At 43.8% G+C, this 66075-nt stretch overlaps 1 protein-coding gene across 1 annotated transcript; it reads right to left on the bottom strand.

Moving 5' to 3' along the window:
* Window positions 1-32120: 32120 nt before the first annotated feature.
* Window positions 32121-65269, bottom strand: SWAP70 (switching B cell complex subunit SWAP70). Its single transcript, XM_088525850.1, has 12 exons — window positions 65132-65269; window positions 57845-57985; window positions 52127-52300; window positions 43293-43520; window positions 40922-41068; window positions 40394-40502; window positions 39036-39217; window positions 36159-36266; window positions 34909-35075; window positions 33921-34119; window positions 33500-33596; window positions 32121-32583 (listed from the first exon to the last, which is right to left on the bottom strand). Exons 1-12 carry the CDS (start codon window positions 65228-65230, stop codon window positions 32474-32476), a joined length of 1761 nt encoding a protein of 586 aa, XP_088381976.1. The 5' UTR covers window positions 65231-65269; the 3' UTR covers window positions 32121-32473.
* Window positions 65270-66075: the final 806 nt, after the last annotated feature.

Raw genomic sequence — 66075 nt, 5'->3', positions numbered from 1 at the left:
CAGTGGTAGGAGTTCAGCCGTGTCCTGCTGCACACCCCTGCACACAGGTCAGCAACACTGAGGGCCTGGATGCTGCTCTGCGCAGAGGCAAGAGCCACCCGTGCTTGCCCAGCACACAGTGGGGCCTGCACAATGATCCAAAATCCTCAGGAGCTAGAACTGCAAAGGCAAATCACATCCTTCACATCAGCACTCCCTGCAAGGTGAGTTCCCATCATGGTGGTGGTGGTACCATGACACACCTGGCAATAAATGACATAAGTCACTGGGAAACTGGGGGATGACTGAACTCCCATCTTACTCCTCCCTCTCACAGCAGCAGCAAAACTTGCATTCGTAAGTTTTTTATTTGGTTGGTTTCTAGTGGATTTTTTCCTGATCAATACATAGTAAATTATAGACACAGATAAACCCTGAAACTCTAAAAGATGATACGGTGCAGATTATATAGTCTGGTGAAAGAATTTAGTCATTGGGTTATATTAAGGATTCATCACAGATTGTTAACAGTTTAGACTTTATGCAGTATAGATTTAGATCTCATTCCTAAAGCTGTAATTTCTCCTTTTCTCTCCCTTTCTCTCCCTTAAGCCCCATTAAGTGTATACTATAGTAAATTGTATTATGTTTCTAATACATTTGACTGACCCCTAGTGTTTAATGGAATTTCTTGTAAGGGAAGTGTTTGAGCTGTGCTGGGATAATGGATGGCTAGTCAAACTTCAGGGCAGCTTGTGAGATGCATCAAATATGAAGTCAAAGTGTGTGCACGTCAGGAAGAAATAGTCCCTAGCAATGCAAATAGTTCCCTATTGACATGTAAATTAGCATGTTGCAGGATAATTAATCTATAGGTTTATTCCAGGGATTATTCTATGACTGTAGGGCAATCTGATCATCAACAGAAGGATATCTGTGCTGCCAGAAACAAAGCTGCAAACAACGTAGGAATTTGAGAAAATGCTTTCGATGATGTATTGGTAGTGGATTTAAATATTTGTAAAATTGCAGAATGAATTAATTATATTCCCACTGCTTATAGTATAAGGAAATCTGAGAAGATAATATTTTCCACTGATGATGATAATAAATGAGATCTCTGTTAAGTAGTTAAAAATCACTTGAGCCAAAATTCCATAAAAATTGGCAGATAAAGTATGGGCAGTTTTTCTTGAAAACTGGCAAGAAAGTGAACTGAGAGTGTTGCTGACAAACTCTATGTTTAACTCTGTTTCTAATGCTGCTGGGAAAAGCCAGGAGGCACCTAAAATGATGAAACTCTGCAAGGAATTGAAGTGGCTGTTCTCTCCCCGCCGGCCAGTTACTCAGTATGGCGCCTGTCAAGGCTTTTGGATGCCGTGTGCCAACCAGCTTGTGCTGGCCTGCAGGGGATGACTGCTTTGGCTGCCCCCAGGCCACTGGGGACACCCTGGCCCATCTCACAGGCCAGGCTGGGGGGCTACTAGCTTCGAACACCTCCATCCTGCAGCCCCCACCACAGGGCAACACCTTCCCCTTGGGTCTGCTGACGCCTTCAGTGTGGGGCAGTGAAACCTCTCAGTTTCTCTCAGAAACCTGTGGAAGTTCTTGGGATTTCCAAAATGAAGTATTTTCTCCATCTAGTGAGGGTACCTTTTCCACTTTTTTTTCAGTGTGGGAGTAAAAATCTTTCAAGAAGTGGGAAGTTTTCAAACATGTTTTGACATTCTCTAGATACTTATTTATATTATATATAAAATAAAGATATCTCTAAGAGCATAGCAGGTATTTAGAGATGAAACTGAAGCCAAATCCATCTTGCCCGTTTTAAGCCCTGCATTGTCCCTGTCCCTTTTCAGCCAGCAGATACACAGAGCCAGCTGCAGAGATAAGTTAACCTCTTTGCAAGGAGAGTGATAAAACCTCCTGATCTGAACTCCTGCAGACTTTGAGCACTTTTGATCTAGATCTAAACTTCATGGCCCAAACCTGTTTCTAGCACTAGTGCAGATAGCTAAACCACTACAGCAATCACATCTGAGCACTAGAAAATGGAAGAAGTGAGTCACATGAGGGAGATGAAAGCCAACTCTAAGTGCTGTGATTATTCTATCAAAATGACTGCTATAAACACATCTTTAAAAAAATCCTTAGCTAAACACTACCATCAGGTGATACTAACTGGTGACACTTCCTAATCTGGGACTGTGAACTGGCTGGTTTATGTATGCTTTGCAGCAAACTGCCAGGAATAGATAGGTAGCTGGACTCGCCAGGCTTGGGGCTTGCTGTGGTATGAGACACGAGCAATGGAAAAAGACTTAGCAGGACGCTGATGAATTGTTACGCAAAATGATCCGTGCAAGCCCTTCTGTGGAAAACAAGTGGAGTCTGCTTGTGTTTGTGCTTAGGGTGGCTGCTCTCACGGGCTGCCTCAAGGGCAAAGCCTTGCCAGCACCGCAGGAAGGGGCCAAGGCAGGGCAGTGGGAAAGGTAGTGCAGGAAGGTCTCCCACCAGCCCTGGGTGGCGCCTGTCCAGCTGCAGTCATTGCCTCTGCTAGAGGCTGAGAGCGCAGAGAAGGTAAAGAGCTCCACTCTCATGTGCCATAGTGAACCAGGAGTGTCGGGACCAGACCTGTGACACTGCCAGCCTGCTCTGTGTGCAGGCTTAGCGGGAGGTGACATCAAAGAACATCGTGTAATCCAACAAATTCTCTATTGCCTGAACAGGAGATTAACCTGTAACCCTAGGGGGTCTCTTGTAGCTCTGTTAGCAGCAGACAGACGTTTATTGCAGCCTGTAAAACCTGGACAGAAATCAGAGTAAATTTTGGGGTCATTTCTGTATCTTTATTTGGGATGGTAGTTTGAAACTTGCTTGCATGACCCTGCACAAACTGTATTTTCATTGTTTAAACTGCAGTGTAGCTGTAAGAGGCAAAACTACATTTCAATTAACTCCAGAGTCTGCGGTGTTTTGGTTTTACTACCATGGCTCATGCAGTTCTAACTGCCTGGAAACAAAAACATAAAGTCCTATATTTTAGACCTTTTTAGACCTTAACCGCAACTGGTTACCCAGGCTTCTTATTATGTTGCATTGGTTGCTCTGGCCAGTAGTGCAGGTACTGACTTGAGCAGCTCTAGTCGTGCACTTCTGCAGGAGTCACGGTATTCTGGAGCTCAGCGCAGTCAGAACGGCCTGTCTTTCTCAGTTAAGTGATTTTCGTCTCATCCGTTCAAAGATTACAAGAACAGGAGAGGCATTTGTCGTGCAAGTGATTTTTTTTCCAAGAGCAAGATCATTACAGCCTAAAGAGTCCCTTCAAAATGACACGATGACGATGACGTAAGGTACCTGTATCCCACCCTTCTTGGGTGTTCTTGGCTTCACTGTCCTTGACCTGAGTAATTTCAGTACTATTTGTTCTGAGTAATTTTGGTTTTGTTCCTGCATGTCCTCGTGAATAAGAAAAGATGTTTCTATTGGCAATAGTTAGTTCTCCATCCACCCATGCCTGCTAAAGTATGGTAAAAGCAGTGAATGAATGCTCAGTTTTTGACCTTTCAAGCATGTGAATACATATTTTTTTACCAAGGTGGATTTAGAGCATCATTTTTTCCTTTACATGTTCATGCTTCCATGCTAAAGGAAGGAGCTGGTTGTCCTAAGATCTGGGTCTGGAATTTGAAGGTTTATCAGTGTTTGGATTTGGTAATTTAGTTGATGCCACTTGTAAATCCAGATCCAGCTTCTGTAACTTGAGTGCTGACTGTATGAAATCACTGGGATCTCTGCCATGCCTATAAGGGCGTTACAAATTCATACTCATAATTTCCCAGGTTTGGGATTTAGGGTTTCTAACTGAACCAACTTTGAACAGGGAGAGGCAGGTTGCTAATGTGGTTTACTCTCTAGGGATATTTTTTTGCTTTGCGTGTTCACATTTCTGGGAATTCCACATTGCAGAGCTTTGGCATTAATAGTTTTCTCAGGCATAAGAAAGCAAGAAGGGTTCTTAAGTGTTTGTGAGAGACATCTCTTTGGCCTTCCTACGGTCTTCAGGCTCCTCTGGGAAATGAATGAGAGTCTAGTTACATATTGTCACAGTATGCCATTTTTAACCTTATATTGTTTTAAAAGGTTAAAACATTTTCCTGAGAAGAATGAATCTCCCCAGAAGTATGTGCTGCTGCAAATAAAAAGGCCGTTAGCTGCTCCAGAGTTCAGGGGAGGTGTTTCCTGCTAGATCTGTAAGCACAACCGGCCACGTGTTGAGTTATGGAAGGGTATGTATGTTGGGTTCAGATTTCACAACCTTTTGTCCATTGCAGAGGCTTTAATCCTTTGTCCCCTATCTGAAATGTTGAATCATTAGATTCATAACATCCAGTGGTGTTAGTGGTAAAAACAGCTATGTTCTTTGTCTAGGAGTAAAGCAAGCTGTTATCCTCTTGCTGTACTCCTAGAACCAAATCAGTACCTGCGCGTGCATCTCCTGCATTCCTCTCTGTGGCCCAGAAAAGGGGGTGATGCTGCAGCTCTTCGGGAGGATGCACAACTCCCCAGTAACGGGGGTGTGCAGGGCCTAGCACCCTTCCCCATCTGCATGGCAAGTATCTGCCCTTAAGGCCTCCTCGGCTCTGTCCAGCTGTGCCTAGGTGCGACTCTCCCGGTCCATGCTAGAGCACTGCTTTTGGATATGTATGTGCTGCAGGGTAACTATCCTTTAATGAAAGAGTCTTGCTGTGTCCAGGCTGCAGGGTAGAATTGCTGCCGCACGCCTGGCCAGAAGAGTAACAATGTTGTTTACGAGTGAACTGGAGCGAGGCTGCAGTGACAGTCCTATGTGTGTCCTTCACCTGGGTCTCGTGGCTGCTTCCACCTCACCCTGCCCTTAAAAGTAAGAGACAATATTAGAGAAAACTCTGAACTTTTTGCCAAGGTTGCATAGTAGTTATATGATAAAAAAGGCATGTATATCCCCAGCCCTGGCTTACTTGACTTGTTGAAGTCTTAGGACCTATGATCCCATGAGAATTAGACAGTCTGTGAAGTGGAGTTTGGAATTTTTACTATGTGTCCATGTTATTTTGGTTGGAGGCTTACCTCACAGCTCTGCTGTTTTTATGTGACCTTAAACAAATCCCCAAACTCCACTGTTCTTCAGTCAACACTCAGTGAAATAGAGAAAATCTTGGTATGTCCTTACCTGAGAGGGTTAATGTGTGGCTTGTTTGCACTGTGTTGTATGATCCCCTGATGAAAGCTGTCGGGTAAATTCTGATAATCCAGCATGCTTGTACTGAGAAGCACGCAGCCTGGATAGTTAGACAAGCTCTCTTCTCACTTGCAGAGAAGACAAGTCTTTCAACATGTTTTGTTTTCAGATTTTGATCTTTAACCTTGGTGCTTACAATGGTCATAAGAGGGAGAGGGTTGGCAAGTGTGTTGCTGGTAGAGACTAACCAGACAGAGACCAGTGGAGCAGCTGGGGGGGATCCCAGCTCGTTCCTGTACAGCACACCTAGCCCGAGAGTAAAATCTGTGTCATGTCAATGATGAAAGATCTGCCTCCACTTGGCAACAGGTCTGTAACACTAAACTTGTTTTCTTACTGTTCTTTCTCTCAGTACTGGTGATGTTTTCTTCACCTTCTTATGTCAGCTTTCTTCTCTAGGCACAAGGAGGATCGCTGCTGTTTTCTCTTAACAACCTTGACATGAGGAGCTAATGCTAAGTGTTACTTTTGTAACTGCACTGAAGTGTCCTCTTTTGCCCTTTTGGGGAGTAGAGAGAAAAAGGTGTGAGGCAGTATTAGGAGTCTTCGTCTTGCCAAAGTATAGAAACTAGATGACACAGCCCTTTAGTTTCATTTGTTCTGTCCTCTGGTTTCATCATTTTGGAAATGTACATAATGCACAAAGTATCTTGTTGCAACATCTTCCGATAAGACCAGTAAAAAACTGGCTTTGTTATGTGATTGTTCAGATTCCTTGTTGCCCATAATATAATGATCTTTCTGTTTAAGTAATTTAAAGATGTAGGTCCAGTTCAAGATGTCCTTAATCTTTCTTGTTGCCATTATGGCTTCTGTCTCAGAGAAGACTGTAGGACTTGGCCTGCTTCTTGCAGGTGGTCAGTCTGCGCTCCCGCAAGCTTGGGTATTAACATAATATTTTGAAAGAGGCTGTTTACCTTTGTAACACACCATGACCTGCTCCCCTTGCTTTCTCCTGCTTCCTTTGCCTGAGGATAGAGATAGGGTGGAGGAGGAGGGCTCCATACTGACCATGTGAGCTCCTGGAGGTACAGAGAAACGTTTGCTGGACATATGGTGATATGGCATATTGTGACTGATTCCCACCTACACCGCCAAAATGTTCCTATTTGGAGAGGTTCCACATGTGCCTGCATTCTTTCATAGATGAAGTCATTAATTTTTAAATCTGAAAAAATGATAAAAATCTGAAAACTTTCTGTTCTGCAGACAGTGTTATGGTAACCAAGTGACAGTTCTGCAAATTGCTGCCAGCTCATGACTAGTGTCTTTCAAACTACACTAAGTAATTCCACAGCTTGTGAGGAGTGTGGTTGTGAGGAAGGAGATTCCAAAGTGCAAAGTACTTGAAGAGATCAGTAAAAAAAAAAAAGCAAACGTTTGTCTTTCAGGTTAATCACCTGTGTGGATGCAGTCATTCTGCCCTCAGGACCCTGTGAGTTGGCATCCAGGCTGTCTCTGGGTGTATTCAGAGATGTTAAAGCATTATTAATATGGTCCACATTCCACCAATGTGCAGCTTCAAGGTGCTTAGGACGCCCTTGTTAAAATCTTGGCAAATCATCACAAGTATCTCCCATACTTCTGGCCTGAGGGAGGTGTTCCTTCAGGAGGTGCATTAGTCAGGAAAAAGAGGAAGGTTTCAAAACAAAGCCAAAGTTCAAACTGTGAAAAAGAATCTTTTGCCTTTGTAAATGAGAGTCTGGTTCTGGGCATGTAGTTGCAGGCACGTGTAAAACCACAGAAGCTGTGAGGAAGGTGTAAGGGCTTGCTGAGAAGGGAGCTGTCTGCATGGTCTGACAAGTACTGACTCCTCTGTTGAAAACGTGCTCCTTGCCAGGAAGTTTTCCAGCTCAAGGAGACATGTTCCTAGCAACAAGAGAAAAGCCACTTTACTGAACTTCGATGAACTTGCAGGAAATATCTGAACTTTTACTGTAAAAACTTCCTTATCTCTTTGGGCTTTGTGACCAACAGCACAAGCTTTAGATCAGGAAGAGTGTCACATAATGGCAAAGCCCATTCCTCAGCTCCTGGCCTCTCTGGGGCTGGCTGAGGGGCTCCCTCTTTGGTTGCTCTCTCCAGGCTGCATGAGGATTTTGAGGAGCATCAAGCAATGTAACAGATACCAGCCCTGCCTTCCCTTCAGTCAGGGTGCCAGTGGCTGGGGCAGCACATCAGGAGTGTCCTATACAGTGTCACTACTGCCCCTGTCCTTTAAGCAAGGGCTGCATCCAGCTGAATGGTCGTTCTCTGGAAAGGGAATAGACAGGCCATCAGTTTAAAAAATACTGTAGAAAAAGAGAACCACTATTACGCTAATATATGTCTGGTGTGCATTTACTTTAAACAGGAATGTTGGAAGCTGTTTTAAATAAGTTAGCATGCCTTAAGTTCCTCTCTGGTTTGTACTAGATGTTTTAAACCCTGGCTCTTGGGTACATGCAAACTTATCTAAGTCTGAAGAAAATTAACCAAAGCATGTAGTTAGCCTTTTTCCCCTATATGCTTGGAATCTGATCATTTTTACAGCTTGTAAAATTTTACAATGTTGTCGGACTTGATGAAACAACAGTAACTTCTGTGTAGCTGGGTTACCCTTCATTTCTCCCCTGTATTCTTGACAGGAGGCAATTCCTGGCTCCCATAACAGCTCCAGCAGTCTCCTGAGCAGTCACCAGTTCGGGCAGGATGGTAGTTGAGCTTTGCTGTGGTTGTTACGCACAAACCTCCGGGTGAGCAGGGTGGTGGCTGCAAACTGCTGGCCTGCTCCAGTGCTGGTGACAGTCCTGCTTCAAGGAGGTGGTCAGGTGAGGTAACATCCAGAGGGCTCTGCCAAGCAGAGTTTCCATGATGCTTGGTGGTAATTCGTGGAGGTGATGCCAAGGGTAAGAAACACTTAAAGCCCAGCAGCAGGAAGCCACAGGAACAGATGGAATAACTACAATAGCATGAAGCTGTGCCACGTAGGACTGTTGAGTGACATACCTGTACATCTACTCCCTTTTGCCTGGCTTTGTCATAAGCTAGAAATGAAAGGATGTAACTCTCCATTTACTGAGGTATCCAGCCTGCTTGCAATGTTTATATTAGTTAAAATTTCTCTGTTCAGAACAGGCCAAAAAATGCTGTGCTTTGGTTGAGTGTTTCTTGGTTCATATTTCAAAAGATGCCTACATCTTAAATGGCCTTTGCAGGCTTTTATGAAGATTGGAGCTTCAGGAAGGGGACTTTATATAGTTGTTAAATGTTATAGCACACTGGTGTGGTATTTGTCATCTGAATGTAAAAACCCTAGCATGAATAGATTTAAAATAGGAAATTTTTTCTTCTCTGATTACTCTGTGAACAACTTGTGAATCTAGTTGGCCTGCTGTAAATCTGGGAAGACTTCTTTGGACTAAAGATCTGGTATGTTTGCTACTGTTTTAGTTAAAAACAAGGGAAATTTTGAAATATCCACTTTTAAGAGGCTGTTCAGTGTGTGTTCATGGGGAAAGTGAGCTGAGAGAAGGCTGAAAGCAGAACTATTGGTATTCTGAGAGAACTTTCACAGGGATGTGGAGAAATTACTTTGGATTGGCGTCAAACAGTTAATTATTTTTAGAAGGCCATTAAATGGTGAAAAATCAGCCTACCCTGCAGCTAGCACTGCTAAGTAGAAGATGGGCAACCTCAGCAGCTCACTTATATCTAGGAGAAACTGCAGAAATTGCTCCAGATCCCCTGGCTCTTTCTGAGGTGCTTTGCAGGGAACATGGTGGTTCAGCAAGGCAAGTCTGCAAAGCTTGATTGTGACACCCATTTTCTCCACTGTGGGGCCCTCAGTTGCATGTAAGAGTGTTCCCCCACCAGCACCCCTGCACTAGTAGGAGCCCTTCAAGCCGGGAGCCTTTGCAGCACGTCTGCCTGGCGCGGGCAGGGCTCCGTGTCCCGGCGGCGCGCGGGAGCGCTGCTCTGCGGCGTCTCCGCTGGCGAGAGCGCGGGCGAGAGCGCGCTGCCTCTGCCCAGCCGAGGCGACGGAGGCAGGGGGACGGCCGCCCGCAGCGAGGGTGAGCGAAGGGGTGCAGGGGGTCTGCTGCGAGGAGTAGCAGCCGGGCTGAGTTGGTCTCCCAGCAGAGATCTAGGGCAGGCTTAAAATCAGCTTTGGTCAACATCTGCCAAGGACAGACCCCGGAGCCTCGCTCTGTCCCGCTGGAGCCTTGCTGAGATAGTCAAACGGATGTTCAGGGGTATGCTGCAGCATAACTAAGCCCAACAGCACACAGCTGTTTTACCAGCTTAGAAAGTCTAGCTTACTTACCGTGAGGAATTTTTGCTTGTTGATTTGTATGATTTTCTTTGGAGAGGGATAGTCCTTTGGGTTCTCTGCTTTTTCACTCATCTGTTAAAAAGCCCCATTTTGGGACATCCCGATTCTTCCAGCCAAGAAGAGCTGGATTCTGCTCCTGGCTTGCTCAGAAATGGTTGCTCAAGAGCAAAGTGAAACATTCCTGTCAAGAATTGCATGCACAACATCTAGTGTGCTCCTGGGGTCAGAGAAATAGGTCTTAGGCTCAAAAAGAAATCCTCCGCATGGTAGTACATTACGTCAGTACACAACCAGACTGTCCAGTTTTGCATTCCAATATGAAACACAGCAGCCAGGTGATATGTCCAGCAATATGCAAGTTTAATAAACTTCCTGTTAGACTTGCAGACAGAATAAATAGTTCCATGATGTCTGCTTAACAAAGCCAAATCGCACACCTCTCCATATTACAACTAGAAGTGTGGCAGTTAAGGGACTGTCAACATTTCCCAGCTGGCTGGATGATTTAGCTGCTTTGCCTCACATCAGGGCTAACTTGCCATTTGACTTGCACAGTGCTTCTACAAGATCTCTGTTTTTAACATCTATAATTTACATCCACTGGCCCTGTCATCCGTGATTTTGGAAAAAGAGTTTTATGCAGCATTTGAGTAGGAGAATGTATCTCTAAATGGACAATTTTACATTTGGAGAATAAGAGAAAGCTTAGAGAGACACACACACACACATAGACTGAAGATGGCAGACATCCCTCTGTTCTTGCTTTTAGTTTTAAAAGTGGTCATGGGATTTAAGTATTATTAGTCATTAGTGACTCCCTCTGCAGTTTTCCGTTCCATATTGGACACACTGTGTTTGTATAGAAAGCAAATTTATTGCACTGTCTAATAAGATTTGAATGCAAACATTTAATTAACATTATATGTTCAGAAGCACTGCTTAAACAAAAGTTAACTTTCCTATGCCAAAGCCGAGCAAAACTTTGAAACCAAAGATTAGTCTTTTTTTCCTCTGACCAGGGCTGTAGATTGATGTGCTGTTGATACAACCACATTCTCAGATTTCACGTATGGAAGTTTCTGATGGAGTAGTAACATCATTAATTTGGCCCATACTGCCTCAATTGCATACTAATATTTTGACCTTATTCCCCAGGAAATATTCTTCCTGCTGCACAAACTTGGAAAGCATGGCCATCCTTGCAGCGTGAGCCACATTTATGACAAACTTTCAGAAAGATAATATTTCACGTGTAAACACACAACTGTTGGTTCTTAACACTTTCCGTATTATCAAAATGAGGAATGTATCTTCACTGTCCTGCAGTTTTTGAGTTTTCCTTTCTTTCTTTAGTTTCCTAGGTTCTTTGTTTTTGAATGCACTGCAACTCAGGAGTGATGCAGGCATGAGCCCTATCTGCAGCTGACCTCCCTTGGGCAGATAGAGTTTTGGACCTTGGACCCTGCAGTGCAAGTGAGAATGGTGCACATTTGCAAAGGTATTTAAACAACCAACTCCTTGAATATCTGTGGGCATCTAAGGCCCTGCGCTGGGCCCAGCACCACCATTAGGCAGGGATGTGAACAAGTGGGCTGTCTGTTGCACACCGACTGACCCACGTAGTCTAATTCAGTACTCATTGGCATGGAGTCTGACTAGTTATCTTGAGGAGGAGGAGGAAACTGGGCTAAGAATGATGTTTTGTGAAAACACAATGCAAATTCCTAACCCAGTTTTCAATCAGGAGAGCATGTTATTGTTGAATAATTTATACCACTTCATGGAAGCTGATTTTCTGTGCCTCGAGGGAAACGCAGTTAAGTGAGCTTCTATTTTAAATCACTGCTCTTTCCTGTCACTGGTGAAGCAACAACAATTACAGAAGATAGGAGTTTCTGAGAGCATGGTTGTTTGTTCTCACTGATACTAATTTTGTTGCCTCTTCTCAAATCATATCTGTAACTGCCTCTGAGGCAGCCCACTAGAGACCTTGATTTTACTGGTGGCTCCAGGCCCTGGGTGCACTTGCTGCCTGTGACGGCCTCAAGAAGGGTGTGCTCCATAGCTGCAGGTCTCAGCGCTGGAGCTGCTCTGACACAGGGCTGAACACAGAAGAAGTTGAGGGATGTGGCAGAAGAGCTCTGTCTATGGACTGTCACTGACATCCAGACGAGCTGCTTTCTCTACGTGGAGAACTGCTGCTCTCACTAACCAGCCTAGAAGACAAAATGTTCAAGAGTGATGCTCAGCCATTGTCTAGTCCTTGCCTTTCCACACTCATCACAGTTTAGCACATGCAGAGATTTGAATCTAACATGACAAGTGTTAGAATTGGGGATTAATTCTCTGTGAAGTAATTTTCCTAATGGGTTGCTGCCATGAAGCTTGACTCTGCATTCCTTGGATACCCCAGAATCCCACAAACTGTGGTGAGAGGACTGTAGGGGCAAGGAATGTGATATGACCTTATAATCTTTTCAGCTAGATAGAGCTATCTTAGCACGTAAGTGGGATGCTCTCAAGAGCTTGCTCTGCCGAAAAGATGACCCTTCCAGGACTAGGACCATTTATAGAATGCAGGTTTTCAGTTCAGAGCACGTTTTTGTAGCTGATTTCTATAAATGTAAAATACCAGACCAATTAAGTTTGACAGTGCTGACAGAGTCTTAATTAAATCAGTGTGAACAATATCAGTCTTGCATAACTCTTGTTTCCATCAAAACCCCCAGAAATTATTATTTTTTTGTCCTTCATGAGAGATGAAGTTCTGACAGCTTGTTCCCGTTTCCAGAACTGATGGTTCATTAATTTGTGTCCCTAATTCGGAATTTTCTATTCCACTCCCATCTCTCTTTGGTTCTCTGTTTTGCTTTCCTAGCGCTGACATTTTGGCTCATTCCATGCGGTGCTATATTCTGGCAACAGAGTTCAAGTGTGCCTTTCCTATAAGCCTTCTCTCCCTGGATTTAACCACTGAGGATATAAACCTGCAGTCCCTCAAAAACAATGGATCTTTCAAAACAATGACTAATGACCAAGAGCTTGTATTGTGTTCAGCAGTTTTTACTTTATTTTTAAGACTGAGTTCCTAGGAAAATTATCATTTAAGTGCAGTGGAAATTCTGCAGGCAGGTAGCCTGCTGAACCTGGGCATCTTGGGGATGTTAGTAGTGCACATGCTCTCCTACGACACAAGGTGCCAATTAATTATTGGGTATTTAAGAGTCGAAGGTGATGAAATGCCTGGTCTGATTGTCAGAGTCTCCTTTTACCTGCCTGCTCATGCATGAGGGGGACTGTGGAGTAGCAGTCTTTGATTCGCAGAGCAACACCAGGGCAGCCACATGTGTGGAAAAGCCCAAGCAGAGGCAGCATCCTTCGGTTTCTGTACAGATGAGGGACAGAAAACCCGGCTGCTCCCCTGGTGGCTGCTTGCTTTTTTCCCTCTGGTTTCTTTTGCAATACCTGCAAAAGCAGATGGAAATGGGGAGGCAAGAGCTTCCTCCCTGCCCCTGCTGTTACGTGGGCGAGCACAGGAAATGCTCATGTGCTGTCAGTAACCTCAGCCAGCTGCGCTGCTCCTGGGGGACGACCACGGTTAGTGCCAGCTGTCCCCCCTGCCGTGGCTGTCTGGCTGGGGAGCACCCGCCAAGCCAGCGGGACGGAGTGGACAGCTCGAATCTGCCTTCCTCTGGCTGACGCCATCAGTAGGTCCCCAGGGGAAAAGGAAATTCCCAGCTGCTCCTGAGGACAGCTTTAAGTTTTCTCTTCTCCTAGAATGGTGCAAAAGGGACTTAACCTGGACGTAACATCTGGGATCTGGCCTGAAATCTCCTCTTCAGCTCAAGAAATAGTTTGCCTGTTTCTCTCTCAACATTTTTGGCTGTCTCTGTTTTAAAGCTTTATGTAATTTCATGATACTGCTCACATCCAACACTGCAACACAGATAAACAGAGGAGAGGAGCTGAGTGTGTATAACAAGCTGGAATATAACCAAAACTATTTAAAGGCTGTGATCGACTTGGTAGCACATAGGGACCACCAGCGACGGTCATTAGGATTGGCTGTTACTCTGTGCTCTCTCTCCTGTTTTATTATCCCGTTTACATCCTTGATCTCCTAGATAATTATTCTCTGCTGACTTAGTTTAATCAAACTTTCATGTCTGCTTAGTAGATGTTGTTAGCGTCTTCAGGGAACACATAGAATAAGCCTTTGGGGTCTTGAAAGTGCCACCGAGTCCCAAAATCCCACGATTAGACTGCGGTTGATGTTGTCTGTTGTCCATTTAGTGCCCTGTTGATCTGTGTTCAGGACCAGACCGCATGATGTAGAACGCAAATAAAGAGATTTGTGAAAGACCACTTGAAGATAATAGTGTGGTCTTATCTCTCATTCCAGACTGTATCCTGAAATGACTCGTTCTTTCTCCCCTTTTTATTTCACAATGTAAGCATTTCACACAGGAGGTGACATCCTCCAGTGCTTTAGCATTTCATCTCCCTAAGTCTTCACATTTTTTTCCACTTTCTCATCTGGATGTTACGAACTTAATTGAACTGCACAATGACTTTAAAAATACAAACTCTAACAAAGACTAACGAGGATGTTTCTTGGCAGCTGGTCACTGTTTTGCCTTGGGCCCATAACTTTGCTTGCCACCCTCCACTGGGATCTGAACCCATGCTTGTGTTTAAATATAACTGCTCCAAGCATGATTATATCAGAGTTTCTCTTTACACTCTCAGAAGGATTTAATGTTGTTTAATCTACCCATCATAACCACATTTCCAGACAATACGAGGCTGTAGAAATACAGTGCAAAAAAGTGTGAGCAAGTCCTGTTTTATTTTTTTCTCTGTAGTTACGGTGTTTTGGTTCTGATGAGCCAGTTTGAGAGCACACACAAAAACTTAGGGGCTCATTGCTGTGGTTGCAAATATATCCTGGGAAGACCCAGTCCTCGAGCAAAGGTGACAGAGCTTCTAGCTGAGGTATGTGATTTTTGCCTGTCTGAATCTATTTGCCAAAGGAACATAAGCTTGACTGAGACCTTTTTAATCTACTCATGCTGACAGATTGTTTTGGCTGGACCAGCCCCACATAGAACAAATATAGAGGTTATCATCTTTTTTCTGTGGGATTTCAGGTAAATTTGTGCAGTCCAGTGTGTCTTGGATGTTTGAGGAATTGATTTGCTGAGAGCAGAGGAAGCTTCTCATTCTTGCCTTCTGTATGACCTCTTTTTCACCAAAATACAATTCTACTGATTGCTTTTATAGCAATGCAATTTGTCATGATTTAGTTATTTCTTCTGCCAGAAGAAACTCAATACAGTGGTTAAAGTGTAGTTAGTAGCTAAAAGACTCAAATTCTGTTGTGCTGAGCATGAGTTACTTTGCCTCAGTTTCCTGTCTTATTGAAGATATAGATAATATTTAAAGCATGAGGGAGTTGTGTTGCTTCAAAGACCTATTTCTTTGAATTTCCAAGTGCCATATGTTGGCAAAATCCTGCAGCCACACTGAAGGCGAGTGATTGCCAGATAGTTGTGTGGGTCAGATTGGTCTTTTGCAAGACCAGAAAGGGTCCAAGCTTATCATGAATTGTGCTCTTGGTTCCTAGAAGTCCCCTATTGAAAGATAAGTAATATGATGTAATCATGGCTGTCCACTGGCTATTTTGGATTGAATGAGTTTCTCTTGTGTACCATGGGAATGGTCATAAAATAAAAATTCCAGGCGGGCTGTTCATAAAGGGAAATGCTCGCCTAGGTTGCAAGCTGGGGCCTCTGGAGAAGAGCTCTGCTGAAATTAAGTGGTTTGCTTGACTGAGGGAGGCTCCTAAGGGTGCCTAAGGCCCCACAGTGAGGGGAAATCTTTCTTCGTTTAGTCATTGATAGTTAACGAGAGGGTTTTCCGGTGTGGCTGCCTTGGACTTGAAGGTGAGATCACCAGGTCACCTATGGGCCAGGAGGAGCAGTCCTTAGGGAAGGGCATTGGGGAAGCCCCTGGTGCCACATGAGGCTTTAGAGCAGTGTGTCCTGGCTGTCCTCAGTACATTTAAATTCATTGTGTAGTGAGTAGGGCTGACCTTGAGTTTGCCATGTGTGCCATCTTACAGGTACTGGCATGGGAGAAACTGCTCCCCTGTTGAAGTCATCTTCATACTTTGCATTTAATGTCTACGGTGTGTTTAGAAATGCCCTGCCTATGGGGGATCTTGCTGACATCACAGCTAAATTCTTTAAAATTTAAATGTTTAGGGGGAATCATGTGTCAGCTGCCCAACGCTGAAATGTGTGGAATGGAAGCAAGCAAACCTTTTCTTAATTAAAAAATGAAAATGGATTCTGAACTTTATCTAAGGGTCACTCTGGGATGATTTCTAGACAGAAAAAATCTTGGCTTTCTGGCAGGACAGCTGTGAGGGAGTGTTCTATTCATTAGAACACAATTTGTCCAAGAAAATATGTTCCAAGTCCTAATCAATTCAGATGAAAACTTACTGGACAGGGTTCAAGCAGGCAAGCTATGGAGTCTTATAAAGCCAAACCCACACGTCTCAGTGGGCAAGAAGCAAGATAATCTTAGCTTACAATGGAATGTTTAAATTTATACAGCTAAGACACTGACATACATAGGCACAGGGGTTTTTTTTGTTTTTTTGTTTTTTTTAAACGGAAACATGTGAAGAATTACACGTTTTAAAGCAAGAGAGGGAACGTCCCTTTAAGATACAATCACTCATGGTGAGAGGACTGCAGCCAGGATCATCCTGACTTTAGCATCTATAGAAAGATTTTTGGAAAAGGCCACCTTCCAAAGCACTGGAAATGTAGGTGCGCCTCCAAATGAAGGTCTGTGGCATCAAGGCTGTTGCAGAGCTTTATAATTCCCAGTTGTATAATGATTTTTTTTAATGAACTGTATCAGTGGTGAAATGCTGCAATTTGGAGAAGCTGTTGCACAGTTAGCCCATGGGAAGGTGACAGCATGCTCAGCAACCAATGATCATCCATTAAATGTACTTAAATGTACACACTTTACAGTGACACATCACTACCAAGCACAGAAAACCACAGGATCACCCCTGCAGCTTTCCTGCTGTTAATGGTAGCTGTTCTAGGGCTTGCTTTTCCACCATTCAAGTTCATTCCTCCATTAACGCAGCTAGCATTAAAGGCTTTTGAGAGAGCATTTAAATAACTTTCAAAGAATTTGCAGATTCGTGTTAAAATTTCTCCTTGGGATGAGACATAACCTGAGCAACCTTTACCTGGGGAATATTTCATTTCTCCGCTTGAAATGGTTTTCTCGCTTGAAGATTCTTAGCCAAAGCTAATCTCCTCTGCAAGCATCTACCAAATGTCTTTTTAGCAGTAACTAACACTGGTAAAAAGCCACCACCAACAATCTCTGAATTGCCAGTTTGCATCCATTGCTTTGTTGGTGTGTTCTCCACTGTCCTGCATCTGTCACTAGTAAGTGACAGAGGAGCCATTTCACCAGCCTCTGTGTCTGTTCTCTCCTGGCACTTGCAAATCCCAGCCAACTTTATAAATCTTTTTTTTTTTCCTTCTAGGCACAGCTGACCTTGGCTCCAGTGCTCGCGCAAGATCCTGTGTGCAGTGCTGAAAGCCCTCTCTGATCCATGGGCGAAGAGACAGAGTTGGGAATCTTCTTTTCCAGCCACAACTCTAGAGGTTGCCAAGCACCTTCTCTGCGGGGCTGCTTTCTCAGGTACTGTAGCACCTCATGTGCTTCCCAAGGCACGTTGCAGCTTTGGCTGCTGCAGCCTGTTGCTGTCCTCAGGTGTGTACTTGCAGCAATCCTTTTCACTCAAAAGTTGCCTTCCCGGTGTAATAGGGGCAGAATGTAAGAGGGAAGGAGCATACAGTATGTTAGAGGCTTGTGGTTAAAGTCACAAGCTCTCAAGGCTCCCCCACTACTGTAAACACTGGCAGTTCGTTGTCCTGCAGCCTCTTCCTTCCTTCCCCAATGCCAAATTAGCCACCTGAGACTCTGCTCATTGCTCTTGTTTTCCCTGGCTCTTTTTACTTGTTTACTTAAAATCTCTTTTCCTTCCCTCCCCCTCATTTGAATTTCTTTTGTGAGGGTCTTGTAAGGACACCTACTTTTCCCAGGCTTTAATCAGAATTTCCTGTGAGCTAACAGGCTTTTTTTTTTTTTAATAAAAATGTAATAATTTCTTAAATGCCCTTCTTACAAATCATTTCCTTATAGGAACTAATATTTTTAAAGCCTCAAATTAAAAGATTAAGTCTGCACAAAGGAGGAGGGGAATTTCAGAGACAGAGGGATAGCCTGTGGGATAGCCTGTCGCCCAAGGGAAAACAGCCTACGTACTGCTGAAACTGGCTGCATATTTTCATTTTCAGAAAGTGCTCAAGACTAAAACCACCTGTGAGAGAGTCTAGCCTCCACAGCTGATTTAGTAGGGCCCAGTGCAGTGTGTCCTGTCAAAAGGCACGCTTATTTTCACAGGGCAAATGAATCAGTTTTTATGTGGCAGGCCTACAGCTCGTTGGGATGAACTCATTAAAATTTTGTACAACAAACTGCAAAGAAGAGGTGCAATATCTCATTATTTAAACCCAGAGAATAGACAGGCGCCCTATGGAAAAGTGACTCATATTCTGTGTAGTACATTCTGTTCATTCCGTTACAATAAACACAAGTGTTTGTTTGTGGAGCTTATTAGGATCCAACTATAAACTTGATTAGGAGGACAAGTTTGTGGGCCCGCTGCTGCGCTCGCCTGCGCGCAGCCTTTTGGTTGCTGGTTGTACAACAGCAGCAGTCGTGTCAGGCTGCCATTCCAGGAGGAAATGACAGCAGCTTTCTTGCTCCTTTCAAATCCATCCCAAAATTCTATTAAAGACATCAAAGCTATGACTCTAATGCTTTCCATGCTTTTTAAATGAATCAGCTTTTGAAGAAGCTGCTGGAAAGTAAGGCAGGCACCACAGAGATTCCTTAATTCCAGGGTTGGAGACTTTTAAAAATCTCATGGAAAAAGTCAAATCAGAAAGCCACAGATCCACCATCTCATAAAAATGTTCTCCATATCTTTTATATTCACATTAATTTCTGAGCTACTAATTTGAGTTGGTTTTGCAAGCTGCAATGCCAGAAGAGAAAGCAGATCCTCAGTCTAGCTGCCCTCTTCATGGTCTTAGTTCAACAGAAGGTAAGTTGGATCAGCAAGTGTAATTATTGTCACTGCTGCTGAAAGGTGGTGGCCAGGGCAACAACCTTTAAATAGGTTAATGGATAATTGCCTCTAGAGGTGCTAGTGAAATAAGGGATTCCCTGCTGGAAACAAAGGGATTCCTGGGAAGGAGGTTTCCGTTCATCAGAAATAGCATTTTGGAAATCTGACTCTTACCCAGTTGTAAGAATGGGCAATGTCTCCAGATTTTTAAAAGCTTGCTGCATTTTTAATGACTCTGTGGTGGGAGGGATTGCTGCTGACTTGGGCGGAAAGAGAGCTGGAGATTAGCCATGGTTAGAAACTTGTTGGGTTATAGCTGCAGTCAGTTCTGTTGAAGAATGTTTTATCTCTTTCCATAGAATTATTTGTTCATTCCAATTATTTATCTAATGCAGAGCTCCAGGAAGTGAGGTTGTTATACTGCAGCATCCAAAAAGAATGGCTGTGGTTCCATTACATACATATATATACATATATATATGTCTGTGCATGTATCATATGTATCTATGTATTTAATATATTCTGAGTATCAGGGACCTGGCTCTGGCAGTCGGGCATTCCCCATACCTAGGATCCATGAAGACATAGGTTTAAGGGTGCCCATTTAACCTCCTTCCCCACATCTTACATAAATGCATCAGCAGGGCAGTGGCGTGTGGTCACAGACTCTCTCTGGTGCAAGGTGGAGCACGCACTGCAAAGCTGTGCAGGGGGAGAGTGCTGGGTAAAGTGTTACGTTCTTCAGACTGAGCCTACTTTGTGGCACCCGAAAAGGAAACAGTCTTTCCTTTTCCTTGGCTTAGTGTCTGGCAGCAATGAAGTGATTGAAGTTACACGGATTGCACATGCAATTTAAGTCTTGCAGTTCCTGCAGTACCATGTTGCAGGTGTTTTCAGAGGTAAGGAAACCCTTTATTGTCCCTCCTCAGAGTCACCTCATGCCACTCTGCTGAACTGCAGCAATGCTGTACAGTACCATCAGATGCTTTCAGTCCACAGGCGCCTAGACCAGCTGGCCTCAAGAGCAAGTCAGGCTTCAGGTCCACAAGACCCTCACATCACACAGAAAAGCAGCAACTGGAAGCTCTCCTGGCTCGCCTACAGCATCTCAGCCTGCTGCTGCGAGTGCTGCGTCATGTGTGCTGGCGTTTCGAGCTGCAGATGAGGTGGTTAATAAGCCTTTCATTCTTTTTTTCTTTCTTTTTTTTTTTTTTTAAATCTTTGGATGTTCACAGTTATTCTCAAGAAATAGAATACACAGATTAACACGATAAACTAGCTATGCACTGGAAAAAAATACGAATTCTAGTACTTGAACAAAAGCCAAGGTCTCTCAGTGCATTCCCTGGCAAATATGAATGATTGGCGTAGTATTTTTCTAGATAAAATACAGGAAGTTTATGTAGTAACAGAGCCTGTTAATCTAGAGCAGGCTGAAGTCTTATAGCACCCCATGCACACACACACATGCACTTGCAGGTGGAAACTCCACTTTCAAAAAATGTAGAATGACTTGATTCCTGTTACTTATCCCTTAATTTCCTTAACAGTAACTGTCTTGTTGCTATGATGGAAATTGTGACCCCATGTTTTCTGACTAAAGTGTTTTTTTAATCTCGGCTCCTTGGAGATGGGGATGCTGGTTGTGTGTGGGTGCTTAAACCTAAGTGCTGGTGCTGGGAGCTGCAGGTTCAGGTCTTTGCCTTGCTGACTCTGCCAGTGGGCGATGGACATGCAAAGCACTTTGGTATGTGTTGCTCCAGGAAATGCATGTGCAAACATGATATGGTGTATGTGGTGCAGGAGTGTCTCCTTGGGAACTCTGTTGTTTGATTTGCTGGCAGAATCATTCCTTCGAACAAACTTCTAGTCACTTCCCACCTCAGTTTATTTATCCATGCAAAGGGAAGAGTGGAACATCCTAGAAAACACAAACCTAAATTTTTAGTTATTCAGAGTTCTCCTGTATGCTTGAGCGGAGCCTAGAAATCTGTGAGGCTGCCTGTTGACGAATCTGTGGTTTAAATGTCAGGAGAGACGCATTTCCTAAGACACTGCTCTGCTGGTCCAGCTCTGTGTTGTGTGGCAAGACTGTGCTCAGTCCCCTGCAGCCCCTTTCCATTTGCAAGCCTAATTGCTGTGTGCCCTGTGCTTCCGAGCTGCAGTCTGCCCAGGCAGGGCTGCAGGGGGGCCTGCCCGGGGTCCGGATGGAGAAGAGGTCTGCCCGGTCCCGGCTGGCATGCGAGGAGGAAGGCTGGAGCAGCCTTCGGGAATTGGACCCATTCCAGAGGCCTGGGCCTTGGCGTGGTGGCTGTGAGTCACATAATGAATTTTAAGGTCGGTCAGCTCACCTCCTGCATCTTGGTAAGGGGCCCTGCTGCTCCACCGTCCGCTCCCGGGGAGGCTGTGACATTTGAGTTTGCACTGGCTGCCCCAGCTCGGAGAGGTCAAACAAATTGAATTACTCTTCAAATTAGCTGGAGGAGGCTTTGATCACTGTCCATTTGAGACTGCGTGTGTTTTAGCTGGAAAAACGCACGCCACATTCCAGGCACCTCCTGCAGCCAGGAGAGCAGCGATGCCCCTGGCAAACGAGTGCGCGGGCTGAGCGCTGTTTAGCTGGAGAGCCGTCGCTGGAGCGTGGCCTCTATCTAGAGTGATCTTGGCTTCCCTGTGCCTATCTCCTACAGATGTTAATTCTTAACTATTATCTTTACAAGTTGCAGCAGAATAGTAAACTGCAGTAAAGAGGGGATATGTTCAATTTGAGCAATGAGATTACTATGCTCTGAATAAAGCCACTTTTATTAATAATTACCTCTTTGCCGTGACTCTAAATTCAAACAGCTGGAGAGCCTCTGCTCTTTATTAATTTTCTTGGATCCTTTGGCACAAAGCCCTTAATTTCTGTGATGTAATGGTATAAAAAGTTGGCTCCCGCCTTAGTGTCCACCCACAAGTTCTAAATTTGGAGCATGGCAAATTTTTGCAGATTCCAGAGACAGGCTATGCTCAAGACGTGCTGATGCCTTCAGTCCCATCCTATTGCACCAAACAACAGGATTGTGTGCTTTTTATAACTGGGATCATAAATATGACTCAGATGCACATGTTGTCTATGTAAGCACTTGGGGTTGGCTATCACTTTATGGCACTGGGAAGAAGCCAAGCCAAATAAAAATTGTTTTGAGTAAATATTACATTTCTAGAGCATGAATAACTTTTCCCTACAGCCAGCGTGTCACTAATGGGAATAAGGAAGAAGACGGGGTGGGGGGAAAACAGTAACTAAATCATCCCACTAAATGCAGACAGTCTGCAGAAAGACCTGTTGTTTCGACTCGTCGAGGGTGTAATATCCCAGATAATTCTTAACAGGTCTCAGCAAGGCCCCAAGTAATGGAAATAAAAATAGCTGTATAGTTTAGATCTTTGCATCCTGATGCATGGCCGTCTTTTGGGTGGGATCTCTGCTAGTGGTATGTAAAACAGGCAGCCCAAGAACCCAGTGTCCTTCTCTCCCCCATTCCCAAATGTGCAGAGGCTCGAGCACGTGGATTGTTCCGTGGAGATGATGTTACCACTCACATGCTCGGCGTGTGCATGTGTGTGTTCAGGATCTGGGCCAAAAGGAAGGATCGGGTTTTCATCCTGCAACTTTGGGACCCTGGGGGGTGTCTGCGTTGCAGAGCGCAGGGAAGCGGAGGGAACCAGCCCCGGAGCAGCTTCGCGCCGCGGTGCCCGGCCGTGCAGCAGCTGCTGCAGCTCCTGGGGGCAGAGTGGCCTCTGCGCCGCCAGCAGCACCGCAGGAGCTGCCAAACCGCAGCCTCCCCCGGCACCCGCGGCCTTGAGGAGAGCTGCGAGGCTCAGGGAGCAGCTTCCCCAGTGCCTCAGCCGCCAGGGAGGCAAAGGGATGAGAGTCGTCCTCTATTATCAGGAGAAAATAGAGAATATTGATGTATGCAAAAAAAGGGTAAGAAACCAGAGAAATGTTCCCTCATAACCGACTAAACTTTACAAGAACCTTCAAGTCTCCCCCTAGATAATATCCAGATAGAAATAATGAGGTGAAGGGCTAGCTTTGAAAAGGCTTTTGCATTTGCCTAATGGGCATGTAACTCTCAGCATTGTGCATTCCTCTGTGTTGCACCTGTGGGCTTTTGGACATGCAATGAGTGCTAAATGTTGCTGTATTCTCTTCTATTGTAGGCTTATCTGGCATAGTGGAAAGAAAACATGGCTTTAAAAGAGGAGTTCAAACAGGAAGCAGCGACATTCCAGAGAGATTTCCGAGTCAAACAGGAGAGCAACTGGTTTCTCAAAGTGTGTACTGCAGAGCTTCCCTAAAGCAGTTGGTTGCAGGGGTAGAGCGTGTTTAGCAAGGAGGCGTTGAAGGAACTCAATGTTCCCATGTCCCAGACGTCCGTATCAGAAAAATTTGAGGAGCTTCTCTGCGCCGCGGGCTGGAATACAGCTTGCAGATAAAACGTTTCAAGTCCTGTGAGCCCTGCAATAACAATGACAGTTTGACATCAGCAAACATGTATCTCCAGGGACTAGTGCCGAGAAGCAAGAGCCTGTTTGCCCAGCCAAGGCAGCTTTGACTATGTTTCCAGGATCTGGGCAATAAGTCTTTTTTTCCGTGCCTTACAAGCTGCCAGTGGTCATTTTCTGCCAGGACAGCAGCCCAAGAAGTGTATAAAGGACTGGCTCCCTCTCCTTTGTAATGCATTTTACAATTCAGAGGCACTTTTGTTACACAAGAGAGTGTTTTTATGTAGGAGAGCTTCTAAATTGCTAGAACAGTTCCTAAAACTTAAATTAACTTCAGCAGAAGAGAAAGACCTGTGGAAATAACATTGCGAGTTGCGCAATTAACAAAAGCGGGAGCTGAAGATCACTCTTTTTAAGCTGAAAATATGTAGAGGGGCTCCAGTTGCATTTGCAAGCTTAACACACATACTTGAGCCTTTAACAGTGATTTGCACTGACCTGCAGATCCCCTTGCTCTGACTTAAGCTCCAAAAATGGTATGCAGAGATGCAGTATCCAGACCTGTCGCATTTAGGTGTCCCCAGGCTGCTTTGTGCTTCACACCCACAGGAGAGGGGACAGCTTACCTGGGACCGATTCATTAACCCACACTGAAGATGACTAAGGAGGGCCTGCCTAGAGTGTGGGGCGACTTCATGCCAACCACTGTGATTTTTCATGACACTTTGGATCTAACAACAAGGTGATTTCGCTCCGGTTATTTAAAGAGAGCTAAAGGCTACTTGTATTTGCGGGTGTTACCAGGTAGCTCTCAGGGGGCTTCCTGGCAGCCAGGGGTTAGAAGCACCTGTGAAGGAGCCTGGGCTGCCTCTGTCAGCAGCCGTGAGGGAGAGGCACCGGGGCAGGCGCATGTGGGGCTCCGGGTGCCCGGACGGCCACTCCGCTGAGGGCCACGCGGCGCCCTGTGCTCCTCGTGGGCAGCTTGTCTCATGGTATCGCTCAGAGGGAGCTGCTCTTGCAGGAAGAGTGGAGGATTCTGCAAACATTCACTAGCCTCAGTGCTGTTTTACTGATCGGTCATGTTGCATCGCTGGGCGAGTGAGGCGCAGGGAGATTAATGGACTTGACGAAGGTGATAGCAAGTCACAGTGTCTGGAATTTTGTAGCTCTGAAATATCATCTTTCTAAAACAAGAAACTCTCAGGAGTAGTAGGTTTTCATTAAAACAACAGTTCAAACCTGTCGATCTTGATATATCAGGAAAAAGAGGAATGTAGAAAATGTGAGAGTTAGCTTAATATCTCTTAAACTAAACCACCAGGTTCACTTTCCTATGGAGAAACAAATACCCTGCAGGCATCATGGTGGCTTTGATTTATTTTTGGAGGTTGAAAATGCTCCCTTTTGGTTGGTGAGCGAAGACAAAACAAGGACTTTGTGAGCCAACAAAAGGTCTCTGGAAAAAAAAAAAAAACCCATCCAACTGCGCTTCTCAAGAGTTTATGACACAAGCAGTTGTGAGCTGAAGTAATCTAATGCAATATTAGCCTTCCCTGCATTTCGAAATTGGATTAAGGTTCGTAAATTGTTTAGGGAAAATGTTACTCAATAGAGTAACTGTCTGACACTCAAAGTAAAATTGAGCCTTCACCGCTATGGGTGCAGACTCTCTTCCCGGCCACCTGAGCCGGTGGCAAGTCGCAAGCAACGCACTGAGCGCCGGTGGGGCGGCGCTGCTGCCGCCCTGCGCTCGCCGTGCGGCCCCGGCTTCGGGCCGCTGCTGCCCTTCTCATTCTCAAGCTCCCTGATCTTTGCTCTTTCCTTTGGTAAGATGAGTGGTCAGAACCGCGGTGCAAAGGCTTGAGTTGTGTTGCTTGTGTTTTCCTTACGCGTAAGTGGGGAGTGTTTCCTCATGCATTGCTAGTGAGCTTCGCTGCACGTACACAACCCATACAGCTCCAAGCCTGCTACTGACTCAGCTTAAAAAAAACAGCAACATTGTACAAGATTTGTGTGAATCCACCTTTCAAAACATGATCTGCAGATGTGATTAATTAGCAGGCTACGAAGCCCGGCTGTGTTTCTGAAAGCTGCTTCGCGAGGTGCCGGTGCTGCCGGGCCGCGCGGCGGTGTCCGCCTGCCATCTGGCGTCGGCGCTGGCCGGCGGGAGGGTCGCGCCGCGCTCCTGATGTCACCCTGGCCCTGACGGCAGCGCTCGTGAAATGGCAACCTCTGGTGTGCAGCCAAGCCGTGAGTAAATCCTGCCCAGACGCCCAGGGCCCCCTGCCACGGTATCTCCCGCATTCCTGCGGCGCCGCTGGTATTTCCCATTGTTCTCCGGCTCTCTCCGGGAGCGGCTGCAAATGCTTGGCCCGCTGGGGCAGGAGCTGGCTGGTTCCTGCGCGGCTGTCCTGGTCACTAGCCCCAGGCCTTGGAAAAACCATGTCACTTCTGTAGCACGTCTGGGGTGTGTGGGGGCCGGGGCTGCTCAGGGGGCCACATAAAGATGAGCAGAGCACTGAGCAGGGAGGAGCAGCGGCCGTGCGGCCCCGCTGGCCTGGCAGGGCGCGCGGTGCCCGGTCTGCTGAGCTCCCCGTGGTGCCGCCGCGCTGCCCTGAGCCCATCTCCCTCACAGCGACCAGCGCCTGCTGCACGGTGCCCTGGAGCCCGCGCACGGCGCGGAGCAGCAGGATGCGTCGCCAGAGCCCGGGCGCGGGTCAAGTGGCGGGAGAGCAGGAGCGACGGGTGCAGCTCTCCCTGGGGTGAGGGCAGGCGCGCTGGGGAGCGCCACGGCCCCCCCAAGGCCTTTAGCTCCCACGAGGCTTCCCTGTGTGCCTCTAGCGAGCTGGGTCTTGTTCTGCCCCCATGCCCTGTGCTGGCCCTTGGTTCCTTGGTCTCCTGGAAGTGGGATTTCATGCTGTGGATATTTGCAACAGCAGAGACAATTATTTCCCAGCCTGAGGTGGCCCTAGAACAGCTGCTGGTCTGGCACGTGCCATGCACAAGGGTAGCCACGAAGGAACCTGGGGAAGAAGCCTGTGCTGCAAACAAGGAAGGCACCAATAGTAGCAGGCAGAGTGGTTCTTGGGCACGTTTCTTTTGCAAGAGGGGCCCTGTATAGCTACACATAGACCAACAGCCAGAGATTTATGCCCAGCTGCCTCCTGTTTCCACATCTACAAAAACCAGGAACAGAGCTAGTGTGGAGAGGCTCTGGTTGGGGAATGACTTACCAGGTGGTCTGAGATAGCGACCTCTCTGGAGATAGAACAGGCAGAAATGCTCTCTCCCTCCAAAGCTGCTCTCTGTTATCCAGGCTAAGGCTAATACAACACCATTGTGAAAGTTATTTCAGGCCAAAGAAGTGGCACAAGCATCTGCAGAGTGTAAAGACTTGTGGAAATTCCCACATTGTCCTAGGCACTGAAGCCGCTTACGATAGGCAGCCCTGCGGAGCACAGGCTGCTCCTGAAGCCCTCTCATGGTCGAGGTGGCTGCCCCGTGTGTGGGCTGCCGCGTTCGGCTTGGACCTGGTCGAGTCACGTGAAGGCCACGGGCACATTGTGTTCCAGTTAGTCACGGCCAAACGTGCGACAAACTCACCCGTAGGCGCTTGGTGACAAGCCGTGTTGTGTGAACGTAGGCGAGAGGCAGCACTGGGAATGACAGCGGATGAGTGTGTGCGTGGAGCCATGCGCTGGTCCTACGGCAGGTACGTGTGTGTGTGTGTGTGTGTGTGTGTGTGTGTGCCTGCCTGTGTGCACGCACGCGTGTGCACGTTGGGACTTGTGTGTGTGTGTGTGTGTGTTGGGGAGGGCGGGTAACTGTTGGTAGAAGCTCTGTTAATCATCGACGGTGCTGCCAGCAGTGCAGAAAGCTGGTGCTGGAGCAAGCTCCTTTGGCCAGGCAAGAGAGTTACGAGCACAGTGACTGAGGCAGGTTTTTGCAGGTGCCTTTTTTTATTATTACTAAGAAGCTTAGAAGAACAATTAAATGACTACTGGGCAAAAGTGAGGGTTGAGTATTTAGCATGTCAGTGCAATTGCTTTATTTATTTATTTATTGTGTCTTTTTAATCAGCTTTCTGCTGTCATTATCGTGGGCCAGTTGCAGCTATCCTTTAACATTACTTCTCTGCATTTGGCTGCAGTAGCAGGAATAACATAAGAGCAAGGCTGAGATGTTCAAAGGTCTTTTGTGGGATTTTGTAGGTGCTAAAACTGTCTCCTTAAATGTCCCTCTCAGGGCTTTGCAGAGTACTTTTTTCCTTGTGTTTTGTATCATATTGGTCCAGTTTTGGAGTAGAGAAGCTGCTACCATGTTCCAAATCTCTTTTTAGTTTTAAGTAAGTGTTAAAACAGCCAGTGGTGTTGCCATTTTAAGAACGATTTCTAATGTGTACTTGTATTAGCTGTGGAAAGCTAGTGCTCCTACAGCGCTGCTTTTGTAAAGCACTTCTACTTCCTTGGCATTTCCAAATAGCTGAAGCGCACAGTGAGAATCTACAAAACTACTGATAGTTTCTAAATTCCTAGTGTTAAAAACTTCTATGTATGTGCTTTCTGAAGTACAGCATGGCCACATTAACTGGCCTGCTCAGGACATGGTGTCTACATGGCCACTCACCTTGCAAGGTAGTAGGGAGCCCCAAAACTTTTTAAACCAAAAAAAAAAGTTTTTTTTTTTTTTTTCTTCTTTCTTTCTTTTTCCCTCCTGAGGTTCAAAGAGGTGGAACTAGGTCCCGCTCCAGAAAGGGGAGTACGTGTGAGCCGGAGCGTCCGCATCCTTGTCTTGGCACCTGCCCTCTCCCTGCTCTTGCATCCTCAGCTGCTTTTAAACCGAGACGCCCGTGAACACTCTGAGAGCCTGAGGGCAAACCGAAGGTGGATGAAAGATAAATCAGGTCTGCAGCCAGACAAGGCACCTGGGAAAATGCCGGTTACAGGTAGGTAACAGGTCTTCACCCCTCCTTCCTTCCCTGGCTCTTGTGCTCGTCCTCATCTCTGCATTGTGTCCTGCCAGTTACTGCTTTTAGCGGGGCCTGTGGCCGCCTGGGCTTTGTGTTGCTGCAGCCTCATGTGCAACCCCGCCCTGCCTCTTTTATGTCTAAAATAGGCGCAAGGCCCTGAACATACTTTTGTTGTAGGCCTGTGGTAATGCTGATAGTGTAAAATACTTGGTTTCTGGGCTCAATGGCCACCTCTAGGATCACGTATACTAAGCTGGGAAGACAGAAGAACCAAACTAGGCGTTAACGTCACTGAAGGCCAAGTGCAATGATGGCGGCAGCAAGGTAAGCTTAGTGCAAACTCAGGCTGCTTCAGTTAATGTGTGTGTCTGGCCTTTTGATATCATGCAGTGACATCATGACAACTTTTTTTTTTTTTTTTAATAAATGGCAGTTACGGTTGTTGAAGGGGAATGATGGGAGTTTTTTTAAATGAGAGGGCAGCACCACATCAGCTGAATGGTGTTTGTGTTTTATTTTGTATTGTCTCCAGATAGGGAATAGGTCAACAGGGTAAAAGTAACACACACACACACCCACCCACCCACCCACCCACCCACCCCCGTTAATAACTTGGTACTGGGAAAGCTCTGGTGCCTAAGAGAGAAGCTGCCACCAGATGGCAGCTGGAGTTCAGACATGACCCAGGGCCCAGCACACAGCCGAGAGCTCCCACCTTGAGAGGAGAAGTTGGAGAGGCAAAATAAGCACCACCGTGAAGGCAGCATTGGAAAGGCCTCACCTGAGAAGCTGGGCGGGGGGGGGGGGCGGTAAAAAGAAAAAAAAAAATCTCTTTTTTGTGTGGTAGGAATGTTTGTGTTTTACTAGCCATGCTTGGTAACTTCATGGCTCATTATAATCCCTCACCTCTGCTCCCTTTACTTACTTAGTAAGCAATAAATTACCTGTTTGTCTTGAGACCTTATGGAGATTCCCCTTTCCTGGTCACATGCCCATTTGATCAAAAAAATAACTACCTGCTTCATATAATCAAAATAAAATTAAGAGCACTTGTTTTCAGCTCACTTCCATTGACACGGCTGGTAAGCTGCTGTTCCAGCAAGGTTTGTACGACTGAAAGGTTGTGCTTTTAATTTATTTTTTTCCCCAGCTGCAGCAATTGGCCCACTCAGTGTTCCTCCTCTATCAAAGCTTTGCCTAGCTGTACACGCAGGAGCATTGAAGTAAGATGAGTTGCTGGAAACTGCTTGTTACCATTCAGGAATGAGTGAGTAAGGACGTATCATTCTCACAGATTCAGCTCCATAAAAGGCACAAGGCAAAAACACTGTTGTCTTAGGAGGGGGAAAAAAAAAAAAAAAGAGAGAGTATGACACTGTCCTGTTACTAGTTTGCAGGCTCATTCCACCATCAGCAGAAGGTAAAATGAATGTGGAGACTCAGATGACACAAGTCTCCACTTCCAGATGATGCCTCATCCAGGCTCTGCAGGCACAGGTTGAGTCTGGTGTTCACAGGATTTGCAGGGAGGGCTGTGCGGATTTCACGGGGGTGTCCGTGCGGTCACCAGCCTCAGAGCGTGGGAGCCCTTGGGCTCCGTGGCCGTGATCTCTCCTGGGGGCTGTGGTTTTTCCCTGCTGCAGTTTCATGAGCGGTGGTGACTCTGACTCACAGCACTACCCTCTCACTGAAGGCTATGATTAGCTTTAGGGGATGGACTTACTCAAAAGGGGGTTTTTGTTCAAAAGGCATTTGCTCATTTTTGACTTTTTTTCTCCCTTTTTCACTTTGCAACACAACTGCCCCTCACAGCAGGCAGTGACAGTAGTGCTAGGAGCTTTGTCTCATTTCTTCTGATAAATGGTGATTAAAGACAAAACTACAGAAAGGCTTACAGAGATGACTTTTATTTAGAGCTGTTTTGTCTACAAAAAAATGTATGTTTGCATTAAGGAGTACTGCATATGGACAGGTAAGAAAAGTGTTGCTGTTAAGACAAACCCAATGATTATCTGTATCACCAATACCTCTGTTATGGCTTAATTTTTAACACCGTGGAATCAGATGAGTAAGACTCTATTTCTTCAGAATATTAGTATTTGCACACAACAGTTATTGACAGCTGCTTATATTCTGAAAGAACCACCAGAACATATAGCGAACCAATAATGTAAATGACTTCTTTGCATTACTTTATTAAATAGCTAATTCTAAAGAACAGTAAAAAATAGCAAAACATGCATCATTTGGTGTTCTTAAAAAAACATTGTCCGAAGCAAAGACTGTTAGAAAAAAACTAAACAAGTTTAGTCCAATACACCGTTTGCTTTCCATGTAAAAAAAAAGTATTGGGTAGTTATAAATACTGTTCTGTCTCCTTTAGCAAAGTTTAACAATGTACATTAGTGATTTCTATTACAGTTTTCTTCACATTTCTCCTGTAAACAAAATCAATTCTTAAAAGGCCTTGTTAGCAAGCTAAAGAACTTTTGTTTTCCTGTACAGTAAATACAAAATAGGAAGAGGATGGATTTTCCTGACAGTCTAACGAGCACACTGTTTACTAAAATATTAAAGAGTTCAATTAGTAAAAAAATATAACTGCAGAGAGCAAATGTCTGAGAAGATCCAGTATTTGGGTAAGTCTTAATTAACAGACATATAAAATGCTATTGACTTTCCAACGTTAAGATCAGCTTTGTACAACTCGTGCTCTTCTGAGATCCGAGTATCACAGCATTGTATGCAGGTACTGGTTATCTGTCTAAAACATTCACTTCCTATTTACTAAAAATAATTTAACACTCAGCACAAGTAAAAAGTAGGTGTTGAAAGAGGGGTGCACGTCTGGTGCGCACCCAAAGGTCAAGGCTGACTAACAAGCTGCACCACTGGGCGTCTGCTCATCACGAGACGTCTCACTTCTCAAAATGCCTGTGCAGTTCAGCATGAATATTACTTCACTTAGCAAGAAATTTGACTTCTTCTCTAGTGTCAAGCTTCTACAGAATGAAATCTCACGCTTGTTCCCTTTCTCGACAGAAACAGAAGTATCTGGCTTTTTCCTAGAGAGAATTTTGAGGCAAAGCAGTAAGCAGGCTTTTGGGAGTGCTTTAGTTACTAGAAAAATTCAAATTACTTTATTAACACTATTTTTTTTCTAAAGCAGTACTGCTACACGTTTGTCATTTTTATCTTAAATAAAAATGTGACATTTGGGTTTCTTCCTGTTACTGCTTTTTTGAAATCTGCACTGATGAAGAACCAGACAAGACAAATTGCTGAATCTCAACACAGGTATGTTATAATCAGAGCTCTTACAAAAACATAGACTTGATAAGAGTTGATATTTGGCCTGTATATGCCATCATCTTCCATTCATCCTCTCCAGAAATCTAAGTCAAAACTGTGCATTCTGCAACCTATGAATGGGAAAACATCAGTTTTCCCACTATTCTCTCTTTTTTTTTTTTTTTTTTAGTACTTCCCAAATACTGAGCACTGCAAGAACAATCTTGCATCACTCTTTTCCCAAATGCTTTACGGCACAATTTTGTGCTAAATCTTTTGCCTAGATTGCTGTGAACAGATGAAAACAGCACATGAGACCAGACAGGCTGGCGATAGCAGCAAGCGGCACCGCTGATGCGGGTCTGCCCTCACCAAGGGAGAATGTGTTTGAGTACTAACATCACCAGATGAAGAGCAAAGGATGGACAGAGGAAAAACAAGAGGAGACTAAATGGAAGGAAAGGTAATGCTGTAGCTCAGAGTTGTACAAAAAATCAGAATTAACTTATCCTGGGTTTAAATTACATGAACTGAAGCAACATAACTAACTGCTTCCCTCATGTTTTGAAAGCCACACTGCCTGCTTGATTAGATGCTGTCAGATTGCTACAAGCGAATATAGCAACAACTCTGTCACAAACTACATTTAAATAAAAATGTTCAGTTGAAAAGTTTTCTATAAAAGAACAGGATTTCTAGGAATGTGAGGGAAAAGGGCAAGTATTGTCAGACACCACGTATTATAATTACTGAACTCTGAAGAGATACTCCGATGTGAATGGTGTTTCCAGTATAGGAAGGCCCAACCTGCTGAGCAAACTAAGATCTGTGAGAGCAATGAGCTGTTCTGTGTGAAGCCGAAGGAACAACCGGGGCCTCTGTTTGCAGATGGTATTTCAGTCACCACCATCACTCAGACGTGGCCTTTTTCCCCTTCCAGCTCTTCTGTCTTTGCTCAAGTTCAGCTTCAGTGAAGGCAGCTGGACCCCAGTTTGTGATCAAGTGAGGATTCTTGGAGCCTGGAAGACAGAGTCAAACACTTGAGCCAGACATTCCCAACTGTCACACGGCTCAGGCCTCGGTGGACAGGCCGAGTGTCACCACAGGTTATTTGGTAACTGCTCCGTCTTTTGTGACTGGAAACTCTCAAGGGAGCAGCCTGCAGACCCTGCCAGCTGGGGAGGGAGCAGTGCCTGAGGCAAAGTCAGTGAAAATAACGTCCTTGAGCAGTTCTGAACTGTGGCAGGTGTCTACTATGCAGGTAAGGAAAAAAAGCTTTTCCTAAAAATGAAAGCATTTTTTTTTAGGTGTATTTGCTTCTACTTTTGGCATTTGGTATGGCATTTGGCATTAACTACATCAAATACCCAAATATGCATGCTCAGGCTATTTAACATTTAATTTCTTTTTTCTTTTTTCTTTTTTTTTTTTTTCAGCAGGGCCAATTAAGGTAAAGACTTGAGAATCTCCGATTTCTAATTTTTGTTCAGATTTCAACACACCTTAAGTACCTGGCTGTAACGGTCGTCCTCCTCTTGAGCAAGTAAGAGCCTGTATGTGCTCCCATGATCATCACTTATCTATTACAAGCAAGACCAAATCCTCAGGCACACTGATCTTATCAACCACAGTCTCCTGGCACCACAGTGTGTGTTGTATTGTCCACACCAGCTTCTGAGGGTGTTATCACACACTCACTTAGTCAGGCTCACACATCTGTTTTGGCTCTTTCCACTGTGGTTCTGAACGCAGTGTATAGAAACTGACAACACAACCACTTTGAAAGTTACAGTCAGGGTAGCTGTTTTAATAAATTTATTGTTTGTAGGTTGTTGTGAAACCAATACGTTGGCTGCCAGGAAAAGGCAGACTTAGCGATCTAGGTTATCTGATGTATAGGAGATGATGTTAATTTGTGTTTTTTTGATTACATACCTGGCTCTATTAGTCGAATTAGTCCCTCGTGATGGGCTACTTTATCTTTCCAACTTTTGGTGTTATTAGCTGCTGTTTCCAACTTCTTTTTTACCTCCTGAAATAAAACACAACCCATTTAAAAACAAGAACAACATACAGATAGTCTATAGTTGAAAACAGAAGGATATGGAGTGTTTCAGGATGTGATTAAGCTGGCTTGCACATAAACTGGGATGAAAGAAGAGAGGGGCAGTATGTCTGAAAGTTGCCCTCCACTCTAAATATATCCACTGGTCTAGAGTGAAAAAAAAAAACATACCTGTTTTTATAAACCTTGTATCTTAATACTCTGTATAGCAGTATGACACTGCTGAACTTGAAATTCAGTTAAACTACTGAACACTGAATGCACGAGGGGCTGGTGAACAGGACCTCTCACCTCATACTGCTCAAGCGCCTCCTTCCTTTCCAGTTCCAGCTGCTCCAGTTGTTGCATGGCGACTTGAAGAGCCCGCTCCTTTACCAGTCTCTGGTTTTCTAGCTCTTGCTTCTCTGCTTCTGTCATCTGAATGGTCTGTTGCTGCTGCAAGTGCCATTTTTCAAGTTCTGCTCTCTTTGCAGACTCTTCCTCCAGTAATCTGCAATGGAGAAGGCAAGGTTAACTGTGTTTTAAAGTAAGCGGTAGCCAGGATGTAGCATACACATAGAGAAGCCTAGCTAATTATTATTATTTTTTTAACTTTGGGAGGCTCGCAATGATACTGCCTATTGGCTTATCTTCAGTACAAAACTAAAATCATGTCAGTAGTAGCTCTGTTTGTTATGTATTGACTGAAGTCAATAATGCAAATGCACAATACTGAGATAAAAAACAAACAAACATGCAAGAATTAGCTTAAAGTGTCAGAGCAGGTTTGAATGTATGAAGAAAAATATGCACTCTCAGAAGAAATTATAGGAGAAAGAGCGACTTAGCTCTTTTATCAACTTGAATTTAAACCTGTGATAAAATACAAGCTGACGCAGAAGGTCATATTTTACAGTTACTGCTTTATGAAATACACAACTGAGGAGTCTGCACATGATGGGCTCAGTTTTTCAGATGCACACAGGTATGACACCCGATGGAAAACAAGGATGAGCCTCTTTCCTGAAACCACCGAGCGCTCCCACTGGTAAGAATTCTTGCTACAAGAAATCAAGTATTTATAAAACCATAAAGACCAGCCTTAGATAAGGAACAAATCTATTCTGTCTTTACCTTGAGATACTCTCTCCCTTAGCAGCGACGTGTCCAGGATGCAACAAATAAAGAAATAAAAATCTCTTAAGAATATGGCAGTTATTTGTTATTACTTGGCAGGGCAGAGGGGAAACTAGTAGAAATAAGTCTCTGCTAGGTTAAAAAAAAAAAAAGGAAAACTCACCTGGCTTGAAGTTTCCTAACAGTCTCTTCATCCTGACGTGCCTGTTTCTCATCCTCCAAAGCTTCCTGTAGCTGCTTGTACATTTCTTCCAGTTCACGGACTCTCTGTAAATACTGCTCCAGCTCAGACGACTTCTGGGCCACCTGCTCCTCCATTTTTTGTCTAACCTAGCAGCATAAATTGAGGACACAGTTGAGCTACCTTTTAACCAGTGCCTGAAGTACCAGATTTCACTCAGATGACAATTCCAAAGACCAACCGTTTCCTGCTGCCTGCAGAGCAAGACTCTGAGATTAACAGCATTGTAAAAGCAAAATAAAATAAAATGCAGGTCATGAACTGGCCTACATCTTGCAGCACAGGATTTTTACAATGGTTTAAACCTAAGTTCTAGCACTATGGTCATGTCACTGGAAAAAAAGAGGGAGAGGGGAGGGAGAGCCTCACGTTAAGGTCGCCCACCCAGTCTCTGTTCCTCCCATGCCACCCTTTATCTGCTCAGAGCAGGACACAGGGAGTGCTAGCAGGGTGCCAGAGCCATCCTTTTTATGCCTTCAAGATTGAAAATCAGTTATTTTGGAAACCTGGGTGTGGATAACAACAGCATGCTTTTAACACACAAAAAACACATACAAATACATGTGTGCACATCTGTGTGTAGATACATATATGTATACACACTCACATGGCACTTTATATACATGCAAAGTATAAGACCATGCTAGTTTTAAATGCTATTATTGTTAAATATGTGCATACATATACACACCCACAAATACGTATATATATATAGTGTAAAATTTGAAATAGCTATATAAACCACAGAAAAATCCAACAGCTTAAAAAATATAATTAATTAATTCTGAAAGTTCCTGAAAGCTGTTTTAATGATGCCTCTATTCATTTTGCATAGTCAGATAGTATGTACTGGTCTTAGATTCTCCATCTTTGAAAAGTGGAAGGGTATCTTCAGCCAGAGTTTGTCTTATAAATTGGGTCATTTTAGTCCCAATTTTCTAATAACATTTAAGCCAAGAATGCTATCCAAATTGTATGCAGACTGCTCCAGTGTTTGTACTCACAAAAATAATTAATTTCTCCATTTCTAATAAAGGCAACCCCGGCTGCATTCTGCTGCCTCCTGCAAAATCTGCCTGAATCCTTTCAGCGAGTGCCCAGCAGTGAAGTCGCTGCAGAAAGTGCTGCTCACTGTGTGCAGGGGGGGGCAAAACGCCACGGCTGCTGCTCACCATTTTTTCTCTCTCCAGCTCTAGACTGAATCGATCTTGTAATTCCACTTGAGTCTGAAGTCTTTTCTTCTCCTCCTCAGCAGCACGCGCAGCTGCTGCTTCCAATTGCTGTGGGGGAAGAGTGAAAAAAAGGAAGGAAGGGGGAAAAAAAAAAAAGTCAAAGCCATTTGGGGAATATGAAATTTCTTTTTTTTTTTTTTTTAAGGAAGGAATCTTCAGATTTTTTTTTTAAGAAAAACATCTATTCTTGATTGCTAAATAACATTTTTAAATATGATTTTTAATCTTATTATTGCAAGCTAACTTTAAATTTGCAAATTCAAAATCCATTACCAGACTTCCTCCAGGTTTCCTGCTCATTCTGCTCTGCACAGCCAACAGAAATCACTATCTTTCCTTCACTAATTCATATGGGTGATGATACAGTTATGGAAAACCACATCCCACTCATTTGCAGGCTGTACTAGACAGTAATTCCAGCAACAGTGAAACCAAGGCTGGAACACCTGCAGCTCACACAGGAAAAGAAGTGAGAAGCACTAAATTACCTTGGAATAGCAGAAGTGTCACAAGGTTGGACTATAGTAAGTGATTATGCTATTGTGAATCACATCCCTTTAACATCCCCCAAATTGCCATGTAAGGTAAATAAAATTAGAGCTAAGAATCACCACGTGAAATTAGGGGAAAGAAAGAGTAACCAAATCAGAGCTTAGCACAGGGAATCCAAGATGCTGGTGCCCTCACAACTGTTTTTACCCCCCCACAACCAGAGACAGCAACACTTTCTTTTTTCCTTACCATGCTGGAAGGCTTTGACGCAGCACTGGCGTCAGCTAAAACTTTAAGGGTACTGAAAACGAAAATGATCCTTTCGCAGAATTCTCCAGAGAAACTGACCTCGTGCTTCAGAGGAAGCAGAACCTCAACACAAGGACCTTCCTGTAACGCACGAGGCGGCTCCCCAAGACGTTCAGTGGGGAGGGACCCCCCCACCTTGCTTGGTGCTTTGGAAAGGGTCTCACATTGGACTTCCCTTCTCACACCCTAGAGGAACTAATCAGAGATCCAAAGGATCAAAAGTGCCCAGCCAGCACTGCTGTTCCTGCTTGGAATATCCCTGTAACCCGACATGGGCAAACTCGGAGAAGGGAAAAAGAGTTTCCGCTGCAAGCTGTAGAATATTGTACGCACTTACAGAATAACAGTCCTTAAAAAGATTAAAATCACACTACCACTATCTAAAGTTCCTGTTCCGCCTCTTCGCTACCGTTTAACTGTGGTCAAATCCCAGCTAGCCATTTACACAAAGTTTTCTTTTGAGTTCCTGGCCCCACTTCTAAATTAAACATTGCCCATCCTGCTCTGGGGCAAAGAAAGCAGCAAAGACCCTCACAAAGTCACTGGCAATAGTTAATTTATTTTCCTTAATAAATCTCTCTAATCCAGTTTAAAAGATTCTTCTTATCTTAATTCTCTTTAGTTTACCAGTTGTGACTTCCCGAGTCACAACCCAACTGCTCCTTTGGGCTTGCACTCATTTCCCTCTCTCTTTCCACAAAGTAACCTCAACACAGGAATTCAGTGCTAGGATTCCCGCTAGGAGGTGTATTTATTACACACCTGTAGCTACTAGGTAACACAAGCTGCCCTTTAAAGCAGCTTTTGCAATCTGAATGTTAAACATATAGAAGAATATAGGAGCTAAAATGAAATCAAAATATGGTTTTCCACTGCCAGACCTCATTTGAGGCAAACATTGTAACACTCATGTCAAACACAAGGTTAATTAAAAAAGGAAGACAAACTGTTCCGTGCCCCAAATTATGACGTAATGACAAGATTTTTGAAAAGGTAATTTTTTTGGTGGTTTTCATTTGCTTTCTGGTGCCCAAATCAACTTGCTTTCACAGTATTTATAGTTTTGTTCCTCAAGAGCATGGAAGCGTTTCTAATTGAGGGCTAAAATTATTTATGAAAAGCATAAGAAAATGAGTGAGGTTTGTTCTACATGGAAATTTAAAAAAAAATCTTAAATAGAGCAGTGCACTCTGTGCTTAGTCTAAAGAGGGAAGCTGTGCGCTGGATGTGAGCTGCTAGCAGGGGAGGTGGCTGGGATGCTAGATTGATGAGGAATGAGAAAAGTTTGATGGCTTTGTGAGCTCTTTGCAAGGGATACACCTCATTAAAAGCATCGCAGCAATAAAAACATGGCAACTCTTCTCGCAAACTTTTCAAAAAGACAATTATGACGCGGCAAGCAGAGCAGCCCTTCCCGCGCGGGCCCCGCGGCGCCTGCGCTCCCGCTGCGGCCGGGACGGCCGGTACCGGCCCGCCTCGCCCCGAGCCAGCGAGCTCTCCAGCTGCGAGGCAGTGACGCCGTTTAGAACGCCCTTGCCAATGCTCAAAAACTTCTGAGGCAACTATCAGGCTTTGAGAATTCAACACAGCATTTATAGCACTTAAACAATTTAACTTGCATGTGGTTTGGGGTAGTTTGTTGGAGATGTATCGGGCTGAGACGCGTACCTGCCACTGGCAGCACTGTCCATGCGCACACAGGCACACGCCTCATGACGCTGCATCTTTGCAATCTGGAAATTAAACTCGTGTCTCTGGAAATAAACCCCAGGCCATACCTGTGTTTCTCCCTGACCGTGGTTCACACCTGCTAACAGGAAGGCTACCTAAGAAAATCTTACTAACAAGTGGTATGCTTGTTAGATATGCCCACCAGGAGAACCCCTGCACACACTTGCTCCCCCTGGAGCTGTCTGCTCCGTGTGTGACACCCCAGCAGCCCAATACACCTCAAGAAGCTCATGCCAATCATGGAGACGGAGCTCGAAGGCTGGCAGCTCCCGCTTGCTCTCCCACCTTTCTCACAGTCTCCAGCTCCTTCTGCTTGTTCTCGTTGGCCGTCTGCAGCTCCTTCATCTGCCGCTCTAGTTCCTCCTGCTCGGCTAAGAGTTTCTGGCGCAATTCTTTCCGTTTCTGGCGGGCCTCTTTGTGGGGAGGGGGGTTCCCCGCTCGCAGCAGGTTCACAGTGGTCTGTATGGCTGGCAAGGAACAGCAAGACACAAAGGGAGAAGAAGAGTAAGAGAGAGGAAGGGAATCAGAAACTTTCTGGGCAGCTTTGGTGAATGTCTGTGGGCTTTTTTTAATTCATTTATTTTAAAATCAAAAATAACTGTGTTAGTTTTCCTAACTGACAACACAAATCAAAAGAAAAGACTCCTGGTGATCACTGTTGCTTGTGTCCCACAAGGAGACCATGGGCAATGCCAGTGCATTAAGTCAATCCTAACCCTGATTTCCTCCTAACAGGCAGCAAACGTACCAAGATCTTTGGAGTGCAAGTCACTTGCACACCTAGCTGAGAAAAACAGCTCCAAGATTTCCCACTACCTAGATTCAGCAGTTCTAATTAAGCAGAAAATGTTATCTAACATATAAGTTCACACACATATATATATTCACTTATATACTTTCCTAGAACCAACCTTTAACTTTTTTTATTCTTATTGTCATAAAATGGAAAAACTTTCTCCCAGTAAGAAAGTAGTTCTCATTTATTTATATTCAGAGAAGAATATAAATGTTCAGAGAGCACAGTTGAGAAGTGGTAAATGATTTTGCTATTTTATTCATCCGGCACAACTGTGAAACACGCTCTCCTTTTGGAAGCCAGTCACCATCACTCAGATTTTGCTGCAATGAAGCACATGCTTCAGGTGAAGCGGGACGTGCGAATGAGAGCTCACAGCCATCACAGTTAGATGCTGAACACGTTTTGGCGGTATCGCCCGCATAGTTTCTGCAAGGGCTTTTCTTTGCCTGTGGGAGATGCACACGCCTGTCACTCAGGATGTACCTGGGCAAGGTCTCGCAGAAGAAATAACTTTATTACGGCAGCAGAAGAGGAAGCCCCAGTTCCCAGCCTTGCCCTGGGCTCGGAAGTACAGCCAGATAGATAAGGCAAACAATAATGTCCATTTGCTCTTTGGTTTTGGCTGCCTGCGCTGAGGCACCTGTTAGGAGTGGATCCCCATGACGGGGATCCTTAGTTCCTCCTGAGCATCAGGCTCCTTACGGATCTCTTTATGTGTGTCCAAAATAGAGATATCCCAAAATCACAAGACCAATAATTTAATACCCAAGTACAGCACATCCCCAAAACTCCAGCTTGGCAAAGCACGTAACTTGCATGCAACTTCAGGATTTCGAATCCTTACCTTGGATCCACTCTTGCTTCTTCTTTTTATCAGAGGCGCTGATCTCAAAGCTTTTGTCAAGACATTTTATGAGAAAAAGGCATTTCTTTCCCTCCTTATCAGGCAAGGCCTAGAATGCATAGCAAAGGATTATGCTTCCAAACATTAAATTGTGTGCTGTGTTGTTAGAAGCCCTCTACTCAGTGTTCTGTTACAAGTCTACAAACAACAGCTTTAAAATAGTTTATAGAAAGAGTGTTTATGGCCTATTTTCCTATAAAGTCAAATTTATAAGTAAAATTTCCTGTAAAGTAAAATATGCCTGTTAGGCAAAATGTTTTCACCACGAAATCATCAGGTGCTTTTCTCCCTTCAAACACAAGCAGCCATTCCAGTACCAAGAGACACACCTAATTAAACAGAAACCCTGGGACAGATAACCCGAGTTCGCTTCAGTGTTAATGGCAGATATGAGGAGTGCATCACATACACACACCAAACAAGAATAAATTCTTATCTTTGGAGAAATCGGTAATTGTTATTTTTTACCTCTACACAACAGTTGCCATCCAGCATGATGTCTCCCTTCTTGTCTCTTAAATCTTCACTTACGTAGTAGGAAATAATATTGGGCTTTAGCACAAACCATCGTTCTGTCCAGTTTTTCCTTTTGTGACCTTTTTTCAGCATATAGCCCTGCAAAAAAGGAGGGGGCAACTGAAACGCCTGGTCTCTGTTGAACCACTTGGTCTTCTAGTTACGTGGTTTATGGCCTGCTGTACCGAGGAAAGTTGATCACAGCCGTAACATATTTCACCTAGACATTTCCATTCCCAGGGCTCCAAATTAAGAGGATCAAAATGTTAGAAAGGAGACCAAGAAACATTTTTCTGTAAAGTCTTTTAGCTGTCTGTTTTGTAAAAAGAGTATATAATGCACATACAGACATTAAACAATAAATATATGCAGCTATGTCTATACGTAAGTGACACACGCACATACACACACACACACACACGGATGAAACACCCCTCCACACTCTGGCTGTGCCGGAGGCCGAGCTGAGTGCCCTGCTCTGGAGCAGGAAGGGGCCAAGAGCTTCGCCCCGGTGCGGCCCACGGCCCAGGGGGCCATGTGTGGGGTGCGGGGCTGCCCCGCGGTTTTGCTCTTTCATGTCTTGCACAGTCCAAGTTAGGTCTTTTTCTCCTGCCTTATATAGTGATTGAGTGAATTTGCTTTCCAAGGCTAATATTTTCCCCTCCAAATTTATGCTAAATCTGTATCTGTGCAGAAGCTTCCCCTCATCTTCCAATAGTCCTCTGGCATCTCTTAGTGACCTCTTTTCACCTTAACTATCACATGCAGGATAGATACCTCTCAGAAAAGAAGAAGAAAAGACTATCACAAATCTAATTATCACTGCTACCCATCACCACGCTTGGAGATTACAGGACAAGCGTTCAATAAAAACGGTGGTATGAAACTTTGAGCCTACGTGGTGTCTCATTAACTCCGCACTGACGCGGCCGTATACCACATCAACCCTCCTGCCGACTGCGCCAGTCACCGAGGTACGAGCGGGGATGGAGCTGAGAGGTGCCGCTCGCACGGGGAGCACCATTTGCCACCACGCCATGGCTGCCCAGGAGGAGCTGGATCCAGTCCTGACTCAAGTACTCAAACTATTTTTATATTTTTTACATGTCAAGGATCTATTTTTAAAGGTACTCAGACCTGTCACCAAAACAGGAGACAGTCAAGTTTTTTTTTAAAAAAAGACAATGCAGCATAAAAACTGAAAATTTGCACCTCCAAAGAAGACAGATTTCCTCACAAGTTTCAAGAGGAAGGCCTGATCTCACTGCTTTCTCTATTTCAATGTCCTTAATGAGCAGAATGACTTCATCTGTCCTCAGCTGATTAGGTCGCCCTCCCGGCCCTGGCCTCTGATGAGCAAGCAGAGCTAACAAAAACAGCCTTTTGCACTGTTCGCTCTTTGTGGATATTCTGAAAGAACTTCCTGTGCCGAGACCTTCTGATGCTTTCTTCAGAATGGCTTGCAAAGTCTGCCAAGAGAGCCTTTGTTTCCCTGCTACCAAGGAACAAAGTTGAAAAAAATACTCTCTCAGGTGAAAAAAAGGCAAGTTTATCTAGCTCTCTAGGTAACTTGGCCTGTGGCTCTGAGAGCTTTAATAAATTTATACTTCCTATGTAAAAAAGTGCAGTTATTAAAGCCATTTGTAAACGTATAACCCATTCATTAGAGAGCTGAAACAACAGAAGATTGATAGACATTTGCTAAGAATATTAAGGCTAACATTACATTTTGTGTTTGAGCACAGGAAAATAAGTCGCTAGTCAAACAGCCTGCCGAGCAGAGTTAGAAGCAAGCCCTGGAGCTCCGGGATATCTTTCTGCTCTGCAAAATTGCATCAACTTAGAAGCAGATACTCCAGGCTTGTCATGACCATGTCCGAGTATAAAAGTTTTATCAGCACAACCTATTGGTCATTTGCTACAATCTAACTGCAACTGGAAAGTGGCATTTTCAGAATAAAAGAGTTGTCATACTTCTAAGAATGGGCAAAAAATATGTTACAGCTGTTCCATGAAGTAATGAGTAATTGACAGAAGTATTAAAAGAAAAGGTTACATTTCAAATCAGAAGCCCCATTTATTTCTACAAACAAGTCCTCCTAACAAGAAACTTATTCATAATACGGTAATACTGTAACAATTACACCAATCTTGATAGCACCACAGCTTCTTTCTTATAAGAAGATGGTATTATAACAAACCCTTAGACATAATTTATCTCATTTTCCCACTGCTACCAAGTAAATAGCAGTAGCAAGAAACATTTTCTAATCATGCAATGAACTTGTTCTCTTTCAAAATAACAGTTTTCCATGTTTCTTACCTGCTTGAGTACATCTAATATGAGCTCATTAAAGACTTCATTAATTGCCATTGATACCGTCTGCCGGTCCATGCCTTTGCTGAACTGCCCACTCCCGATGAGATCAATCAGCTCCCACGCAGAGAGACCTTCCCGGCTGGTGTTGAGCGTGATCTTGTAGTGGTCAAATTGCTCTTGCTGCCACCCTGCTCCCATTGCTTCCGTGAGCTTTTTAAGAAAATATTCGATCTGTAGAGAAATAGAAACAGAACTTAATCCTTTTCAGACACAGAAATGAAGTGTTTCACAGTTGTAAACTAAGCTTCTCTAGAGGCTATTCTGCATTCTCTGCTATTATTGGTATTTATTTATACGTATTTATTCTATATTTATTTCTATTTTTTATGTCTATTTTTTATTGTATAGCCAGGTTCCTACATTTGCATTTAGGTCGCTAAACGCAGATGGTCTAAGCAACAAAAAATTTAGGCTCCCACAACTTTCTGTCTCATGAGGTCAAACTTTTGACTGCTGAGCCTGTCTGCAGCTTCTCTGTTCATTTGAAAGAAAAAAACGAAGATGGAACCAGAGAGCCTCTTTTTTAATATTTCAGATTCCTACAGAGCACACGGGAGTTTTTCTAAAACAGCTTCAAAACTGTGATGACTTACGTGTGAGAAGACAGGAAGCTTTAAAAATTATTCTTGTAAAATAAAAGCAAAGCGATTGGAAAGGGTAAGAAGAGCATGGAGGCAACTTGCACAAGCAGCAAAATGAAGAACAGCTCCCAATCTAGGCTGGGCTTCTCCACTGGAGCCCTCTTCCCCCTCTTGCCATGCTGCTACCGCGCAGTCTCGGCAAACGCACCCGAGAGGCAAAATAACACAATTTTCACCTTTGCTTTTATTGCTTCCAAAACAAACTCTCCTTCGCCTTTCACCTTTCGCCATGCTGCACACGCTACCAAACTGCACACTAATAATAACACTAGTCAAAACAAACCCAAGAAAAAGAGGGAAAGGCGGCTGCGTTTCTTTGTTTGCCTGGTTTCTATTTTTATTTGTTTTTAGCTTCAACCAACACAATATTTTAAATCAAGCCCATGTGCAACTCTGAGCACACATAGAAAGTTTTACATGGATTTTTTAACTAAAATAACTTGGAAAGCCTTCCAACAAAGGCTCCACACAGCAAAGTCAGAGCCCCACCTCTGAGCTACAACCGCTGTAGTCACCCGATGCCAAGTGCAGAGTTTAACCCGGCTTTGCAGACAGGCAAGTAATCGGCGTCTCCCACCCCTCTTCTGGGTGACAGGTCGCTGTGTTTCCTCACACGCCGTCTCCTTGCACCAACCATGGCCCTGCTGGCGAGGGCACCTACGTGCTCCTCTGGGCAGCCCAGGCTCCTTGGGCAGGCCCACCCGGAGCATCGCTCCCACCGGAGGCCAGCACAGAGAGAAAGGGGGAAAACAGCTTCCCTGTGGACCAACTGTTTCCTCCTGGGACCACAAAACACAGCAGAAAGCTGCTTCCTTTCATTTCGGTCCACCCAGCCCGTGGGCAGCGGCTCCTCCAGCTGCTCCTTTCCTGCACACGGCAGCTCCATGGCTCCAAACGGGGTGCTGGGAAGAGCAGGCTCCAAGGCGGAGCCGGGCAGGGAACGCAGCCAACACATGTCCCAAGCATCACCGTTCTGACTGCTATACCCATAGGGGTTAACTTGAAGCAGGCTTATTTTAGGTGATGTTTTTGGAAGCAGTAAGTGATTCGGGAGTTTGACTCCTGCTTTTCAGGACGACAGGCTGGCAGCTGAGCGCACCTTGCTGAGAAGCCGTAGGAGCTGGATGCTCTTGAAGGCTTCATTTCCTTAATCATTACGTTGGTTTGCTCCCTGTCCTTAGCGCTGCTGGAGGACAAAATGCAATTTCTCCTATGGACAAGGAAAGCCAGCTAACAGGATCAATGAACCTTTCAGCTACACCTCATCATCACCTTTCAATGGTCTGACAGGCTTTTGAGGAGGCAGCAGTCGCTACGTGGAGGTTTGAGAGTGCGGAGGGATGTGCACAAGTCCCCCCTGCCCATTTCCGCAGCGGACTCGCAGCCCGGGCTCACGGTGCAGCCCGCACACCGAGCCTGCGGCTGCAGCTTCTCTCTTCTCCGTCTGGAACGCGCCAGCCCCCCGTCCCTCACACCTGCCAGCTCGAAACGCGAGTGCAGCAGAGCCTGTGCAGCAGAGCAGCAAATCACTGGACCTGAAATCCACTCTACAGCTGGGCGGCCTTCAACTCCTGTTTCACTTTGATAACAACTCTTAGTCTTACAGCCCCTACACCAGCAGTATGTGAGTTAAGGCTAGGGCAAAATGAAGGAGCTCCTTAAAGTCACTGTAGGGTCTAGAATAAAAGCTCCCCCTGTGAATGGGTGGGAAGCACACGCTCCTCTGAGATATGGCTCATCCTCCTTGCCAAGAGCATCTTAAGAGGGCATTACCAGCCAGGCATGAAACAGGTCTTTAAGCTTGGCACAGAAGCAGCAGAGAGTACTGGCTTTCACTTCAGCTTGAAAATTTTAAATTCAGTAATTAATTCTTTTTAGAATCATGCAGATATGCTTTGCTGATTACGACTCTCAAAAATCCTTATGCTAGAAGAACAGTGGATGGACCACTAAGGCTCTGGAGCACCAAATAACACAAATCCCCAGCATTCAGTGAGCGACAGGAAGCAGCTCACTTCCTACCACCAGCCAAGGGCTACAGAAAGCCCAGGGAAAAAAAAAAAAAAAAAGAGATATTTCACCACATGCTTGAGCAGTAGCACCCACCACTTGTTTCAAAACAAGGCTCCTAAAACCGCGGTTTGATGAGCTGCACTGTGGCATCAAATCAGGAGCAGTCTAGTCCGTCCCCCAGGACCTTCCCCAAACCCCCTCGCCCCTCGGCTCCGAGCAGGGCCTTTGGGACAGGCCAGGGACACTGAAACTGCGATGGCTTCATCGAGCAGGCGATACCCCTGCCAAGATGCAGAACAGTACATAACAAAATAATACTGCCCGAAGTTAAAATTCATTAAGCTTTGCTCCAAGATTTTGCAACCTGTTAGGCTGCTTGAGGTGCGCAGCTCTTCCTTTGGCTAGTTGTTTCAAAGTACTAAATGCACAGAAAAGGGTCAGAAAAGATCACACATTTGACCATTTTTCCCCCACTTTTCTGCTCAAACTGTGTGAACAAAATGTACATCAAACTAACAGGCTGGAAGAGCAGTAATGCAACCTGGTGGCTACCACATGCATCCTGAAATGAGATAACAGCAAGTCAAAATACTCTTTAGTTACATTTTACTGTATTTTTATTCTTGGATAGATTAGTGACAGTAGTCACTAATGAATACTAACCAACCATCTCCAAATCACTAACACCACCACAAATATCCTAAAACCTCTTAGAGTATATACAATACCCAATTATTTCTAACGATATTCAATCTGGGCCTGTGCATGCTGCAGTTTAATTTCTAAAATAAAAAGAGATAGCCTTTATATTTTATTCAGATAAGCACATAACTATCTAAGATCTGCATAAAAAATTTTGTCCAGTATATCTTCTCTGCAGCAACAGTGAGTGTCAGGGAGGAGAAAATACAAATGTAGAACAGCATAAGACAAACGAAGAAACGAGGTGGATTTGGTAAATATGGACTCAAACAAGAGATCACTCATTCTGTGCTCAAATGAGGAACCTCGGAGAGCAAAGTGCATTTCCCCTCCTCCACAATGAGACATGTCAACTCAGCAAATAACTGACAAATTCGGTCTACTGGCACAATTCACTTTTGTGGTTAAAAAGTAGCGTGTCAAAAAGCAAATGCAAAGGAATGTTCACTGCTATTCTAGCTGGGCCTTATTCACCTTTTGATGCAGATGTAAAGACACAAGGCTTTTGTTTTAGGAAGAACCAGCACTGCATACAGCAGTATGAGTCAACCGGTACCACCACTATGAGAAACAGGTTCCACCTCAAATCAAGAAAAAAATTCCATCTAGAATTTGTCAAGAGAAAGCAATCAGAATATAAAGAACAGAAGCTTTTAAAAATTAGATATACAGCCTATTTGATATCCTTTCATTCAGTGCCTAATGTTTTCCTTTTCCAGGTATTCCTGGCACAATTCTCCAGGGAATATGAAGCATCATACCCGTTTCATATATTTTTTGATAGGCCAGCAGGCCTGTTAAAGGATGAAAAGCTCAAAGCCAGTGCCCACCATGCGGGCGGCCTTCAGGCCCAGCAGAGCGCGGCAGACACGGCTATTCCAGCCCACACCATTCAGATGAGGTCTGCAGTATTAGCACAGCACACTTGAAGCGTATCCCCACTAGACTAACTTCTGTGGGAGTATCAAGCAGAGCTCAGCAAGAGACCTGAAAACAATTATATCTCATTTCCAGTTCCTTTTTTCCTCACCAGAACATAACTTATTCTTAACTCAATATTTGTTCCTTCCTCTCCACCAATAAAAAAATCCCCATACTAGAATGTATAACACTCCTGTAGATAAAATCAATTGAACCAGAGTAGAAGTTAGTAGAACAAGTGAACAAAAGACCTGCACAACTGTGCTCATGATCCAGCCTAAACTTATTCTTTAAAATTAAACTCGCATTAAATATTACATAACAAAGTACCACTCAAAGTTCAATGCTCACAACAACTCTAAGGAAAATCTGCTGCATAAACTGAAGATTCTCTTGTTCTTTGCAGCTACGGAGGAAAAGAGTAGTGAAGTGGAAAGAACTGACACAAGGTTTAAGTGACCAAGCATCTCATCCCAGTCTCTTTCTGAACATCATCATCAACTTGTAGGAGGATACAGATCAATTATAACTCCCACTCAAGTAGCTTTCATTCTAGTTGTACCAGTTTTTATTTTATTTCTGGATATATAATGGATTATATAATTGACGGGATTAATGGTATTTAGCCAACCTCTGATATTAGAATGCAGAACAGGAAAACAAAGCAAATGAGGTCACAGAAAAAAAATCTCCAAGAAACTCCTCCAGAAGAATCACCAATAGGTAACTTCAGATTTTCATCTCCTCAGCCTAAAAAGAAAAGAACGCCTCATTTTCAAATGCACAGAAAATCCACAGAATATTTGGACTCTCTTTGTCCTCTACTAGGACAGTTAGAAATGCCACTTGATAAACGTGAGAGGATAAGCGAGGACTAAATAAATATATTTGGTTTATTTAAAACAAGCCACCTGAACACTGTATTGCAACAGCAAAGGAGCGGCCGGCTGCCAGCGCAAAGCTCTGCAACCTCTGCGACTGCGGACGTCGCAGAAAGGCAGCTGTCCACATACCGCAGCTCTCAGGCGATAACACATTCCCGAGGCTACAGTCACATGCTCAGAAAAAGGAAGGGGAAGTGTTTGGAGACCTTTTCACAGAACAGAACACGTCTGGTTAAACAATACCAAGGCTGCCGAAGGAGCCTGTAATGACTCAGGGAGGAGCTGTAAGGAAAGCAAAATAATAAGTAGAAACATTTTTCTTCTTACAACTACGAAGTTTTCCGTCTTTCTCCCCTCTTGTTTTTTCCTTCTCAAGAAGAGAATTGGGAAAAAAAAAGCCCTCTGGATGCTCACGACTCAGGGAGCCTTGAGGATGAGTCTGGCTCTGGGGAGGAGGGACAGCTCCAATGTGGGCTCCCAGTTCAGAGCCCCCCATGGCCACGGAAGCAACCATGTCCCTAGCTAAGCGCTGTGCTAATTCTGAAAACCAGCTGGGCAGGGAATCTGCAGGTGGGAGGAACCCCCAACCCCATAACTGGCTTTCTAACATGACGGCCTTGTACAACTGCCCAAGAGGAGAGGTATCTAACACTGGCAAGGAGGAGGAAAAGTCCAAACTGTGCAAAGAAAATGAAATTGCACCTAACCAATATGCAGTTATTGAAGCAAGTGCAGAAACAGCCTATACCATTAAAAATAATCAAACAAAAAGGACCCCTCAAAAATCTCAAGGAGCAGAATCCCTCCTCTGAGTGGGAGGAGGACACATCCTCCTTCATAGTGACATGAAGTTGTACCAACACACAGGAGACCCATGGGGTTCCCTCCTGTCTACCAGTCAGATCTTCCCATCCACAAGTTGGGATAGGAAATCTGCAAGGGATAGATCACCTTCCTCACCCGAAAGTATGAGACAGTTTTCCTAATTACATAAAAGTAGGAGGGGAAAAAGAAAAGAAAGCCTAGGAGGTGGAATGCAGGGAGGAGGGGAAGCAGCCAGCTCCACAAGAAGGCCTCTGCACCAGAGCCTGCCCTAAGTTGCGTGTGGCCATATTCTCAGCCAACGGTAACAGAAACAAGCAGGGAGGAAAGGAAAGCTCACTCCCTGGCTGGAAAATGATCCCAATTCATGCGAGAGGTTTGCATCTGTCCTACCAAAACATAAACACAGAATTACAACAGCTCTATCATCCTCCTATCTGCAAAAAAACTTAGCAAACAACCTGTTTGCAGCTCATTTAAACATGACGTGCAAGTCATTTTTTAATTAAATGACAGAAAAACACTCTAAAGCGGTGAAGACTACATAATCTATCAAGACTTTATAATCAAACTTCATTTATGAACTCAAGATGCATAAAAAGAAAATGGAAGAAAAATACTTAAGCAGTATCACTGAACACTATAGAAAATAATTATTTTCAGCTAGAAATCGTCAGCACCAGGATCACCATTAATGGTTGTATAAAAGAATGCTTTGGAATGCATTCTTGCATCAATGTATAAAAGAATACTCTGGCGTTTAGATTTGGTATTAAAAAAAAAAAAAAAAAGCTTAACAAAACAACTTAAAAGGCTGATATGAAAGGTCACACGGAGAAAAAGTAAAACTGACCAAAATTAAGACTTTTCACCGCTACTTTTGGAATTCTGGGTAAAAGGATAAATGTGATAAATGTGAATTTTTTTCAGAAACACAGAAAACCCAGGAGGCCTGGTGCAAAACAGAAAGCAGTGCATTCAAAAGACAGCATTCCTCCACTGACTGATTACATTACCTGTGTGGTCTGAGGCAAGGCAAGAGGTTAGAGAGTGAATGCAGGCATTGTGCATGATAAGAACAGGCCTTTGTCAGGCCTTATAAGCTTTCTTAAACTGTATTGCACAACTTAAATCCTGCTGTAATCAAGAAGATACAGACACAGGTTTTTTCAAAGAGACTTCAAGCAATCCAAGTGAAAGAGCAACACAGGTTAACCCTGATCCTCAAGGACGGGAAGGAAAGAATGACCCCAACTCTGAAATCCAGAGAAGCTCTTTCGGGCCCGACCCGAAGCCGCAGCGCCCCGACAGCAAGAGACACCCTGCAACTACCCCACGACACCTGCGCCGGGCAGGAGCGCGGCACGTCCTCTGCTAGAGGGAGAGCAATGAGCAGTGCCAGCACACACAGCTGGCAGCTCTGAAGCTTTTAACCATGCCAAGAGATACCAAGATGTGAAACACTTACCCTCCACCCTGGAAAGCTGGGTAGCCATTTGGAGAACCCACCCGGGGAGTGAATTTGAGTTCCGGGCTCTATATTTCATGGTTCTGACCTCCTACCAAGGCTAAATCTGATACCACTAAGAAAAGAGCTGTCTTTAAGTTTCAAAAATGTTGTCCCCATCTCTCAAAAGTTACAGGGAAAACAAAACAAACAAAAAAACCCAGGAAACAATATATGAAAACTGTCTCATTTTTTTCATGGAAATAAGAAGCATGCCAGGTAGGGCCCTGTCATCATCAGTCTGGGTAAAACCTGAAATCTTACAGAGTGAAATAATCTTGTTCTAAAGTGACAAGGCCAGGTAAGCTGCTCATTTTGCTAGGGAAGGAGAACTCTCTCTGCTTTACGGTTTGGCATAACAACTTAGAGCCACACAGTTATGCTGCTCTGGCACATAAGTCAAACTGTTTTGATCTCCGAATCCTAACAGTTTGCAAAACATATTAATCAGTACATTGGTGATAAACTGCTGAGTCCTGGGACTTCTGTGTAGGGTTTTGCATGAGTTTCCCCATCTTCCCTCACCATGGAAAAAGCACTAAATTTTGAAGACGTTAAAATTCTCCTTTAGGGTTAAAATTCCTATTCAAACTTTGCCCATACTTGTTCATGCACATAAAAGTACAGAGAGATCTCTCTGATGTTTTGCTCACTACTGTTACTCCTTCAACCATTTCAAGCAGGAGGAATTCAGGTACTGTTTGCTTTTGTTCAGAAACAGACGTCATCAGAGCAGTTTGTACTTCTTTTCGGCAGGAAGGTGACATGAGACTGAACACTCGTCTTGCAAATCATGGTAACACAGAGCAGAAAGGAGAATTTTTTCCCCCAGAATCACACTTGTGCCAACTGTGCAAAGCACATGTACCAACATATAAGCAAGTGCAGTGATTCACAGATCACACACGTGCACTATTCATTAGTGAAGTAACAACCTCAACAGCTTGTGATTTGAAGCTGAGTCACCACTCAGTCCCCACAAAATGCAAAATTAGCTAGTTACTACCAGGAACTAAGCAGCATGTCCCATTTAGTCCAAGCTGTTTAAATAACATGGATATCTAAAGCGTCCTTTGGGATTTTCGTCATTTACAACCTGGAACTAAAAATCAAAACCAAACACATACTCTTTTGTGTCTTTTGGATGAGGCTTTACATTACTATAACAGAGGAGTAGAACTTTTATATTCAAAAATTACTTGTCTGTAGAGAACAGCAAACACTAACACAGTTCAAATGGAACATGCAAAATACTGGTGTTAAACAGTAGAAGTTTTTGTTTCTTACCTCCTCAGGTACAATGATTAGGGGGTATTTGTCCTCTGACAAAAAGTTAAAGATAACCCACACTTTAAATGCATCTTCATCACTAATGAGCAGAAGACTCTTAGAGAGGTTCTTTTTAGCACAGAGTGTCCAGCACATCCTATTGAATTCAACTTTGTCAAAGTTTCCTTGAACCTAAAAAGAAAGAAATTGAAAAAAAATATATATTTTTAAACATACACAGACAGACACATTACAGCAGACAAACTCATACAAAAAGCACTGAGGAAATTCTAGTTTTCAAGAAAATTTATGGCAAAAAAGTATTGTAGCAGCCTTGTCTGACTTCCTAAAAGGAGCAAACTGAAAAATTTCTTCCAGCAAAACCTGCATCCAACCTCCAATTTCTGGTTCAGTTAATCACATCTTGACTTCATGTGAAACAGACTATACTGGATTCAGCATTCACTCAAGCACAACAGCCTTTGCTTCCAAATCATCACCTTAACTTTCTTAATTACAACTCACCTTCTGATACTGAGTTATAGAAATTTACTATATTCAAACAAAAACTGTAGATGCTATACCAAAGTAATACTGGAGCAACAGTCAGGAAAGACCTTTATTATATTTTTCTACTTCTATTTGAAATTTCATTTTTCCCAGACTTGCAAATCTTTACCCTAACAGATTTTAAAACCATTTGTTTTTGTTATCCTTTATCACATCTAATATCTGTGCATACACATCTGTGAATTATTTACATATGGCAAAGTCCTAATTTCCTCTATTTATTTTAAATCCTCACTTATGTTAGAGATTAATCCTCTGCATCTCCCTGCAGCTCTGCCATGTTACGTCTTTGCCAGCATGAATGCTTTGCATTGCAATGGAAGTCTCTGGCAGTCTCAGAAAGCACATCTAAAAAACAGGTTCTTGCACCTCTTCTGGTAATGATATCAATAATGTTCAGATCATATTTTCCTATGAGAGACCAAGCCACATTTTAAAAATGTGTGAAGCACAGGATCAGTGAACTGTATGATTTCCTACCCAGTCTGGTAAGTGGTCAAAAATAGCAGAGGTTGAGCCAAAGTGGCTCACTTTTTTAAAGCTTTACTAAGGAAGTGGATCAACTGATGTGGCTAGAGAAAAAAAGGCAGAGGGAAACAGGAAACCAACCGTAGGCTGACAAATACCTTCAATACAGTTCCCAAGGACTGAAAGTGAGACCATGGAAGAAAACCATAGACCTGGCATGCTATGAGACACCAGAGCAAGTGGCACTGCAAGAAGCAGGCCACAGCTGCCCTTGGAAGAAGGTGGAAGCTGCAGGAGCTCCAGCTTCTACAGCTGCAAGATCTGTGTCCAGGTTATTTGCATGAGAAACATGAGGTTAAATGAAACGCTGACCAAGCAAACTACAGAAATACTCTTTGGAGGCAGGATCAGAATGAGGGTTTCCTTCTATGTCCTCCTGCTTGCCAGTGCCTCATCCCACAGCTGCATTTGCCTTTGTTTTTCCCTGACTGCCCTCCCCACCTAGCCCTTTCCTAAAGCAGTCACACAAGCCCAGGCGATGAGCACCTCAGCTTTGGAAAAGCCTTGGGGTTGTGCTGCTCCAAAGGAAAATCCAGGCGCAGTAGCTACTTTCCTAGAACCAGCGGCTGGCAAGTGCACTAAGCACCACAAACACAGCGGGTGATTCTACAGCCAGCTCGTGTTTTGAAGTGAGGCAGCTGTCAGTGATGCACATGTGGTGAAACATCTCGCGCACGGACCCCAGACCAGTGCAAGGCAACAGGCTGCTCCAGTCCCCACGAGAACAAGATGGTTGTTGTCTCATGGCAAAGCAGGACACACACCCCTGAGCAGCCCACGTCACCTGCGGGGCACTACAGCCACCACGACTGGCAGCAGCAGAGCAGCAGGCAGGAGCGTCACTTTGCTGCAGGTGACTGAGTTCCACCAGCGTCTCACCTTAGATAAGCAGGCCCTCTGATCAGAGCCCAGGTTTGAGTCTTTAAAAAAAAAAAAAAATGGAGGCTCAATGTGGCACCAGTAACAGAGGGACTATTTAGAAATTATTCAGGAAAAATAAACAGATTAGCGCATAAGCTCAGCTCTCCAAAATAACTATGATTCACCCGTGTTTTGTTTTTGTTTTTCATAAATGATTAAGCTGGTTGTTAAATAAAGGATATAATTCTGCATTGTTCTGGGGTATGTGGAACTGAATAGTTTTCTTTATTGAAGAAAACAATTTTCCTCAACAATTTCATGTAGTGATGCCAACTTTTTCTGGTGTATCATTTCTTCAGAAATATTTGAGGGGGTCTGAGGGGAAGGAAGGAGAAAATCTTACAACTGAAAATAAAACAAAGAAATAAATAAAAACTAAAACCAAAACACTTTAGAGCTAACTCCATAGTACCTAAGTCCTGGCTGTGCTGCTTTGACTTGCTTGGTGGTCAATGCTCCACTTTAGGGCCATGTTTTAATCACTCTAAATAAAAATCTCTCCACATTTATGAGGGATTATTTCTAATCATCATTTTATAAACTGAAGATAAATTGATAGATTTTCAAATTACACTTGAAATCATTCATTCACTCCAACTTAACTAAGAAGCTGCAAAGGTTTTAGACAGGAGGAACTGATGGCAAAAGAAGACAGCCAGAAATGCAAACACAAGTTGCCTTTTCACAACATGAACAAAACATGTATTTATACACTCAGATTAGGCCAAAGACAATCCTGGAATTCCAATTTGGAGAGATTGTAAAAAATAACTAATTACTGTGAAACTCTACTATGAACCCTACAATAAATCATCTTGATTTAAAACTAAAATACTAGCTTTATGAAACTCTATTGAGAAACCAGTATTTCAATTTTGAGTAGAACACTGATCCCGCTTGCAACAAGCATGAATAGCCAACAATTCAATTGCTTAACAAATGAATCCTTGTACAGAAAATTTTTACTTGACATTAGTATATGCTTTTTCAATTGTACTTCCCTGGGTCTGCACTATGTGTGTGTCTTTCATTTGAAAGATTCTATAGTACCCCACACTATTAACTGTAGAGCGACTATCACTTACTTGTGTATCTATCCAAATTATGAAACATGCAGATGACCTGAGTCCTCCAATCCTAAAACAACTTAAAGTCATAGAAACACCATGCTTAAAGGACACCTGCCTTCCCTTTCCAAGTATCACAATAAAAGCACAATAAAATCCATAAAACTTATCTTAAATTTACACTGCTATGCAAAGTACAATATACCGGTAGCTTAAACAAGTAACTCTAAAATATAAATAAATACAGAAAATATTTGGGTTAAGTACTAATGATGGGATCAATTTCAAAAATATATCTAATATTGGTAGTACAATTAGTATTCAATAAGTGGTCTGTAAAACGAAATAACCTAAGCTTTAGAATGATGCTCTTTGCTTGCCTCCAATAATGTCTTTTCCCTCCTAAGATATGTTGTAAAATACCACCATCAGCATCAGTATAAAGGAAACATTTTCAGTTGACACTGAGCAAGTTACATAATAAAATGGAACATGTTAGAATAGTTATGAAACAGAGTAAAACAAATTACAAAGACATAATACTGGCAAGTGTCAGTTCCCTTCTGAAGAGGGTACTTGCAGAAAAATAATAGATTTTATTTCAGACATAGGAAAATACATCATCTCTGAAAGGCATGTCACAATCAAGATTTTTAAAGTCCACGAAGATAGCCTTGTGTCTACATAAGTTCTAGTAGAAGTTAGTCAAATTATCTGAACTGTTTGAAAACATTTAATTGGGATTAAACAACATGAAGTTACAGGCAATTTAATTCTGTTCCTTAACATGTTTTATATACCCATACCATTAGTTTTATCTTAAGCCAACTATCATAGAACAGTATGAATAAAACAGCTGAAGAAACTACATGCAATTGTACTATTTCCACTGATGAAAACAGTAGCCTATCCTTTGTTTCTACCATAGGATAAGCAGGTAACCAAGAACAGAGCAAGAACAAGACAGACTAGCCAAGAACACCAAATTCACACTTTTGTTCATGTCAAGTTAGCTTGTTTATGTAGCCAGGTCTTTCATTCTTGATTTAAAATGTTAATTTATTAGTAGAACTGTTCCTCATTTCCCTAACTCTCTCCCTAGTCACCCTATAAACATCCTAAACAAGGAAACGTATTTAATTTGAAAGAAACTTCCATTTCCATCCTTTCATTTTTTCTCCTTTGAATTAATGGTTTGTTACTGCTCATAAGTAACATTAAAACCACCCCTGTGACTCACACGCTGCAACTGTAATCCTTCAGCCAAAATAAAATAAGTCCCTTTCTTTGCCCACCAAGTTTAATCTCAGTAGAATCTCACAGGGGCTCAAATAGCCAATGCTAAGTGGAATTGAAATAGTAGCCTTCACAGTGACAAAAAAGTACAGCAAATAGCCAAGGCAGTAAGTGGGTGTCTTTCTGTGTAGCAATGGCCACCAGCTCTCACACAGAGTATGAAGGGAAGCACATGCCATGGAGGCAGAGGTTGATGACTGGTAAGAGCACAGGTGGGCAGAGAATAACCTCTCAGGCTCACTTGTCTTAGCCAGAGATATGAGGCTTTCCTGTTTCCAGGCTGCAAGGCTGCATATCAGGTAGGTATTGCATTTTTCACCAATATTAAATACTAAATGTAGACTAAAAACTTGAAGAAACAGAACAACTAACAAACTGGGTTAAAAAGCCTAATCTGAAATTGTCAGACCTTTTCAGATACAAATCAGTTCAGGACCTTTTACCGTTATAAAAGCAAGCATATATGTATCTCTGCAGCCATAATATCAACGCATGAAGCATTATGGTGTTAGTCCCCTAGTGTAAGAAAAATCAGTGGTACCAAACTGATATATTTTCATGATAACATCAGCTATTTTTTACTGCCTCCAACAGTGTCCTAAGAGATGCTGTCAGACAGAAAAGCAAAAGCTATTTTTTTACTTTAAGGAAATTCAACCTAAGTCTCAAACAGAGAGCTCCCAGAAAACAGTTCTAGGCCAGTGACCTCCTTGGCTTAGATTAAGGTGGAAAGGGGAATGGGGGGGGGATCAGGCTTCCCAGAGCTCCCCCAAAACAACACAAAGCACAAAAGCACAGACAACTGAACAGTGCTCAGACCTTACAGGAAAGAACCTGGAACACCAAACCTGTCAACACACCCTGATATCACCTGCTGTAACTATTTAAGGGGATCTGTCAATTAACATACCTTGTGAACTCACATAAAAGATATTTCTGCACTTCCTGTTTGCAAAGTAGACTATGACACCACTCTATTAAAGCCACAGTATAAAGCAGGGCAATTTATAGCTCCAAGACACTTTAGAATGTACTTAAACTGAGGTTGTTTAGTAATACAAACACAGTTTTGCATGAGCAGAGCTTAGAGAAAATGGAGATGTAACAGGAAGCAGAAACCAAAGAGAGAGAGAGGACAAAAAAAAAAAAAAAAAACACTGTGCAACCTTCCATTTTAAAGCACAGACTCCTCTGAGTATTTGTCCTGCCCAATGCAGACACATTTACCACCAGTTTTTCTTTGGATAGGTAAGCCTCCTGCCTGTAAAAGTCTATTGTAAAGGTAAGACCCTGAGTTAAGATGCTAATACAAAACAGATCAGGCGAAAACAGAACATAAGAATTCAAAACTTACCTTTTCCAAGATAAATTTATTTAAATAAGGCATATAACCCTGATTTGAAACTGGTCCTTCATCATCATCCCTGAAGTGCTCTTCCAAGGCCACAGGGTCATGGGGAACATTCAAAACCGTGCACAAATTGTGAGACAGGACCTAAGAACAGAACAGAAATTCAGTGATACCACTGTAGACCTTAATTTCACTGCATTCCCTTCACAGCAGATCTGCGATTCCTGAGACTATGCATAGAAAGTGAAATCATCTTGTCAGCATGAGCTTTGCCTTGGGTATTTTTGTTGGAAAGCAAAATATGTAATTATAACAGGTTATTTGCTATATATGTGCAAACATACCTAGAGAAGTTACCCTTTTTATGCGTATACTAATGCATTTGACAACCTGAAATATTCAAACCCACCAAAGTAATTAGATACTTGGAGGGAAAATGACTAGCAACCTCTAGTCTTTGAAACTATAAATATTCATTAACTAGTGAAAACAAGTCATGAAGGAGAGAGTTCAATACGTTCCTTTAGTTTACAAAGAAATGACCACTCAAATTAAATGCTTGCTTTTTGATTACTTTTCAACATTCACACTGTGTTCCAGTTGGTAGAGGAAAGGCAGTATCACAAAAAGAGGAAGGGTTTAGATGTGCTTCTTAAAAGTCTTTTTTTAAAAAAGGTATTTGCATTAATTATATCAGGAGCTTAATGTCAACCACCCTAAAGTCTTTCTTGAGAAATGACCTTCAAGAAGAGGCTACATGCTTGATTAGTTTTAAGGAAGTACAAAATTACTGAAAACTGACTGGTAGTCAACGCATCTTAAGTTTTTCAACATAGGCTGTGTTTTGCACACACAAACTCACACCAATGACAGCAACACAGAACCCGAAGAACAGCTATTTCTGGGCCACCAGCACATTTCTAAAACAAAGTGCTGCTCAGTTTGCTTTTCACACATTCCTGTGCCTTGGATTAGTCCTGTGACCTCCTCCCAAACAGGCCTTTAACTTGCTGCAGAGTGGGTACCTGAACTGGGTTAAGGAATTAACCCCACATGTCCAAGAACAGGCTCCATTACCAAATGCAATGAAGAAGCAAAGGCATGAGTAAAGAAAAAAAAAGTACATATGCAGAAGTAAAACAGACTGCATTGTTAAAAATACATGTTGCTTCTCACATACTTTTAAATTAAAAAATGGTGAGGGTAGCCTCAAACAGAACATTTGGTATACTATACTTTTTCATTGTGTGGTGCAGATTTCAACCAAAAAAAAAAAAAAACTTGAGGCAGAGAAAAGCAGTAGAGAAGTGGAAGCTGCAAAACAAGATTAAAATCTCAAGAGTCTAGAAAAACAGACATATGCCACACACTTGAAAAAAATGTTTTTTTCCCCAAATAAAACAATCTCTATACACATTTACTTTCCTTACAGATGCTAGGAGACATGCAAAGTCCAAGCACTGATTAGCACCAAAATCTCCAAAGACTTCCCAAATATAAGTTCAGGGGATCATTCCTCTACACATACCTCCAAAGTTGCATTTTCTTTTAGAAAAGCCCCCATTTCCATTAGAAATAGCTGTTTTCTCACTTGCACGCCAAAATTAAGCGATTTGATCTAGCCATGAGCAAAAATTTAAGAACAAGAAAAACAAGAGCATCAGAAACACTACCAAAAAATGCCGTATTTCCCAAAGGAATATAATTTTATCAGTAATTTTTCACATTTCACACCCCTCTCCATCAGAGGTCTATTCTTCTTCAATGTATCATTATCCTTAATAAAATAAATAAATAAATCAAGCATTTGAGTCTATGTGATTTATATGTGGCGGGAAACTTGTATTACGCTTCCCCCCCTTTTTAAGTTTTCTGTTGTTATTTATGGAAGATGAACACATTCTTGATAAAGGTGAACTCAGTTTTACAACCAAGCTGTCACTAATAAAATATTTTAAAATGTAACTGATTACTGATTATTACTGATTATTTATACACATACTACATATGCTACATAGATTTATACATATATAAACTAATTTTTACCAAAACTACTTACATTCTCAATGAAACACTTCCTCACTGTGTACTTTTTAGCTAATTCTCTTCTCTCCTCCTTAGTTTTCTTGCTGTGCCTTGGCTGTCAGAACGCTACGCATGTGGTTTCAGCACCAACCAAATAATTATCATGAAAGAATTCCACTTGCAATCATTTTCTAAAATCCGCCTTATCTGCAATCTCTCCGAAGCCCAGCGCTGTCTTTTCATAACTCAGGAAATTCCTCAACGCCTGCCAACACTTGCCAGTCTTTAATGCAGCCAAGCTCCATCTGAATTTTTCAGCTGCAGGTTAAACTTGAAAATACCTGCACTGAATTCTCATTTTTTTTAGATCATCATAAAAGCTATTTTAATGATCATTTTTAAAAAAGACTAACAGTTGAAAACTAGTTTGAACGGGGTACAGAACAGTGCCTTGTTTTGCAGAAGCCCTGTCAGTCATGAGGAAATTTTCCACCCGTAAGGATTATTCTCCCCGTGCCCATAGGGTTGCTAGGCAGCTTTGTCTTTCAGCACTTATTATGCTCTGGATGCCATGTTCAAACACCTACCTTCACACCAGAGCCAGCCCCTGCCCTAAGCCAGAAACTTGTCTCTCTGTGTTGCAAGCAAATGGTTCCCAATGGTTCCCAAATTTTTATCCATTGTGTAGACTCATAGACTACAAAGTCCACACAAACAGTGCACTATTGGCGTTATTTTTCCATTTTCAATGAAAAGTTTCAAAACAAAGATCCCTAATGGTCCCCAGGAAATACTGAAGCTTATCAGCAAAATGCTATAGGTAATCAACTGAAACAAGCAAGCTGAACACCAGAGGGTCAGAAAGCACGTAGCCCCTTGTTACAGGTTTTGGATGTACTTTATTCATTCCCATTCTTGTGCCGCTCCATCCGGAGTATCTAAGGCCAGCACAGCTCTGCTTCTGCACAGATGTTCCCTTCTAGGCTCTGATCATTTCAAGATGCTATCTTCCAAAATTTGTACACACATGTTGAGTTGTTACTATCTGATTAGTTCCATTTAACCTTGTCCATAAAACTGATCTGCATTTCTAAACGGCAGAGAAAAGTCTGCTAGCTATTTATGGCTCACTGACAAAAATTTGGCCCAAATTATAGCATGACCCTTAGCCAAAGAGATTAAACGTGGAGTGGCTATTGACAATTTCTTCAGTATTTTTTTTTGTTTTTCCTTTCCATCTTTCAGGGGGAATCTGGGTCTCCTCCCTCCCACCTCTTTAAAAGATTTTAAAATGCTGGTGTTATAGAAGCTTACAGCTCTATTCAGGGGCTCTGTGGGAGTCTATTCCAAGACATTCTTGGCTCATCTCTCCACAACATCCATGTCAGCAGCTAGGCAGCCAAATAAGCCTACTCACAACATCTCCCTTTCGCCTTCTTCATCAGCGTGGACACCATCACCTTGCAGGCCCATGAACACAAGCGTGGAGTATTTACAACCAGGATATATCTAAGCATTCTATTTCTTGCTTCATAATACGTCTAAGAGACCATCTCTTATCCATCCATGTAGCACATACTTTATTTAGGCATCTCATGGTTAACATCTGGGTTTCTGCAGTGCCCTCTTTTCTGGCCCTGCAGAGAGCAATCATGCCCAAGCTCTGCTGGCTCATGAAGCTAGACATGAAGGTAGGGCCACTCTCCTCACCTCTGCTGCCATCACCCCACCACTCAGTTCCTTCATTTGTTCCCCCCCTTTCTAGGACACTGCATGATCATTTGTCATCATTCTCAACAGCCTCACCTCCCTCTTCTCCTCACAACCAAAAAGTTTCCTTTGGAGCCCCCACAATAGACTGGTACCAGGTTGCATCTGCTGAAATGTCACTGGAAATGCCTTTCTCTTGTACAGCTTCTGGCACTTAGGAAGAGCTCCCAGTAAATACCACAGATCTAATGGGCCTTTCTTCAACTTGTTCTTTGAAATTAGTTGGCAAAACCTCAACAATAATGGTTAAATAGGCTACTGACCTACTGATAGCTGCTCCTCAAGCTCAGTAACTTGGCCTCATGCTTTCCTAACGCCCCTGCCTCCTCAGACTACAAGCTCCCTTCCTTTGCAAACCCTTCTGGATGTGTGGCATCCTTCTGAGCTGCATTTGCACAGCAGCTTATCACCAGGATTCCTGCTACAATACTACAAATGCACTTGATTCCAGTTAATAACTTACCAGTACAACTCTCTCATTATGAGTCATAATGACTAATTTCCTACCATCCTTCAAAGTTGTACAAAGTCAATTGTCTTAGGGGTCCTGCCCATTCGTCACAGATTCTCAGCCTTTCCAGTTCTGTACAGCATTGTTCAAGGTCTTCCTCTCTCTTCGGATAGTCCCTCTTGGTCCTGATTACACTGTTCTTCCTCTTCCCACCAACTACCGACTTCCCACTTAGCAAAAAGGCAAAACAAAGATCAGATGGTAAATAAGCCTACAATTAAAGACTAGTTTACATTTTCTACACTTGACTTGTAATTTTGGTCACCCACATTTTCTGGCTCAAATGAGGTACTCACAAAGTACTAACCATCCATAATCTGCAACTATGAATCAGGAATGCGAGACTTTGAAAACCTAGCCCAGTGGTAGCAAACAAAACACAAGAACGGCCAAACAGTCTCAGTGCCAAAATAGAGACATTTCACAAAGCAATGCCAGGAACAGCTTCCAGAAAGAGTGTAAAAATTACTTGGTATGTATTATTTCCAAGATCCAGTCATAAAAACACACTACAAGGCTGCTAACTGTGTTGACATTTGTAACTACTGTAAATATTTCGAGATTTGGCTAAAAAGCAGGCTGAATGTTGACACGTTGGAGAAGCTTTTGAAATAGGTCAAATTTAAAACTGCAGATTGCAAGCAAGGTGAATCTAAGTGAAATAGAGGAACACAAGTATTTGCATGTAGCTTGCACACTCTGCTGCAAGCAGCCAACTGAAACACAGTCTGCACTAGAACCAGGCCAGAAGCTATAACTGCATCCACAAAAATCAGAACTTCAACCTCTCTATATTGTTGTTTGAAAGTGCTCCTGAAACAAATGGACTTAATAATAATTGTGTTCACATGTAAACATAAGACAAAACACAATGACAAAACACAAATGTTTTTGCTGATAAACTTCTGCTGGTAAAAAAAAAAAAAATTGCAATCGTCGTAACATTAAACATGTTAAAACTTATAGAGATTATTATTAGAAAAAAAATATCAGTGCACACTGGAAGAAAAGATAATATTCAAAATTACACAGAGGACTGATCTTGTTACCTTTTCTCTTAGTAAGCCAGATCACATACAAAAGATACAAATGGATAAAGGATAACTCATGAAATCCTTATTATTCCAAGCAAGTCCCGGGTTTTCTTCTGAGTCTTTGTTCTATCTCCAGACTAAGGAGCACTTGGCACAAAGATACTTGGCTTCATTTTGCTCACAGTGTATTAAAAATAATGCATAATTTTAACCTTTCACAATGGAAAGCTGCAAAGCTCACATTGTTTTTTCTCATAGCATTTTAGTACTATTTCATCAATGTGATTCATTTTCACAGGAAGACCAAAGGTGACTGTCTAAGTAGAGAAACTAGAAACGACTCTAACAAAAATCATGTGATAGTTAGGATCTTCTGTATGGTATGATTGCTATACCTCATACTGACTTATACAACTTAAAGATCCAGTCTCGGTATGTTTTCTTATTATTTTTTAGGGTGATGGGGGACAGTTAGAACATTTTCATGCTGATCTCAAGAACAGATTTCTAATATACTTTCAGATAGCATAAGTTTCACTAAGTTATTAAGCAATTATTTCTAATGCCACAGATGTCTACTAATTCACTCATCTCCACCAACATTCGTTGATCTCACCACCAACTTCCATGGGCACTACCTCTCACTTGTGGTGACACGGATGGAAAATGCCGTACTGTGAAATACCTTCTCCATGCAACACAGCTGTAGATCACCTTGCTGGGATCCTCTTTTTTGCTGCTCTGCCTACCCCTTCTGCTGTGTCCAGTGGAGCTACTGACGTAACAGTGCACTTCGTCAGCTTCACGCTGACATTTACCATTTGCTGTAAAAACCCTTAAGAGGAGACTCGCTACTCCCTCCTGCATTTCCTGAAAACTAGGTGGCCATGTGAGCAGTCTTATTTCCGATAGGCTTCTCCATTCCAAGATCCTCCACTTGACACTTCCCTCGGGAGCATTTACACAGCAAGGAGACCTGCATTAGAACCCGCTATTTTTTCCCCTTCTCTCTCTCCTGCAGAGAGCATGAAATATCAAAACTGGGCAGGAGGATATGCAGCGGGTAATAAGGGGACATGTTTAATTTCCTCTCCCCTTTTCTTTCCTTTTTATTTATTTATTTTTTACCTTTTCTAAGCAAAAACACCTGTAAAGACAGCAGAACAGAAGACAGGCACCACATGTTCTTCGGTGGCAAATACAATCGTTGCTCTCACCCAGCCAGTTCAGCCAACGATCTTAGAGAGGAAACAACAACACAGCCATGAGAGCAGGCTGTACAATCCCACCAGGGTCCTGACTGTAGCCATGTAACTCAGCCCCAAACCTGCAGCCCTGAGAGAGCTTCTTCACCACTAGTGCCGTGCCACGCGTGCACACCTCTGGCCTGGGCCCAAGCGAGGTGTGGCAGCAAAACAGGAAAACAGAAATAATTCCTTTAAAGAGCACACCTCTCCGCGACCTGTGCCAGCTGCTCCTGCAGCAAACGGGCTCACTCTGGTGACGCTACAGACCACGAAGGACATGACAGGCCTGGTACTCGTGCTCACGCTCAGCCTGAGCTCGCAGCAAGCCTGGCACGCGGAGGCGGCCCCTGCTTTCCTCGCCCGCGGTGAAGAAAAGCAGAAGAGCCGGGCTGCTTCAGCAACGGGGGCGTCGGAGGCACTTGGCACGCAGGGCTCCGCGCGGGCCGCGGCGGCCACCAGCGCGCTCCTGCTCGCCGAGGAGCCCCGCCGAGCGCCCCGCGCCGCCACCTGCGCGCTGGGGCGGCCGCAGGTGCCGAGCTGCCCCCACCAGCCACCCGCGAGGTCCCGCTGCCCCTCCCAGGCCGGGGAGGGCGCGGGCGCGAGCCCCGCGCAGCCCAACCGCCGCAACGGTCACTAACGGCCGCGCGCCGCGCCGGGGTGGGGTGGGGGGGAGGAAGAGGGGGGTACGGGTGGCCGCGCTTGCCTTGAGCTGCGACTTGGAGACCTTTCCGCTGCGGTCGAGGTCGAGCGCGGTGAAGGCGTGCCAGATGGCCTTGAGCAGCTCCTCCTTGAGGCCCCCCATGGCGGCCCCGCCGCCCGCTCCTGCGCCCGCCGCGCCGCTGCCCGCGCCGCCGCCGGGCCCGCCCCGAGGCCGGTCCCGCCCCGGCGGGGCAGGGCGAGGCGGCGTCCCCGGCCGCTGCCGCCCCCGGGGGCACCCGCGCGGGCCGGTGCGTGGGGGCGCAGCCGCTGCCGGGCAGCTGCGCGGGCCCCTTGGTGCCCCCCAGGCGTGCCAAGCAGCGCGAGGAAGCAGCGCCTGAGCTCGTTCCTCTTTTTTCGAGTATAAAACTTGCGGGGTGAAGCTGCTCCACAAGCGGGCAGAACCCTTCCTAAAAACTGTGGCGAGCAGGACGGGAGGAAGGGGGCTGGCTGCAAGGGCCGCGGGCTTTCCCGCCCCTCGCGAGCAGCAACGTCTCCTCAGGGGCAGAGGGGGTTGCACGCAGCTAAGAGAGGAAAGTAGGATAATGCTGAGCCCTTCATTGGTGCATGAGAAAATTTAATTAACCGGGCTTGCCGGCATCAGGGTGCTAGAAACATGTACAATCTTGAATGGCATTAGCATTTCTGGCCTTTGAGCGAGGGCATCCCCTTCCCCAAAAGTGGGAAGGAAGCACATTTTGGATGTGCCAGTAACCCATCCCAGTGCCACACAGCGCAGCGGAGCACAGCTCCCTTAGCAGGGGCTGCACAGAGCAGGATCTGCAAAGCACCACTCTGGAAAAGCACGTGGGAGACAGGGACTCCTAGCCTTGTTGTGCAAGAATTGCCTCAGAATAGGGACTTTGCAAACAGACACTGAGTCTGTTAAATGCTAGAGTGAAAAATGAAAATAAAATTCTTCAGGAAAGGGCATGCTTTTTTCCCCCTTTT

Source organism: Tinamus guttatus, unplaced genomic scaffold (assembly GCF_059628265.1).
Source record: "Tinamus guttatus ecotype Peru unplaced genomic scaffold, ASM5962826v1 Tinamus_guttatus_pri_ptg000240l, whole genome shotgun sequence".
Lineage (NCBI taxonomy): Eukaryota > Metazoa > Chordata > Aves > Tinamiformes > Tinamidae > Tinamus > Tinamus guttatus.
The sequence above is the reverse complement of the archived record's forward strand: the minus strand, read 5'-3'. Positions and strand labels throughout refer to the sequence as shown.

Bases quoted from the DNA above. Each gene is read 5' to 3' on its own strand.
- SWAP70 (XM_088525850.1), bottom strand. From the start codon at position 65,230: ATGGGGGGCCTCAAGGAGGAGCTGCTCAAGGCCATCTGGCACGCCTTC. The intron at 41,069-43,292 runs GTAAGAAACATG...CCTTTTTTGCAG, and splicing joins TATTAGATGTACTCAAGCAG to GGCTATATGCTGAAAAAAGG. The intron at 33,597-33,920 runs GTGAGAGGTCCT...GTTTTATTTCAG, and splicing joins AGGCGCTTGAGCAGTATGAG to GAGGTAAAAAAGAAGTTGGA.